Source organism: Nelumbo lutea, chromosome 5, assembly GCF_056320005.1.
Source record: "Nelumbo lutea isolate HS-2025 chromosome 5, American lotus-T2T, whole genome shotgun sequence".
Classification (NCBI taxonomy): Eukaryota; Viridiplantae; Streptophyta; class Magnoliopsida; order Proteales; family Nelumbonaceae; genus Nelumbo; species Nelumbo lutea.
The window spans coordinates 24,698,963-24,768,451 of record NC_142688.1 but is presented as its reverse complement, the minus strand read 5'-3'; the positions used below and the strand labels follow the sequence as shown (position 1 = coordinate 24,768,451).

The window sequence follows — 69,489 nt, the reverse complement described above, 5'->3', positions numbered from 1 at the left end:
TTTTTGGCTGACGAGATGAATAGTGTACTTTAGGCATACCAAACCACACCTCGAACGACCACGGGAGAAACTCCCTTCTGCATGACCTACGGTATGGAAGTGGTAATACTAGTAGAGATCAGCTAGCCAACGCTCTGAGTTGAAGCCTACAACAAAGCGCTCAGAGCCAACCTAGATCTACTAGAAGAAGCCTGGGAGTAGGCGTAGATCAGGGTAGCTGCCTACTAGAAACTCGTGGCCCGCTACTACAACTCAAAAGTAAAAGAAAGACACTTCCAATAAGGAGGCCTCGTCATCAGTAAAGTCATGGTCCCCGAACCAAAAAGTTGGACCCCAACTTGGATGGCCCCTATAGAGTCAAATGCGTCATGGGCCCCGAAACCGTTCACTTGGAACACTTGGATGGAACACCCATCCTCCAGACATGGAACTTGGAAAACCTCCGAATGTATTTTCAATAAATGTAACTGGCTATGGCTAAATGATGAATGAATGAAGTAAAAGTTCCTCTTCGCCTCAAATGTTGAATGAATGTTCCTCAAAAATCCTCGGACCTTTGACGTGCGAAACACTCCTTTGAGGGATGAGTGCTCAGAATGGACCAATGGTGAAGGTTGTGATGACCCTCAGACGAGCACCTCGCTAGAAACATGCATGCCAGGGCGAACGAGGCCCTATACGCCTCATCAACTCCTCAGTGGACGGTGACCCCCTTGGATAGTTATACTTAGTGAAATTGCCTCAGCTCGATCCCCCGGCTTCGCTGATGTGATGCCTCATCCTCCCCTGAGGAAACACTTGGTGGGAAACAAGCGAGGTGAGCTACACCCGATAGTGTTGCTCCACCTTGGCCTCTCATCCCCCCAGGTACCTCAGCGATACACCTCGGCCCACAACCTCGGCTATGGCATCGAGTCACGTTGGTCTTACCTAAGTAAATACGTAAAGGAATTTTGGAGCTAGGTGAGCCTCACTTCGGATGTGTGCCCTACCTCGGCTCTCAATGCCCTAACTAATTAAAGCGAGCATGCAACAAACTATACATGCTATGAGCGAACTATATGTGTTTTTGTGTGTTGTCGTCTCGCCATTTGGAGGGACAGGGACCTCTCAAACAAACAAAAAAAAAGGAGAGAGATAAAAGAAAAAGAAGAGAAGATGGAACAAGGAGAAGAACACAACATACAAAATACACACAGCATATACAAAAAATGGCTTCATTCATCGTTGTATTTCTATATGGCCTTTAGAAAAAGTTTTTCGAGGCCTCTTGGGCCGAACACTTGTACATTCACACACACACAAAAAAAAAAAAACCAAGCAACAACAAAACAAAAAAGAAAAGGGGGGAGATCCACGCCTAGGCCTCACCGCTAGTAGGAGCGGATTCATCAGCAGCCTAGGCTTCGTTAGGGGCATCTAGAATCATCTGTAGCCCCTCGATGTTAAAGTCCGACATCACTTACAGGAGCGCCTTCTTTGTATCTTCGATCCTGTCGTGGTAGGACACCGGCGCATACTCCGCGAGCGCATCCTGATACTCGGAGAACTTCTTGAATGCCTCCACCGCTTCGGCTACTGCCTTCATCGCCTGCTCCACAGACTCAACATCCTCGACAACTCTTCCTTCAGCATCAACTGCCTACCTCTCTGCCTCGGAGACAATGCTCTCCTGATGAACTCTCTCCGTTTGCTCCTTGGAAAGACTCTGTAGTGGCACATTTTGAAGTTTGTATATTAAAGTGAGACTAGCCCCAACGTACAAGGTACTAATTTTCAATTTAATTTATAAAAAAACAAGAAATGAGACCAATTTGCACAAATGAGTATAAACCATTAAAGGCACCACATATGACATCTTACATCATAGCATTTGCTAAAAAATTGATATGCCCAAACCAACCATTGTCATAAAAAAGTTATAACCAATCAGTTGGAATTCATAAAAATTCAAAATTTATGGTGTCATATGTATGTAAGTAGAAGTAGTGAGAAAAATGCACAACAAGACAAAGTAAGCAGTGATATCTTATGATAGGCCCCATTTTATATGTAAGGGTTAAAAACAAGAAATGATCTGTTTACTTTTCATTAGTTTGTGTTTTAGAAGGTATATTTTCATGTTTCTTAAGATGTCATAAAAGACTTTAATTATCATAAATATGTAATTGTGCCGTGTCTTCTTTTGAGTTATGTTATAGCAATTTGAGTTATGTTGTAGCAATTTCTTCGGGTGCGACTAATGTGAGCCCAACCCGAGCCTCAACCTACCTAACTCACAATTTTACACCACTTAGGTTTGGATTTTCAGTCCTCAAATTGGCCTTGCACCTAAAAATACGAATTGCAACGGGGCGCAGAATGCAGCATTAATTTTGCCAACCAATGATTTTATTTTTGCCAAAAATATTTGTATCAAATTCGTAATTTACTACTCAATATGAAAAATATAAATTCGTCTATAAATTAAAGGATAAGCCAGGACGAATACCTGTGAGAGAGAGAGTGAGAGGATGAGGAAGCATTTCGTTCTGATACATGGCGCTTGGTGTTGGTATAAGCTTAAACCTCTGCTTGAGGCTGTTGGTCATCGGGTGACGGCCATCGACCTTTCGGCATCAGGTATCAACATGAAGAAAATGGAGGAGATTTATACGATGGCAGAATACTCGAAGCCATTAACAGATTGGTTGAAGTCACTCCCATCGGAAGAAAAAGTGATCCTGGTGGGACACAGCCTAGGTGGACTTAATCTCGCTGTTGCCATGGAGGAGTTCCCGCATAAAATATCGAAGAATTGGTCAACTTGGGTGAATCATTCAGTTGGGTCATCACCGGAATACTTGAGAAACTCGAGCTTGGCTAATTTTGAGGAGAACATCGGTCGTCCCCCTTCAGTTCTTTCACGAGAATGCCCGTAGGAGGACTGTCCGCTGCAATCATTAGTGTGGCTGAAAGTTGCTTCCGATTGGGTCAACAAGGCTTCAGACATCCGGCTGATGGATGCCTCGAGCTGGTGCAATTTGTCATTAACACCCAGCTCGATCCTGCTTAAATTTGCTTGAAGTCCCCCGAGTCCAGCTTCCAGATTCTCTATTCTCTCTTTGTTAGTGGCCATGGTGCCTAGCTTCGATACCGATGTTAGGTCCCAATCAAAGCTTGTATTGAAGATGTTATTCTATTTAAGGCGAGAATAAAACCATGCAAGTTTATTTAACTTCCAACTGCCTCCAAGCTGGTCGGCTGGTGTTTAAATGCAAGAAAACCTCAACTACTTACCAATAAAATAGCCCCTAACTAAGGGATTATCCCTTCTAACCTATGCCATAGTAAAATAACAAACTAACCAACTAACAACCTGACCTATTCTTATGCAATAACTAATTGACCGATTCTTATGGCCAACAACTTGGCAACTATCTAACAAGAAAACAAAAACAAGAAAAACAGAACAAATCACTATTTTATTTGACCCGATCCTCGGTGCTACGTCACGTGCTTGCATGGCCATGCATGATGCATTCATTCCACATATTTTGGGTTGCTTATAGGCACCCGGTTCGACCTCCGTGGCCTATCATAGCCCCCATACTACTAGCCCTCTCCCCCTATAAACCACATCCTGCCCGTGAATTTAACATCAATTGACGGTGATGATACATTCCCCCCCGGTACTTTGAGCTATAAAATTCTGATGTGAGTTGATCGGTCATTCTCCCAGAATCTAAGTGGGATCTTAAAAGTGATACTCAACGTGACGAAAGTTGAACATGTCCTATCACCCTGTGCGATGTGGGGTCAAAATTAAACTCTGGTTTAATTCTATCAAAATTATTTTTGTCAAAGTAGTATTGATTAATAGATATTTGATAACATTTTACCTGTTTGTTTGTGTATGATAAAAAGCTTTTTGAGAAAATTCCAGCAGAGGCGTGGTTAGATACCTAATTTTCATCGTCTGATATGATTTTGTACCCAATTTTTCCCATTTTATATTTTATTTCCCATTTTCATTTATACTTAAATTTATTCTTTTTTTCTATATTTTCTTTGGTAACCAGGCTTTATTTTACACTGATGGACCATGGGTCAAATGGGTTTGGTCAAATATTGCCAGGCATATTGGCGGTTGTGTAGAGTTGGATATGATCCCAACACACGGTCCACGGCTCCCATGTGGCTGCAATGGCTGTGGGGACAGTCATGGTGTAAATAAAAACAGTATATCTCTGTTGATTTTTGGTTCCAATTATTGGATTTCGTACTCACTTTGTTTTTTACACCATCACAACAATTGAAGCCGTACATTAATGGTAACATCTTACTGTAAGGGTTCTTGTGATAAGTGTAATTTTGGCCCCTAATTTTAATAAAAATAAATTTTGTAATATAATCTATAAAATAAATTATTTTTTCAAAATTATATCAAATGAGGACAAAATTACTATTTACCTCCTTCCTCTTTTGAACTGTGAATTACTGTGGCAAACATTTACCACCTCCGATCTCCCCACCTTTCTTTTCTTCTATTTTCTTCTTCTTCTTCTTTGCAGAGGGATCTCACTGTTTTGCTCTAAGATTGAAACAACTCAATGTGAAGAAGAAGAGAGAGAGAGAGGGCATTAGTGGTTTTTACTTACCCTCTCGCTCGCGTCTCTTTGAAAACCCAACCTTCGAATCCTGAGCTGAAACTGCGTTGCGGCTGCTAAAAGTCTTCGAATCCTGAGCTGAAGATGAAGCTGCATAGTGTATGGTCGTAGCATGTCTGCCCTCCCAAGCAAAATCTCGAATTCAGTTATCATGCTTTCAAGGACGGAATTGGCATTCCCCTCCTCCCCATTCACTACCCTCCCTCCCCACCTCAGAAGTTCAGATAGGGGTGGCGCCACCACACTCTCCTGTAGCCTCACTAGTTCCTCGTCTAGTTGCCACTCGGAATTGACATTCCCCTCCTCCCCATTGACCACCATCCCTCCCCGCCTCAGAAGTTTAGACTGGGGTGGTGCCACCACTCTCTCCTGTAGCCTTGCCAGTTCCTCCTCCAGTTGCCACTCCTCCGCACTTGTCTCAGCCCTTAACATTTCCATCCTCTCCTCTCTCTACACTTGGTCCTGCGATAGGTCCCCAATGGAATTGGCAATGAGCTGGAACACCAGTCCAAGTCTGAATCCGCTACTCCAGAACAAGGCCCGCTCTAAGGATCTGAACCAAGGGGGTAACAACACGAGGAACACGTCCCTGTGAACCGCTCTGGATTTCTCCACCAAGTACCGTTGGTATTGTGTCAGGACCCGCACGATGAGATCTATAACGTCCTGCTCGCGTGAATCGTTCGAAGGAAGAAGAAGGTGAATAGGATTTTTGCGCTGATTTGATATTTTTTAAAAAAGGTAACCTATTTTAGATATTATATTAAAAAATTACTTTTATTGATATTTGGGGCCAAAAGTTGCCCTTATGGACAACAAGAACCACTAGTTTTAATTCATGGAAATTAAGATATTAAAAAATAGTGGAGTGTTGTGAGTAGAGGTGGATTTGAGCCGAGACGAGCTCAGTTGATAGCTAGTTAGTTGAATTCAGTTCGTCAAGATAGGATAAGGCTCGAGTTTCAGCTCGAGGTCGATTCAAGTTAGAGACTTGAGCTCGACTTCGATTTGAGTGAAAAAGCTCATAAGCTCAGTCTTGTCTCACTAAGACATTATGAGGTTCGAACTAGAGACTTGAGCTCGAGTGAAAAGCTCATAAGCTGGAGGTTGACTAAGTCAAATGCTTTATAAAAGTAAAAAATTATATATAAAAAAGTTATTTTTCTTCGATATTAAAAAAATAATAATTATTTATTATATATATATAGATATAGATATATAGATATATATTATATGTATGTATGTAGAATTTGATTGGGCTCGTAAGCCGCACGAGTCGATTTTTATTAGGCTCAAACTGGTTCGATTAGCAAACGAACCTATCCATTGGGCTTGAACTTGGTTCGAAGTTGGTTTAAATCGAATTAAGCCTACATAACTTGTAAAAACTCGGCTCATTGTCACCACTAACTGTGAGCACGTGGGGAGGACATTTTTGTAAAGGATGAAAATCCATGTAACTTGCCTCCCACCCAATTCATGTTTTATCTATAAAAGTGACGATCCAGTTAAAACAAACACCAATACAGGTCACACCTCCCTCTCTCACTCCAAGTCTCCATCTCTGAGAGAATGAAGAAGCATTTCGTTCTGATACATGGCTTGTGCCATGGAGCTTGGTGCTGGTATAAGCTTAAACCTATGCTGGAGGTCGAGGGTCATCGGGTGACGGCCCTCGACCTTTCGGCATCAGGCATAAACACAAAGAAAATCGAGGAGATTCAAACAATGGCAGAGTACTCGGAGCCATTAACAGATTTGATGAAGTCGATCCCATCGGAAGAAAAATTGATACTGGTAGGACACAACTTGGGTGGACTTACTCTTGGTGTTGCTATGAAGGAATTCCCACACCAAATATCAACAACCTTCTTTAGAAAGGTGTTCCTAATTAGGTTAAGCTAAACTCAAGCTTTAGAAAGGCGTCCCACACCTAACAGGCATGTATCCTGCATGACAGTCCTGCGCGTGCCACCTCAGCCTTGCTTGTAACGGTTGTGGCAGACTGATAGTGGCGGTTATACCTGCCATATCAGGAGTGAGAGGGCCTGGAGCAACGAAATTAACTTATAAGAAGCTTCTCCTCAAGGAACAAGGTATTTTGAATGATTAGCATGACCTACACTCTTAGTTTTCGTTCTATTCCAGCTTCTTGCACACAATACTAACTTAAGCATCAGAGCGTTCCTGCTAGGAAACACCCGGGAGTTCTTCCTCTTTCCTCTCGTTTCAGATATATCTCAGGAGCCATGCGAGCGCCAGTTAGGAGTGATCGGATTGTGCTACATCAAGCTCCATTCTACCTTCAAAAGATCATTTTCAAATCCATTCTACCTTCAAAAGATCATTTTCAAATCCATTCTACCTTTAAAGGATCATTTTGAAATGAATTGATTCGTTCATGTTATCATCATTTAGGTTCACATTTCGATGGAGGGTGATTTGGCCCGACCTCGTAGCTCAGGTACACGTGGGCGTGACTTTGCTCAAACGGTGACTTAGCATTACAGCATAACGGATGTGAACACAACTCGGTGGGGAAGTCCCACCGAGTTCAGCGCGGCAACTCGACAGGGAAACTACTCGTCGAGTATGTTTATCAACTTGAAGGTTCCTTTTGAATTGGACTTTGATTTGTGAACAATTACATAAGAGCGTTTGGTAACAGCTAAAGTGGCTGAACCCAATGATTAATTTCTTTTCATGGACCCGGTTTAGCACAGCCAAACCTTTTTGGGCTAAAATATAAGCCCAGGCTTCTGATCCTATGATTTATTCACAAAATATTAAATATATAATATTTATATTATATGTTATATAACTTACATATAAAATTTATTTTTTACAATATATAATATAAAATATTATATATGACATGTATTATGGGTGGGTATTGATGAAGGATGATTTGACCCAACCTGTGAAATGGTGACACGTAGACGCCGACTTAGCATGAGCGACAACCTAGCGTTGAAGCCCAGAGCGACCAAGTGACGGGCCCACAAAGCAGTCCGCTACGTTACAGCTCACGAGGGGAGGAGTCCGCCGCGAGGCGAACTCTGGATTCCTCATCCTATCTTTGAAGAGATACTCTGAAGCAACTGTAGCTCGTGAGCTACAGATATTAGCTCGCTCGAGCTACAGTTATTAACTCGCCCGAGCTACAGTTATTAGCTCACCCGGGCTCCCTAGAAGACATGTCATTCTGAAGACCAATTACACTAAGGGTAACCATAGAGTGTTTCAAGCTCACCACAAAATAGCTCGCGAACGAGCCGTACTAGCGCTCTCCAAGAAGCTTCCGACTGACGGACCGTACTGGTCAGACTGCACCATATCCTCTACTAACGGCTCAGTCCCAGTCCTTTCGACAGTTTGCGTCCACGTCTCTCAGAAGGAAAAGGCGTGTCTGCCACTTTGAAAACTTGTCACTTACCCGGGCGAGGCGTATGCCACAACGGCCACCTACGCAGCCCTAGCAGGTAACGACTGTGGCAGGAGCCCAGTGGCGGTTATGCCCAACCTAATGTGAGTGTCCCTATAAAAGCCCTCAGGGCAGAAGAGAAATAGTTTCTCGAATCTCTGACCCCGTGAACATAGTGGTAACGCGCTATCCTCACTCTTTGCCCTTCGTCTTTCTCTCGCTTCTACAGAGTACTAACTTAAGCATCGGAGTGTCCCCGCTGGGTAGCCCCCCAAGGGATTCTTCTTATTCTTCCCTGTCTCAAGTATCTTCGAGGAGCCTCACGAGTGCTAGTTAGGAGTGACCGAATTGCGCTACATCATTTGGCGCCGTCTATGGGAAACGCTTCAAAAAGCCTTTCTCCCTAAGCTTTCGCAGTTTTGTTCTTCCTTGAAACAATCCAACGCTCATGGCTTCCTCTAGCAACGCCGGACGAAGCACGGAAATGGATAACTCCAGGGAACAACCCCAGCTTCCTACTATCTATATCGGACAGTTCACCATCACCCTCTTAGTGGACGGAATCCCCAGCTTGAGTGTGCCTCTCACAGTGGCACTTGTCATCGCCCCGCTCCTTGCTACAGTCGGAGCGGCGTTCCCCGAACCTTCGGTTGTGCTCCCAGCCGCCAGCCCGCACCAACTGGAGGACTTGATGCAGTGCATGCGGGCCATGCAGGCCCAAATGCAATAGTTCCAGTAACTTTAGCTCTATCAACAACACGTACTACACCGGGTCTCCTAGTATCAGTGTCAGCAACAGTTCTCCCAACTACCTCAACCTCAACTTAAGTCGCAGTTCCTGCCTCGGTTCCCAGCCTCGCAGCAAGCTAAGTTTCACTACCAAGACGAGCACCCCATTGGCCAAGGAGAGGCCCCCCAAAACCTCCCAAAAACCCCGCCTCCCCCCGCGGCAGACGAGAGAGACCAGATACCCCAGTTTTGCTGCGGGCGGATAGGTCGGGAGGACCCCAGCTCGCTAGGTCTACATCACCTTGGCAGTTGAAGTTTGAAACCCCGATCCTTGAAAACTGGTTCGAGATCCTCGCAACAGACTCCAAGCAAGACCCCTTTGTCCGCAGCCATCACCAACAGACCAAGCTACTTCCTGCGTAGACCATTCCGGACAGCGCATAGGTGAACAACACGAACGCCGAGCCCACCAAGAAGCAGAGGCGCCACCGCCGAACTCGCCGATCTGTCACCCGTGATTTGCCCAAGTGCATGGGCAAAGAAGAGGTAAGCTCGGCCGAAGTCAAAGCTCCCCTCCTCTCTGTTCCATCCCCCCTGTCTTCCGAACTCCTGGTAGTCCCAATTCCCAAAGACTTCAAGCTCCCCCTCTTGACAAGTATGACGGGTCGTTTGACCTGAATGATCATGTCGATGCCTTTCAGTCACAGATGCACTTGGTGAGTGCCAGTGAGTCGTGCATGTGCGTAGCTTTCTCCACTACTTTTAGATGAGCAACCCGCACGTGGTATCGGAATTTGGCACTCGGGTCGATAAGAAGTTGGGTGCAGTTCGCACAAACCTTCATGTCCCACTTCGTTACTAGCAAGCGGTGTCTGTGAACTGAAGAAAATCTCCTCAGCATAGTGCAGAGAGAGGGAGAATCCATTCGAATCTATATCAAGCGGTTCAACGATGCTTGCATGCAGATACCATGCTTGGACCCTATCGTATGCCTTGCAGCTGCTAAGAAGGGCGTGACGCACAAAGAGTTTAAATGGCACATGGTCGTCAACCAACCAGTGACCATAACCGAGTTCCTGAAGCTTGCGGACAGGTTCATAGCCACCGGACAGGAGATCAACCAAAAGGGCGAAGGCGCACCCAAAAAAAGAAAGAGGGAAGGAGATTTCTCCAGTCAAGGAGACAGTAGAAAGAAAAAGGACACAACTTGGGGGGCAAGGCCGGGTCAATTATTCCGACCTCCTGTAGTGGATCGAGTCGATTACACCCCACTAAACGTGAAGCAGGTTGAAATCCTAATGGCGATCAAGGACGCCTCGTACGTGAAGTGGCCACCCCATCTGAGGGGGAATCCCAATGAAAGAAATAAGAATCTGTATTACAGTTTTCACAAAGATCACGATCATAGTACCGAGAGTTGTAAAAACCACCGCAATGAGATAGAGGAGCTCATTCATCGCGGGTATCTAAGAAACTTTGTATAGAATAATAATAATAGTATTAAAACTGGCCGGCAAGGGGAGTACGGTAAGGATGCTCCCGAGTCCAGTAGCAGGCCGGCCGAACTACCGCAGAGGCAGCCTCCGAAGGAGATGCCAGTTCGGGTGACCATCCACATGATAGTGGGAGGTTTGATCATCGCGGGGTGCACTTCAGCAGCAGCTCGGACTTCGGTTCGTGAGGCCACCCGGGAGGAGCAGAACCCCCCAAAGCGGCCGGGGATAGAAGAGCCAATTTTCTTCACAGAAGAAGATGCTCGAGGGGTCCATTACCCCCACGACGACGCGCTCGTAATAAAGCTAAGAGTCAGCGACTTCGAGGTCAGGCGTGTACTCGTCGACTCAGGCAACTCAGCCGACATCCTCTTCAAAGCTTCGTTTGACCAGCTCCAGTTGCAGAGAGGCGACATAAAGCCCGCAGACACTCCTTTGATAGGCTTCAGGGGAGAAGAAGTCCGACCCCTTGAGAAAATAATAGTACCTGTGGAAGTGGTCGCGACCCCCTCCCCCTACAATGCCATAGTAGGTCGGCCGATCACCCATGTCCTACGGGCAGTGGTCTCCACTTACCATTTGGCTATGAAGTTCCCAACCGACTTCGGTGTGAGGGCAGCGCAGGGCAACCAGCTCGAATCCCGTAAGTGCTACGTTGTCGCCTTGAAGGGAAAAACCAAGGTAGCCGATGACCTCGAGCTGCAGCGGCCTATGGACGAAGGCAAAGAACGAGCCGCGCCCACAAAAGAAACAGTCGGCGCTTCCGTCCAGGAACCTCTACGATCAGAATTGGTAAGTTTCTTACTTCAAAATTTAGATATTTTTGCATGGTCCGCGGAAGAGATGCCCGGTATAGACCCCGAACTCATAACTCACAAGTTGAACACTGATCCTGTAGTTAGGCCCGTTAGACAGAAGAAACGGAACCTAGCCCTGGAGCGGTGGAAAGCGGTCGATGAGGAGGTTGAAAAGCGGCCGACGAGGAGGTTGAAAAGCTCCTCGCAACTGACTTCATAAGAGAAGTCCACTACCCGAGTTGGGTAGCCAACCCCGTCATGGTAAAGAAGGCTAACGGCAAGTGGCGCATGTACGTCGACTACACCAACCTGAACCGGGCTTTCCCAAATTACTGTTTCCTGTTCCCAGAATTGATCGCTTGGTGGAAGTGACCTTAGGGCACAAGTCGCTAAGTTTCTTGGACGCCTATTCGGGCTATAACCAAATCAAGATGGACACGGCGGACGAAGAAAATATTGCCTTCATCACGGAATTCGGCCTATACTGTTACAAGGTTATGCCCTTCGGGTTGAAAAACATAGGGGCAACCTTTCAAAGGCTTGTAAATAAGTTGTTTGCGCTGTTAATCGGCAAAAAGTAAAATGCTATGTAGACGACATGGTCGTCAAAACTCAATTCTCACATGAATTAATATAAGATTTGCATTCTGTTTTTGAAATTTTGCGTAAGTTTAATATGAGACTGAACCCAAACAAGTGTGTGTTTGGTGTGACATTGGGCAAGTTCCTAGGATACATCGTCAACCGGCACGGCATCGAAGCCAACCCGGATAAAATTAAGGCCATTTTAGATATGAGACCACCCCGGAAGTTGAAGGAGGTTCAGAGGTTGAATGGGCGCAGAGCCGCCCTGAGCTGCTTCATGTTTAAATCGGCGGACCGCTATCTACCGTTCTTTAAGGCAACTAAGAGCAAAGGGTTCGGATGGACCCAAGACTGCCAGCTCACGTTTGACGACCTCAAGACTAGTGTGCCGACCTTAACCCGACTCAATGAGGGCGATGTTTTAGAATTGTACCTCTCAGCGAGCGATAAAGTGGTCAGTTCGGTACTAATAAAGGAAGTAGATCGGGTCCAACGACCCATCTATTACGTTAGTAAAGTATTGTAGGGAGCATAAACGAGATACCCGGAGATGGAAAAGCTAGCATACGCATTGATAATCGCAGCTCAGAAGCTCCACCCGTACTTCCAAGCTCATACTGTTATCGTCCTCACCGACAAACCTCTGAGGCAAGTATTGCTTAAGCCCGGGGTCTCTAGTCGGTTGACGAAATGGGCCGTTGAGCTCAGCGAGTACAACATCCAGTACAAGCCACGAACTGCCATTAAGGCCCAAGCCTTGGCAGATTTCATAGCTGAATGCACATTCAGCTCTGAAGTCCCTAGGCCGGTTGAGCACAAGGGTCTCAGCTCGGGTGAGCCCGAAGCTCCCAGGTCGGTCGAGTACGAACCCCGTGAGGTAGAAGCCAGTGTGGCATCTCTCCTAGCTCGGCCAACTGCGAGTTGGGATGAGGATTCTTGGATCTTTCACGTAGATGGCTCCTCGAACCAACAGGGCAGCGGAGCCGGAATAGTCCTACACGGCCCTAGCAGCACGAAACTGAATAAATCACTCTTTTATTTGACTCGATCCTCGGTGCTATGTCACATGCTTGCATGGGCCATGCATGATGCGCTCATTCCATATACTTTGGGTTGCTTATAGGCACCCGATTTGACCTCCATGGCCTATCATTGTCCCCATCTTGCAAATGGACCTTGTCCTCAAGGTCCAGATTGATGTACCTGTTGCGCAGCTCCTGAGTGTTTTCCCATGTCGCATCTTCTTTGGGAAGGTTCTTCCATTAGACGAGGTTCTCATCCACGAAGTTTGATCCTTGTTTAACCCATCGAGTATCCAAAATGGCTTCTGGTTCCATGACAAGTTCTCCATCTTTGTTTATGGGCAGCAACTCAGTACTAGTTGCAGTGATCTCCCCCACCTGTTTTTTGAGTAGGGAAATATGAAAAATTGGGTGGATGCGAGAGCCCTCCGGAAGTTGCAGCCTATAGGCTACTTTTCCGATTCTTTCTTCAATTTGGTATGGCCCATAATAGCGACTAACCAACTTGTGATGTGCTCGCCTATGAACAGTTTGCTGGCGATAAGGGTGGAGTTTAAGGAAGACCAGATTGCCCACTTGGAATTCCATGTCCTTCCTTTTGGAATTAGCCATTTGTGTCATTCGATTTGTTGTTGCATGTAGATTGATCTTGAGCAACTGTAAAATTGTATCCCGAGAGATCATGGTCCGATCCACTTCTTCCACTAGAGATGTTCTTGCTTGATAGTGCGAGATACGTGGTGGTGGTCTCCCGTAAAGGGCTTGAAAGGGTGTCATTCCGATGGAGGAATGGTATGTGGTGTTGTACCAAAATTTCGCCCATGGGAGGAAGGAACTCCATTTACGAGGTTGCTGGAAAACAAAGCATCGTAGATACTACTCAAGACAATGGTTAACCACCTCGGATTGACCATTAGTTTGGGGGTCATAGGCGGAGCTCATGTGCAGTTTAGCACCTGACAGTTTGAAGAGTTCCCACCAGAAGTGGCTTATGAAGATGGGATCTCTATCACTAATGATTGTCTTTGGCAGACCATGTAGCTTGACAATTCCCTCAACAAACCTTTCAGCTACTAATTTTGCTGTATAGGGGTGTGGCAAGGCCAAGAAATGGGCTGACTTACTGAGACGGTCTACAACCACAAAAATAGTGTTTTTTTTCCCCTGGAGGGGGGCAGTCCTTCTATAAAATCAAGGGTGATGTCGTCCCATACTTGGTAGAGGACGAGTAATGGTTGGAGCAGACCTACTGGGGATAAGGTCTCTGCCTTATTTTTTTGGCAAATAATGCAAGAGGCCACGTATTGTTGGATTTCTTTTTACATTGATGGCCAATAGTGCCACACGCTTAATGATATCCGGACTGTAAATCAAGTTTAGTAAAGAAAGTGGCTTTGTATAGTTCATCTAGCATATCATCAATAGTTGGGATAGGAAACCTATCCTTAATAGTCACGGCATTGAGTGCCCGGTAATCAGTACAGAAATGCCAAGTTCCATCTTTCTTTTTGGCAAGCAAGATAAGAGAAGAAAAAAAACTTGTGCTAGATGTATTAGCCCCAATCGTAACATATCCTGGACTTGTTTTTCTATCTCAGCTTTTTGAAAGTAGGCATACCTGTACGGGCGGACATTAATTGGTTCGGTCCCTCCTTTGAGATTGATGCGGTGGTCGATCTCCCTCCTTGGCGGCTGTGTGGGTTCCTGATAGATGTCTTCGAATTCAGCTAGCAGTTGTTGCATATCCGGGTGTAGGTTGTGAGGCACTTCTTCAATTATTGCTTGGAGATAGACTGCAAATATAGAATATCCTTGTTTCATCCCTTTTGAAATCACTTTGAAGGTTGCGGGTTGAATCGGTTGGTTATCGATTCCCTTTAATTGCAGATGTTGATTTGCCCAAGAAAACTCCATCGTCATTTTCTTCCAATCACATGCCATCGTGCCCAACTATTCGAGCCAATGAATTCCTAGTACCATATCCAACCCAATTAGTAGTAAAGAATAAAGTGTTAAGGTAAATGGGATACCTTGCAAAGAGACGTGCATGTTTTCAAATCTTCCTTGGCACCTAAGGGGTTCACCATTGGCCACTTTGACATTGAAGGGTTCGGTTGGAACTACTGGTAATTGCAATAGTTCGGCTACCCAGCCATTGATGAAGTTATGGGTTGATCCACTGTCAATGAGAACGATCAATTCGTGGGATCCCACCTTGGTCGTGACACGCATGGTTCTAGCCATCGACCATCCCGTAAGAGCATGGAGTGATATTTCAGGTTCTCCGCGAAGGTCAGTGTGGCTCTGTTCTTCGTCCTCTGGTTCGTCGTCGTTACAGTCCCATGCGAGCAACAACAGCTGTGGCCCCTTGCATTTGTGTTCGAGCCCAAATTTTTCATCGTAGTTAAAGCAAAGACCTTGAGCACGCCTCCTTTGCATCTCCATCCAGGAGAGTCGTTTCAATGATGGTGTCAATTTCATCTTTTTTGGGAAAGATTTGCCAGCGGTCCTGGTGATTGTACGCAAGGTCCTCTCATGACGACACAGTTGTTCATCATTCATTCTATCCAGACTTATAGTTTCCTTCAAGGATTTCAGTTTGAACATCCAAATTCCATCGGCTATTTCAGTTTTGTTACCTCCCATGAATGTGCCCACCAACACCTCCTGTGTCCATCCCTGCACTCTATTCCCCAATCTTTCGAACTCCTTCTGATACTCACGTAGAGACCCCGTCTGTCGTATTTTTGATAACGACTCATCGAAGTCTTCGTAGTCGGTTGGACCGAAACGAGCCCATAGCTCTTCTACAATGGTCTTCCATGTCACTTCCTTTCCTTCCTCCTGATAAAACCGACGTAACCATTGCCACCATTGATTCGCTTCTCCTTCCAAATGGAAGGAAGCCAGGGATACCTTATGTGATTCCACGGTGTTCTGGTATTCGAAGAATTGGTCAACTTGGGTGAATCATTCAGTTGGGTCATCACCGGAATACTTGAGAAACTCGAGCCTGGCTAATTTTGAGGAGAACATTGGTCGTCCCCCTTCAGTTCTATCACGAGAATGCCCGTAGGAGGACTGTCCGCTGCGATCATTAGTGTGGCTGAAAGTTGCTTCCGATTGGGTCAACAAGGCTTCGGACATCCGACTGATGGATGCCTCGAGCTGGTGTAAATTGTCATTAACACCCAGCTCGATCCTGCTTAAATTTGCTTGATGTCCCCCGAGCCCAGCTTCCAGATTCTCTATTCTCTCTTTGTTAGTGGCCATGGTGCCTAGCTCCGATACCGATGTTAGGTCCCAATCAAAGCTTGTATTGAAGATGCTATTCTACTTGAGGCGAGAATAAAACCATGCAAGTTTATTTAACTTCCAACTGCCTCCAAGCTGATCGGCTGGTATTTAAATACAAGAAAACCTCAACTACTTACCAATAAAATAGCCCCTAACTAAGGGATTATTCCTTCTAACCTATTCCATAGTAAAATAACAAACTAACCAACTAACAACCTGACCTATTCTTATGCAATAACTAATTGACCGATTCTTATGGCCAACAACTTGGCAACTATCTAACAAGAAAACAAAAACAACAAAAACAGAATAAATCACTATTTTATTTGACCCGATCCTCGGTGCTACATCACGTGCTTGCATGGGCCATGCATGATGCGCTCATTCCACATACTTTGGGTTGCTTATAGGCACTCGGTTCGACCTCCGTGGCCTATCATAGCCCCCATACTACTAGCCCTCTCCCCCTATAAACCACATCCTGTCCGTGAATTTAACATCAATTCACGGTGATGATACATTCCCCCTGTGCTTTGAGCTATAAAATTCTGATGTGAACTGATCGGTCATTCTCCCAGAATCTAACTGGGATGGTAAAAGTGATACTCAACGTGACGAAAGTTGAACATGTCCCATCACCCTGTGCGATGTGGGGTCAAAATTAAACTCTGGTTTAATTCTATCAAAATTATTTTTGTCAAAGTAGTATTGATTAATAGATATTTGATAACATTTTACCTGTTTGTTTGTGTATGATAAAAAGCTTTTTGAGAAAATTCCAACCGAGGCGTGGTTAGATACCTAATTTTCATCGTCTGATATGATTTTGTACCCAATTTTTCCTATTTTATATTTTATTTCCCATTTTCATTTATACTTAAATTTATGCTTTTTTTCTATATTTTCTTTGGTAACCAGGCTTTATTTTACACTGATGGACCATGGGTCAAATGGGTTTGGTCAAATATTGCCAGGCATATTGGCGGTTGTGTAGAGTTGGATATGATCCCAACACACGGTCCACGGCTCCCTTGTGGCTGCAATGGCTGTGGGGACAATCATGGTGTAAATAAAAACAGTATATCTCTGTTGATTTTTGGTTCCAATTATTGGATTTCGTACTCACTTTGTTTTTTACACCATTGTCACAACAATTGAAGCCGTACATTAATGGTAACATCTTATTGTAAGGGGTTCTTGTGATAAGTATAACTTTTGGCCCCTAATTTTAATAAAAATAAATTTTGTAATATAATCTATAAAATAAATTATTTTTTAAAAAATATATCAAATGAGGACAAAATTATTATTTACCTCCTCCCTCTTTTGAACTGTGAATTACTGTGACAAACATTTCCCACCTCCGATCTCCCCACCTTTCTTTTCTTTTTTTTTCTTCTTCTTCTTATTTGCAGAGGGATCTCACTGTTTTGCTCTAAGATTGAAACAACTCAATGTGAAGAAGAAGAGAGAGAGAGAGAGAGAGGGTATTAGTGGTTTTTACTTACCCTCTCGCTCGCGTCTCTTTGAAAACCCAACCTTCGAATCCTGAGCTGAAACTGCGTTGCGGCTGCTAAAAGTCTTCGAATCCTGAGCTGAAGATGAAGCTGAATAGTGTATGCTCGTAGCATGTCTGCCCTCCCGAGCAAAATCTCGAACTCAGTTATCATGCTTTCAAGGACGGAATTGACATTCCCCTCCTCCCCATTCACTACCCTCCCTCCCCACCTCAGAAGTTCAGATAGGGGTGGCGCCACCACACTCTCCTGTAGCCTCACTAGTTCCTCGTCTAGTTGCCACTCGGAATTGACATTCCCCTCCTCCCCATTGACCACCATCCCTCCCCGCCTCAGAAGTTTAGACTGGGGTGGTGCCACCACGCTCTCCTGTAGCCTGCCTTGCCAGTTCCTCCTCCAGTTGCCACTCCTCCGCACTTGTCTCAGCCCTTAACATTTCCATCCTCTCCTCTCTCTACACTTGGTCCTGCGATAGGTCCCCAATGGAATTGGCAATGAGCTGGAACACCAGTCCAAGTCTGAATCCGCTACTCCAGAACAAGGCCCGCTCTAAGGATCTGAACCAAGGGGGTAACAACACGAGGAACACGTCCCTGTGAACCGCTCTGGATTTCTCCTCCAAAAGTACCGTTGGTATTGTGTCAGGACCCGCACGATGAGATCTATAACGTCCTGCTCGCGTGAATCGTTCGAAGGAAGAAGAAGGTGAATAGGATTTTTGCGCTGATTTGATATTTTTTAAAAAAGGTAACCTATTTTGGATATTATATTAAAAAATTACTTTAATTTATATTTGGGGCCAAAAGTTGCCCTTATGGACAACAAGAACCCCTAGTTTTAATTCATGGAAATTAAGATATTAAAAAATAGTGGAGTGTTGTGAGTAGAGGTGGATTTGAGCCGAGACGAGCTCAGTCGATAGCTAGTTAGATGAATTCAGTTCGTCAAGATAGGATAAGGCTCGAGTTTCAGCTCGACGTCGATTCAAGATAGAGACTTGAGCTCGACTTCGATTTGAGTGAAAAAGCTCATAAGCTCAGTCTTGGCTCACTAAGACATTATGAGGTTCGAGCTAGAGACTTGAGCTGGAATGAAAAACTCATAAGCTCGAGTTTGACCGAGTCAAATGCTTTATAAAAGTAAAAATTTATATATAAAAAAATTGTTTTTTGTTTGATATTAAAAAAATAATAATTATTTATTATGTATATATATAAATATTATATATGTATGTATGTAGAAGTTTGATTAGACTCGTAAGCCGAATTTTATTAGACTCGAACTTGATTCGATTAGCAAACGAACGTATCAATTGGGCTTGAATTTGGTTCGAAGTTGGTTTAAATCAAATTAAGCCTGCATAACTTGTAAAAACTCGGCTCATTGTCACCACTAACTGTGAGCACGGGGTGAGAACATTTTTGTAAAGGATGAAAATCCATGTAACTTGCCTCCCACCCAATTCATGTTTTATCTATAAAAGTGACGATCCAGTTAAAACAAACACCAATACAGGTCACACCCCCCCCCCTCTCTCTCTCTCTCTCTCCAAGTCTCCATCTCTGAGAGAATGAAGAAGCATTTCGTTCTGATACATGGCTTGTGCCATGGAGCTTGGTGCTGGTATAAGCTTAAACCTATGCTGGAGGCCGAGGGTCATCGGGTGACGGCCCTCGACCTTTCGGCATCAGGCATAAACACAAAGAAAATCGAGGAGATTCAAACAATGGCAGAGTACTCGGAGCCATTAACAGATTTGATGAAGTCGATCCCACCGGAAGAAAAAGTGATACTGGTAGGACACAGCTTGGGTGGACTTACTCTTGGTGTTGCTATGGAGGAATTCCCACACAAAATATCAACAGCCATCTTCGTCACTGCTTTCATGCCGGATTTCTCGCACCCACCCTCTTATGTGTTGGATCAGGTACTCACTCCCTTTCCTTTCCTTCTCCTACTTCAATTCGTTAATCTGCAATTCCGAGCTTGGTTATTAATTAAAAAGACAGAAGGGTATTTTGTCTTTAAATGAAACTCGTGGTCTTTAAATGAAATACTTGGCTGGAGCATTGTAATTTAAGGCGGAAACAGGGTATTATTTGAAGGCCGCTGATCATGTCAGATAACTTTTATGGGCTGTTACTTGAAACTCCTATTAAATGAATCCAAGTTGAAAATCATCCTGTGGACTGATTTTCAAGCATTAATTTGTACTTGCAATGGCAGGTTCATTCACCCCGTACGATGTGGGGTCATCATTAAACTCTGGTTTAATTCTACCAAAATTATTTTTGTAAAAAGGATTATTAATTAATAGATATTTGGTAACATTTTACCTGTTTGTTTGTGTGTGATAAAAACAAAAAAAAAAAAAGCTTTTTGAGAAAATTCCAGCAGAGGCGTGGCTAGATACTCAATTTTCATCGTCTGATAACTCTGGCAAGCCTGCACCATCCGTATTAATTGGCCCCAAGGACTTGTCCAGGTTTTATCATCTATGCTCCCCACAGGTACGTAATTTATATTAATTATTAACTCTGATATTATATCCTTAATTAATCTCAAGCATCTTGAATTATTACTTCCTTTAATTTGAAATTACAGTTTCTAATGGGATTAATAAATTAAGAAGTAATATAGAGCTGGATCGATCGTGATGGAACAGGATTTTAGCCTGGGAATGATGCTGATGAGAAGGGGTTCCGTGTTCCTAGAAGATTTATCAAAGGCCAAGGCGTTTTCAAAGGAGAGATATGGTTCCGTTAAGCGCATTTACATTGTAATCAAAGAGGATCAAATAATTACTGAAAAATTCCAACGTTGGATGATCGAGAATAATCCTGTGCAACAGGTGAAGGAGATTGATGGTGCAGATCATATGGCCATGTTCTCAAACCCGGAGGATTTGTGTCGCTGTCTCTTGGAGATTGCTAATGACGCTTCTCCTTGACTAAAATCTTGTATTTTTTTATGCATTAATTTATACTTTATTTGCATACTTTCTAAACTGAGCCTCAATGAATGATACTGAAGATGGAGTTGGTTCTGCTAATAATTCTGTGATGTGCGATGACATGTTCTTAATTGATGTAAGATTGCTCAGATAATATTTTTTTCCCAAAACATCTTTTTTGCTAGGGTGCTTATAATAATAAAAAAAAAAACAATAAACATAAAAAGCAAACCAAACCAAACCAAAAAATATCAATTCAGTTTTGCTTTAATACTTTTAAAAAAATTAAAGAATCTTTTTAGAAACAATATCATGATAGTGATAATCAATCAGATTATATTTATCAAAACTTATATGGAGTTGTGAATGGTCAAAGCTTTTCTATTATTGTGGGCTCGGATAGAACTGATCGCCCTCTTTATCTGAAACAATATAGTTCACAATTGGTACGACTGTGATTGATGCATTCCCTTACAACCCTCCAATGAAACACAGGCACATTGGTGATGGAAATTATAACGCAGTTTAGATGATGGTTTTAACTTTTACAACCCTCCAATGAAACAGAGGCACATGCATTGAAATTCATTCATTATATTAGGATCAGGCTCGAAATCTTATTCGAATATGAAATTAAGTAAAAACAATTAAAATATTATAAATTATTTTTTGACCACTAAAATATTATGTTATTAATGAAGTGAACTAAAAATTACTTTTAATTGATGTAAAATATTTTAAATAAAATTAATCGGAACCCGTGTGATGTACGGGCTTTGTCAAGTATATTTATAATAGAAGTTTTATGGCAATATTCCTAATTAGGTTAAGCCATCCCAAGTTTTTTTTTTTTTTGCTTGAATATAGGAGGGAAAAGGCTCTCTCACTCTAACATAAGCAAAGGGTAAAGCAACCTCAAAGACAAAGGGTGCTCCTAATTAGGTTAAGCTAAACTCGAGCTTTAGAAAGGCATCCCACACCTGACAGGCATGTATCCTGCATGACGGTTCTATGCATGCCACCTCAGCCTTATTTGTAACGGCTGTGGCAGACTGATAGTGGCGGTTATACCTGTCATATCAGGAGTCAGAGGGCCTGGAGCAACAAAATTAAGTTATAAGAAGCTTCTCCTCAAGGAACAAGGTATTTTGAATGATTAGCACGACCTACACTCTTAGTTTTCATTCTCTTCCAGCTTCTTGCACACAATACTAACTTAAGCATCAGAGCATTCCTGCCAGGAAACACCCGGGAGTTCTTCCTCTTTTCTCTCGTTTCAAATATATCTCAGGAGCCACGCGAGCGCCAGCTAGGAGTGATCGGATTGTGCTACATCAAGTTCCATTCTACCTTCAAAATATCATTTTCAAATCCATTCTACCTTCAAAAGATCATTTTCAAATCCATTCTACCTTTAAAGGATCATTTATAAATGAATTGATTCGTTCATGTTATCATCATTTAGGTTCACATTTTGATGGAGGGTGATTTGGCCCGACCTCATAGCTCAGGTACATGTGGGCGTGACCTTGATCAAACGGTGACTTAGCATTACAGCATAACGGACGTGAACACGTGGCAACTCGACAGGGAAACTACTCGCCGAAAGCTGTCTCGCCCGCACCCCCTCCCCGGAGTTAAGGCACTTCCGGGGGTCCCGAGTTTAGGGCACCCTGACCCCTTTTAAGACCCGAGCTCCTCCCAATGGACCTCGGGCCACTCCCAAGCAAGAAAGCACCGATTCTTATTCAGACGCCCCGAGGCGCAAAGACCTCAGGCCACTCCTAGGCAAGAAAGCACCGATTCTTCTTCAGACGCCCCGAGGCGCAAAAACCTCAGGTCGGCTAGCTCGGCATAACCGTCTGCAGGCAGCCCGTCACTCAAAGCATAGCACAGCTCAGGACAATTCACAGGAGAACAGCTCGGTATACCATAGGAAGACTTCCAATAAGATACAGGTCAAGGACGAGAGGGTTTAATATAATACCATAACCTATCCATACCCATATGGATTGTGAAACCCCAAAACCTTTCTCACCCCAAAATCTATTTTTCAAAGAAAAAAAACTCTCCGTTGAAAAGGATACATGTCGTAGTATAGAAATTGCCATCCGTACATGTGCATAGAAAACATCTTTTATGAGAAAATTTCAACTCCACACTCACACAAAACTGGGGTCCATAAGTGTGGGGAGGAAGGACATTTTGGAACAGTGCCCCAACAACGATCAGAAAATGACCATCTAGTGATGGGTTTTGGCTTTGATATCATTTTATAGTTTTACTTTGTTTTGCATTTATTTCTAGGCTTATAGGAACCGATGGATATGGAGTACATGCAAAGAGGAGGAATATTGTCATGCAGTTCTGTTAAACTTTTCCTTTAGGCAACTTTTTGCCCTTAATATTAATAAAAAGTAATATTTTATATAATAATTAAAATAGGGTAATTTTTTGAAAAAAATATAAAAAAAAAGGGTACTGTTTGTTCGTCTTTCTCCTTTGCTCTCTATTCATACGAATGTTCCTAACATTCCGGCGCTCCACCCCTTTGAATCCATCGTAGCCCTCTAATATCACCTTCATGAATGGCATGGATGCCCCTGCATTTGCTCGTTCATCTCCGGCTTGTCTCCATAGTACGAGTACACCGGATCACCGTTCGCCTTCACAAACGACTTCTTTCGGGTCCACTACTACCTCGTGCAGGATGGGACACACCTTCACCAGTGCATCCTGGTGGTGCTGCAGAAAGTATACAGCGTACGATAGACCCTCCTTGTGGGTGACCAGGGTCTTTCCAATCTCTGTCAGGGAGTATTTCAGCGGTGTGCTTCGAGAAGACGTCGTAGCTAGTGAGCGCTAGAGATTTTTGGGATCGCCGGTTGGAAGAACACGTGCTAAGATCTTGAAGGCGGGGAGAGAGATGTTGGAACTACCTTGTCAGATGGCATCGGGGACCTTGAGGCAGACGATGGCATTGAGGGTTATCGGGACGCTGATCATGTTGTTTCGGGCACTGTTTTCAAAATCGGATCGAACCGGAAAAATCAGGAACTGATCATCTGAACGGTACCGTTTTTCTTTAAACCGCTTTTTCTCTCAAAACTATTGATTTTGATAAACAAACAGCTGAACCGGTCGATTAACCGTTCGAACCAGTAACCGGACTCCTAACCGATTCGGTCACCAGTTCGTTTTTAAGAACTATGGTTTCGGGTTTCCGTTTTCTCGTCCCATAGCTGTAGAACCTCACTTCTCAGAGACGAATGTCATTGCTGTTGTTGGCTTTTGATAAGGAAGTGAGGGGGCGGTACATGTAACTACACCGACTGTCCACTGCTGTTTCGGGTTTCCGTTGTTTCATCCACGAGCATAGTTGTCGCCGGTGACCTTAACCTCCCACGAATACATAGCGAGAGGAGGAAGACGATGAGTGCCCGTTCTTCATATTTTTTAAAAAAAAATTACCCATTTTAATTATTATATAAAATTATTATCTCTTTTTTATATTAAAGACAAAAAATTGCCTTTTATCTCTAGAAACCCAACAAAAAAAAAAAGACGGGGGGCACATAAGATGACTGGACACTTTCATTTGTTTGGTGTGATAGATGACTTTTGAATTTTGGAACTGTTAATTTTAAAGATTCCTCTCGGTGGGTTAGAGGAAAATTTTGGCTACTGAGATGTTTTGGAAGCCTCTGCACATCACACGTTATAATGAGCATAGGGAAAAGAATATTTGCATTTGCAATCAATATCCTGTAAAGGACAAATAAGGACCTCAGTTAGGTAACGCCTCATGTGCATGCAATAAGCTGGAAAATCCCAAACAGCCATGTGCAAGACGCCCATCTTCCTCTGTTTTATGACATTTCCTTCTCAAAATGACCTCATACTTTCATAAAAATGCTAACGTCTTTTACTAACTATACCTCTTTTTCAAACTACCATCTTTCTTTTTTATTGTTTTTATTTGGTAGAGCCAATACTACTTCTGGTAAACCATTTTCTACTTTTTTTTCCCTTCCATTCTTCTCTTTATCTATAAAAAAAAATAAACTAATAAATTCATAGTGCTAAAATGTAAAACAATCTCTTTTCAGATATTATTACAAACCGATTTTCAAGCAGACAGCAAAATTTAGCTATTTAGAATCTAGAGCCACACTCAGATCTTTCTTGCTTTCTCAAAAATCAATATCCAGCTTTACGAAACCTCACTTTAATCTGATTTCTTGAAGTGATATATCTGAATGTTTTCAACAGCAAGCTTCTTGAAATCGCTTAGCTTCCTTTTGGCGAAGAACTTGCCCCAGTTATATTCATTGTACTTTGGAAGCTGGTTCTTCTCATTTAGCAGCTCCTCCAGAGGTTTCACCATAACATAATGTGAAGGGTTGAAGAAGAAAGGTATGGAAAATCTCTCCCTCTCTGTGTTCACCCTCACCCTATGCTCTGCACTCTCGTACAATTCATTGCTCCATACCTGTTAACAACAAAAGAGTTTATACTTGCAACAAAAGTCTAAACCAATCTTTGTTGATCACCCTGCACCCATTATATATATTCAGATGATACCTGGATTATGTCGCCAACATTGATGATGTAGGAGTCCGGGATGGGCTTGACCCTAACCCATTGACCATCTGCCTTGCGCTTCACTTCCAGGCCACCAACATCATCCTGAGCGAGCACAGTGAGGGCTCCTGAGTCCTTATGTCGACCAATACCCAAGGCAAGGTGAGGTGAAGGGCAAGGAGGGTAGTGGTTGAGACGGATAAAGCTGGTCTGATCTTTGAAGAAGCCATTCAACCGTTTCGCAGGCAAGCCTAAGCTCAGGGAGATTAGCTCCAACAGCTTAAATGCTAGTTTATCTATGCCTCGACCATAGCCTTCACAGGCTCCCCTGTCAGATACAAGCATCCACTCATCATCAATGCCAATGTGTTAATGTTTATAATAGATGGTCAAGTTACCATAATGACAAGAGAGATAATTGATGGAGCCCAATAACATCGAGCATTAGTAGCTTACTTATAAAGAATTCAGCAAGTAATTGATGGAAAGTGGATAATTAAAAGATGCGCAATCGAGACTAGCTAACAAAATCACCTGAGTTGAGGATGGTACTCAGGCCACTGGTTCCTCAACTGGTTTAAGCGGTTGTCATCTGGTTTGTGTGAAGCTGGTATTACCGCCCGATCCTCCAGCATGAAATCAAAGACCTCCTTCCAGTCCCTGACATTCTTGGTATGCTCAGTGTCGTAGTAACCCAAAGGATTCGCCTCGTCTCTCCGTACCCTGCGTTTCTCATCCAGAGACAGAGCGAAGAACCTCTTTGACACCGTCTCAACTTGCAGTCGCAGATCGGATGGCACCCCATGGTTAATCACATGGAAGAAACCCCAGTCTTTGCATGCACCACCTATCTCAGCCACAAGACCTGCAAGTCCCCGTGGGTCATCACCCTCCTGGAAAGAGTTCAAGACAGAGAGATCAATCACTGGAATTCCTTCAGCCTCAACTACGAACAGCTGAGGTCTGTGCTCTATGTCTTGGATGAAGGCGGCATCGACCTCATCCATCTCTCCAATTAGGCAATTACTTTAATCTCTGAGAGAGTGAGAGCTGAGAGGCCTCAACTGGAGCCCTTGTATTGCATATTCCGTCGGGCCGGAGAGCTGGAAAATAAACAAATTGTGGATAAGGCTAAGTTGTAACTTGTCAGATATTTTCCATGGACCCAGACTGGATTTTGTCCGCACGGTTAACTTGCATAGCTACCTAGTACCTATACCAGGATCTCCAATCCAGTGAACCGGCGGTTCACGAGTGAGAAACACGTTGCCTACCAAGACGTTCTTTGAGAAGAAGGGAAGGGGCATCCCCTCGGTCCTGTTCAAACTCTCACCTTTTAATCAATTAACTAAACCATAGGGATACTTAATAATGCTGAATTACAGCCCCTATATAATAGCCCCCTGTAATTCGCATATTACCCATAAATTTGGCATCAATCCACGGTCAAGATTTATCCTATTATATTTAATGATTGTTCGTCCGTTGAACCGGATACTAATAAAAATAAATAAAAAATCAAAATGAGGCTTAAAACACGATTTGATTATTTGAAGCCTCAGTTGAACTTTTCCCTCCCATGTTTTCATCTGAGCCCTATCCCTATCCTGTTACCAGACCACTAGCAAAACCCTTGTGCAACCTACATCCGATTAAGTAGGATCAACCGGTGGTAAGCTGCTGCTGCATCTTTTTCTTCTTCGTATTTTATTTGCAAACTAACTTCTTATGTTCTTATTATTATTATTTTTTTTTTTGCTTTTTAATGGCTCAAAGCCGCAGTTATACCCTGAAGTCCTTCCTCTCTGAACTTCAAATCTGCGGCACTCTGATCTCCAAAATCGAAACCCCAAAATATGAATCAATTTAAAGATGTATCGGAAGGTGTCAATTATGTGTCTACAATTTAAAGATTTTTCGCAAGGTGTCAATTATGCACAATGTAAGTTTATCTCATGAACCCACTACTTTTATATCAAAAAGTATTTCTGACTTGTAATGGTATAAAATGTCTATTTTCAATTGTGAATGGCAAATGGCTTTGCACAGCACCACATGTAGACTCTACTTCAAATCTGTATCTTTATGATTCATTCCTACAAAAGAACTAATGTTTCTGCTGCAGGTCTGTATGTTTTAGTTCTATTGGAAGATTTAGAAAAAAAATAATAAAGGGATAGAAGTGTTGCCATAACCGTTTGATTGATCTGTAAGATTCAAGATGATTTGTTGATTGGACCAAAAAAAATACTTAACAACAAATTCCCATTATTCTATATTAAATCAATGAATCATGTAGTTGGTACAAGGATTATATGAGTTGAGTTTGCTGAAAGAATTGATTGTTCTGGAAAAAAAAAAAAATTCTTGCCCCTTTGCTTCTGGAAAAAGGTGAAACACAATGAAAGCCACAACAATATGCATCCACAAGCCCAAGGAGCCCAACTATGGCTCTTCGATTGACTGCATCCATATCCCTTTTGTCACACAAGTTATTATTGATGTTGCAGTTGGGTGCGTTTGTTGGTGAAAAACTTCACCTAATTCAAATTCCAATTGCTCATTGGTTTTGATTTGCTTTGTTGTTTCAAGGTTCAAAATATCGATACGTCTGATACACCGGTAAGGGCATATCGGGCAAATCAATACATATTTTGGTCCATTTTTTTATATTTTTTTTGCAACCAATTCAGGGGGGGCTGGTTTAGGTCTCCTCTACCTCCTGAACCGGTCAGACCTCTGATACACCCACTGTAGGAGCATATTAGAGGGGTTCTAAAACGATACATATCGGCCGATACGGACCAATACGTGTGAATACTTTGAACCTTGTTTCATGGTACATTGTTTGAATTACCATTTGGCTGCTTTTGATGTTATTCTTCTAAAGTTTCCTTCTAGTTCATGTTATCTTCTCTACTCTTGCATATAGCATCTCATCCAAATGGACTTATAGTATCAAAGGCTTAGCCAAAACAACATTATTTTGGACTCCAATTGTGAATTAATGGTTTAGTCCATGCTTTGAAAGATATTGGAACTGCAACTTGACTTGCATTCAAGGATATTAGTTATGTTCTTTTAGGTTCATCCAGCTATCATTCCCTGTTCATGACACAAAAGCTCAAAATTTTGGAATGATACCTATCTCAGTTTGACAATGAAAACAAGCTTGCATTTGGTTCATTACATGGAGAGCATAATCATGGGCTCCAGCATTTCTAGAACCCTATCTTCAGGGCGTTGAAACATCTCTAGAAGAGAGATTCCAGCATGATAGCACCATCTTCTACTATAAGATCACAAAAACATATCACCTCAGTTTTTACCTTCCCCTTTCAGGTTGTTTTTAATGCATATGGCATGGATTGACTAAACCAACTTTCATATGCGTGCATGTGCATGCGCATGCATATGCATATATTTATGAATTTTGTTTTCATTATGTGTGTGTTTTGTTGTGGTTTGTAGGCCTTAGACTTGTATGCCATTTTGTAACTTGTAAAACCAAAAATGATCTTAGCCCTAAAATGTGAATTAGAACAATTGGTAAAACAAAATGTGTTTTTCGACCAGACAAGCTCTGATGGAGGGTGATTTGGCCCGACCTCGTAGCTCAGGTACACGTGGGTGTGACTTTGTTCAAACGGTGACTCAGCATGACAGCACAATGAACATGAGCACAACTCGGTGGGGAAGTCCCACCGAGTTTAGTGTGGCAACTCGGCAGGGAAACTACTCGTCGAAAGTCGTCTCGCCTGCACCCCCTCCCCGGGGTTAAGACACTTCGGGGGATCCCGAGTTCGGGGCACCTTGACCCCTTTTAAGACTTGAGCTCCTCCCAACGGACCTCGGGCCACTCCCAAGCAATGGCACTTGTCTTTTCGCCCCACTCCCTGTCTTCACCCCACTCCCTGCTACAGTCGGAACGACGTTCGCCGAACCTTTGGTCGTGCCCCCAACGGCCAGCCCGAACCAACTAGAGGACCTGATGTAGTGCATGAGGGCCATGCAAGCTCAAATGCAACAGTTCCAACAACTTCAGCTCTATCAACAGCACGTACTGCACCAGGTCTCCCAGTATCAGTATCAGCAGTAGTTCCCCCAACTGCCCCAACCTCAGCTTCAGCAGCCTCAACTCCTGCCTCAGCGCCCAGTCTCGCAGCAAGCCAAGTCTCGCTGCCAAAGTGAGCACCCCTCCGACCGAGGAGTGGCCTCCCAAAATCACCCAAAAAATCAGGCCTCCCCCCACGGCAGACGGTAGAGACCGGCTACCCCGATCTCACCGCGGGCGGACAGGTCGAGAGGACCCCGGCTCGGCAGGTCTACGTCGCCTCGACAGTCGAAGTTTGGAACCCCAATCCTTGAAAACCGGTTCGAGATCCTGGAAATTGACTCCAAGCAAGACCCTTCTGTCTGTAGCCATCACCATCAGACCGGGCTACTCCCTGCGCAAACCATTCTGGACAGCGCGGAGGTGAGTAGTACGAACGCCGAGCCCATTAAGAAGCAGGGACGCCGCCGCTGAGCTCACCGATCTGTCACCCGCGATTTAACCGAAATCATGGGAAAAGAAGAGGTACGTTCGGCCAAAGCCAAAGCTCCCCTCCTCTCGGTTTTGTCCTCCCTATCTTCCGAACTCCTGGCAGTCTCGATGCCCAAGGATTTCTAGCTCCCCCCTCTTGACAAGTATGACGGGTCGTTCGACCCAAATGATCATGTAGATGCCTTTCAGTTATAGATGCACCTGGCGTGAGCTAGTGAGTCGTGCCTGTGTGTGGCCTTCTCCACCACTTTTAGGGGAGTAGCCCGTACGTGGTACCGGAACTTGGCACCGGGGTCGATAAGAAGTTGGGCATAGTTTGCACAAGCCTTCATGTCCCACTTTGTCACCAGCAAACGGTGCCTGCGAACTGAAGAAAAGCATCTTCAACGTAGCACAAAAAGAGGGAGAGTCCATCCAGAGCTATATCAAGCGGTTTAACGACGGTTGTATGCAGATACCACGCCTGGACCCCGTCGTACACCATGCAGCAGCCAAGAAGGGCGTGACGCACAAAGAGTTCAAGTGGTACATGGGCGTCAACCAACCCACGACCATAACCGAATTTCTAAAGCTTGCGGACAAGTTCATAGCCACCGAAGAGGAGATCAATCAGAAGGGCGAGGTGCACCCGAAAAAAGAAAGAGAGAAGGAGAGCCTTCTAGTCAAGGGAACACCCGAAGGAAAAAGGAAATAGATCGGGGGGCAAATCCAGGTCAATTGTTTCAAGCTCCTGCACCGGACCGAGCTGATTATACCCCACTGAACGCGAAGAGGGCCGAAATCCTGATGGCGATCAAGGACGCCCCGTACGTGAAGTGGCCACCCCGTCTGAGGGGGAATTCTAATGAAAGAAATAAAAGTATGTATTGCAGTTTTCACAAGGACCATGGTCACAGTACTGAGAGTTGTAAAAACCTTCGCAACGAGATAGAGGAGCTCATCCGTTGCGGATATTTGAGAAACTTTGTACAAAATAATAATAATAACAATAGTAATAGAACAGGTCAACAAGGGGAGCACGGTAAAGATGCTCCCGAGTCCAGCAGCAGGCCGGCTAAACAACCGCAGAGGCTGCCTTCAGAGGAGAGGCCAGTTCGGGGGACCATCCACATGATAGTGGGAGGTTCGATCGTTGTAGGTTGCACTTCAGCAGCAGCTCGGACGTCAGTTCGTAAGGCCACCCAAGAAGAGCAGAACCCACAAAGTGGCCGATGACGAGAGACCCAATCTTGTTCACAGATGATGATGCGCGAGGAGTCCACTACCCCCACAACGACGCACTCATAATAAAGCTAAGAATCAACAACTTTGAGGTCAGGCATGTACTCGTCGACTTAGGCATGTACTCCTCGACTCAGGCATCTCAACCGACATTCCGTTCAAAGCTACGTTTGACCAGCTCTAGTTGCAAAGAAGCGACCTAAGGCCCGGAAACACTCCTTTGGTAGGCTTCAGCGGTGAAGAAGTCCAGCCCCTTGGGAAAATAACAGTACCTGTGGAAGTTGGCACGTGGCCTTGTGTGGTCAGATTCAAGCACGACTTCTTGATGGTCGCGACCCCCTCCCCTTATAATGCCATAGTAGGTCGACCGATCACCCATGTCCTACGGGCGGTGGTCTCCACTTACCACTTGGCTATGAAGTTCCCAACAACTTCGGTGTGGGAGTAGCGCGGGGTGACTAGCTCGAGTCCCGCAAGTGCTACGTTATCGCCCTGAAGGGAAAAACCAAGGTGGCCGACGACCTCAAACTGGAACGACCCACAGAGCAAGGCAAAGAGTGAGCCGCGCCCACGGAAGAAACAGTCGTGGTCCCAACCTCAACAGCAGACCCAGCTAGGACGCTTCAGATGATCGTTTCCATCTAGGAGCCCCTACAATCCGAACTGGTAAGTTTTTTTACTTCAAAATTTAGATATTTTTGCATGGTCTGTGGCAGAAATGCCCGATATAGACCCCGAACTCATAACTCACAAGCTGAACACTGATCTTGTAGTTAGGCCCGTTAGACAGAAGAAATGCAACCTAGCCCCAGAACGGTGGAAAGCGGTCGACGAGGAAGTCGAGAAGCTCCTCACAGTGGACTTCATAAGAGAAGTCCACTACCCGAGCTAGGTAGCCAACCCCGTCCTGGTAAAGAAGGCCAACAGCAAGTGGCGCATGTGCGTTGACTACACCGACCTGAACCAGGCTTGCCCGAAAGACTGCTTCCCACTCCCCAGAATTGGTCGTTTGGTGGACACGACCTCAGGGCATGAGTTGCTAAGTTTCTTGCACGCCTATTCGGGCTATAATCAAATCAAGATGGACCCGAGGTCATGCCTATTCGGGTTACAAGGTTATGCCCTTTGGTTTGAAAACGCAGGGGCAACCTTTCAAAGGCTCGTACATAATTGTTTGCACCGTTAATCGGCAGAAAAGTAGAATGCTATGTAGATGACATGGTCGTCAAAACTCGATTCTCACATGAATTAATACAAGACTTGCTTTCTGTTTTTGAAATTTTGCGTAAGTTTAATATGAGATTGAACCCAAACAAGTGTGTGTTCGGTGTGACCTCGAGTAAATTCCTAGGATACATCATTAACCGACGCGGCATTGAAACCAACCCGGATAAGGTTAAGGCCATCTTAGACATGAGACCACCCCATTAGTTGAAGGAGGTTCAGAGGTTGAATGGCTGCATAGCCGCCCTGAGCCGCTTCATGTCCAAATTGGCGGACCGATGTCTGCCGTTCTTTAAGGCAATCAAGAGCAAAGGGTTCGAATGGACCCAAGACTGTCAGCTTGCATTTGACGAGCTCAAGAAATACCTCGCTAGTGTGTCGATCTTAACCCGACCCGAGGAGGGCGACATTTTAGAATTGTACCTCTCGGCGAGCGACGAAGTGATAAGTTCGGTACTAATAAAAGAAGTAGATTGGGTCCAACGACCCATCTATTATGTTAGTAAAGTATTGTAGGGAGCAAAGACGAGATACCCGGAGATAGAAAAGCTAGCATACGCATTGGTAATTGTAGCTCGGAAGCTCTGCCCGTACTTCCAGGCTCACACTGTTATCATTCTCACTGACAAACCTCTAAGGCAAGTCTTACTTAAGCCCAAGGTCTCTAGTCTGTTGACGAAGTGGGCCATTGAGCTTAGCGAGTATGATCTCCAGTACAAGCCGTGAACTACCATTAAGGCCCAAGCCTTGGTAGATTTCATCGCCGAGTGCACATTCAGCTCCGAAGCTCCCAGGCCGGTTGAGCACGAGGCTCCCAATCCAGGTGAGCCCGAAGCTCCCAGGCCAGTCGAGTCCGAGCCCCGTGAGGTAGTAACCAGTGTGGCATCTCTCCTAGTTCGGCCAAGCCCGAGCTGGGATGAGGAGCCCTGGATCCTTCATGTAGATGGCTCCTCAAACCAGCAGGGCAGCGGAGCCAGAATAGTTCTGCTCGGCCCAAGTGGCACGAAACTGGAGTACGCGCTAGGCTTCGAGTTTGAAGCATCTAACAATGAAGCGGAGTAAGAGGCGTTGATAGCTGGACTAGCTCTAGCCAGAGAAGTAAAAGCCCAACACATTGTTATCTGCAGCGACTCCCAACTTGTAGTCAACCAGGTCACCGGTGAGTACAAAGCTCGTGAGCCAACCATGATCACCTACTTAGCCAAAGTCAGAGAGGCCCTGCTCAACTTCCAGTCACACTTTATCAGACAAATCCCTAGGTCAGAGAACGCTGAGGCCGACGCCCTGTCCAGGTTAGCTAGCACCAGCGACATTAGCATGAGAACCGTGTACATAGAGGGCTTGTCTCGGCCTAGCATTCTCAGAGGGGCAGAGGAAGTCGCTCCCGTCGTTCAAGCATAGTCGAGCTGGATTGACCCACTTGCGAGCATCTTATTACACGGGACCCTCCCCGCAGACCGTAATGCAGCTAGAAGGGTGCAGCGCTAGGCAGCCAAATATGTCATGATAGACAAACAACTATATCGGAGATCTTACACGCTCCCCTACTTGCATTGCTTGTGACCTACCGAAGCCAAGCTCGTACTCCATGACACCCATGAGGGTCTATGCGGTAGGCACTTGGGGGGTAGGGCCCTCGCCCAAAAGGCACTTCGATAAGAGTACTATTGGCCAACAATGAAGGCAGACGCTATTGAGCTCATCAAAAAATTTGACAAATGCCAGAGACATGCCAATATTCACCACCAACCCGCTGCCGACCTCAAGTATCTCACCAACCCGTGGCCCTTTGCACAGTGGGGCATCGATCTACTCGGGCCATTCCCGTCGGCAATTGGTGGTAGAAAGTTCTTAGAAGTAGTAGTGGACTATTTTACCAAGTGGGTAGAAGTCGAACCCCTCATGACGATCACAACCCGAAATGTTCAAAACTTCTTTTGGAAGAACATCGTGTGCCGCTTCGGATTACCTCAGGTATTGATCTCCGACAACAGCAAGCAGTTTGAGGACATCAAATTTGAAGACTGGTGCCGAGACATGGGAATCCAACAAAACTTTACTTCAGTCGCGCACCCTCAAGCAAACGGTCAGGCAGAAGTCACGAACAGAGCCATCCTCTGCGGACTAAAGGCACGCTTGGACCGAGCTAAAGGATTGTGGGCAGATGAATTACCTAGTGTCCTGTGGGCCTATCAGACCACGGAGAAGACCGCCACGGGAGAAACACCCTTCAATCTCACCTACGGCACCGAAGCAGTGATCCCCGCAGAGATCGAAGTACCTACGCTACGAGTAGAAGCATACAGTGATCAAACAAACGAAAATGAGCTACGTACCAACCTCGATCTACTCGACAAAGTAAGGGACCTCGCGTACATTAGGACCGCGGCCTACCAGCAGAGAGTAGCTCGATACTATAATGCCAGGGTCAAGAACCAGAACCTCTGCATTGGCGATCTGGTCCTTCGTAAAGTTATGGTACCTGATCCCGGCGCTAGAAAGCTCGGGTCCAACTGGGAAGGTCCTTACCGAGTGAAACGAGTGCTCGGGGAAGGAACATATGAGCTCGAGACCCTCGAAGGGACACAAATACCTCGAGCATGAAATATTGTCAACCTAAGACAATATTATCTGTAAGAACCGAGTAGGCCACGAGCCACCATGGTATGAGTGGCAACTCGGGTGCCGAGCTTACCAGGAGTGAGTTCGGCCCAGTCACTGACCTCCCCCAAGAATGCAGCCAGCTTACTCTTTTTCAAGTTGCATTGGGGGTTCAGGACGGATTGGCTCCCCTGACCCTCTGAGCTGGAAGCCGTCATCTCTACATCGTGAGTGAAGCTCTCAAAGGTCTCAGCGGCAGCTTCAACAGGATGAGCCCCGACAGTAACGGCGTTAGCCTCGGTGACGCTTTCCCTGGCAAGTCGGGTAGGCTTAGCAACGGGCTCGGTGGGCTTAACGGCAGGTTCCGCCGTCACCTTGGGCCCCTTAGGCACAGTCCCCTCTTCCAAGTCTATGACGGGCACGGCTGCCACCTCGGGCCCCGAGGCAGAGGTCTGCGAAGTTGAGGCTCGGTTGGAGACTGCGGTGACCCAACGCGCGCCTTCTTTGCCATGCGTTTCTTCCTCTTCATCTGGTGGAAGAGCTTCTCGTTGTCTATTTTTTCCGCCTCCATGGGACCTGCGGCGAAACACGATATCAGTAACCCGAAGCAAATGTAAGAGCGGAAAGCCGAAGTGGGGAAAACCTACCCGGACTCAAGCCCGCTCAAACGAGCTTCTCCTCAGAAGTGAAGTCTTTATAATGCAACCCAAGCTAAGCCAGTGACTAGAGCTCCTTCTTGGTCTTCCTATCCAGGATGACACCAGAGTCTTGAACGGCTATCCTCCAATCGGTGGGGAAGGGCCACCCCGTGCTGCTCTGGACTATGAAGTAGTCCCACTTCCAAGCTGGGACTTTGCTCAGGAGCTTGTGCATGAGTTTAAAACCTGGGCAGGGAGAGCGCCCGAAGCGCTCTTCTTTATAGCCAAAATTGTACTAAGAACATCTAAATCTATGGAAAGGGAACGGTCAAAACAAAGATAAATGGACCCCACCACATTCCGTATAGAGTTTGGGTGGAGTTGGTCCAGGGTAATATTAAAGTGTACCAACACCTCAACAATTAGAGGGTGAAGTGGAAGTCTGAACCCAGCTATCAGTTGTTCCGTGAAAATCACGATCTCGTTGGGACCATGCTCCCATGGGAAGTTGCCAGTGGGAAGGCTATATGAGTACTCGCTAGGGAGGCAGAACCTCTGTATGAGGTCCTAAAGCCTCCCTGAGGTCATTATGGAAGGCTCGAACTGATCTGGTTCCCGACCTCGGTGGGAGGTAGACACCAGAAAACCCGAAGCCACCCGTAATTCGGAGGGTTGGGTAGCAGAGGGGACATCCCGAGCCGAGGTACCTACCTCGGGCTCTTTGATGAGGCTGTCTACGCCAGACGACATACCGAACTAACAGAAAGAAACGAACTAGAAGGGAAAAGGAAGCTCGGGAGGACTCACCAAAGAAACGCAACCGGACTGGAAGAACAGAACGAACTGGAGGACCCGATCTAAGAAACCTCTGGCGCGAGCTCAAACGCTAATGATGAAAGCTTTGTGGCGAAGAAAATGGCCAAGGGACCCCCTATTTATAGCCGCAACCGCGGGTTCTTCAAGGCGAAAATGATTTAGCCCGTTTTTGACGTCTGCAAAGTCTAAATCGCGTGAAGTCCCCGTGTAATCTGGACGCGACTCGAATCTCTTTTCGGTCGAACCAGGCATCAAACCGGTACAACTGGACGGAATGCTCAACAACGCAACACAAACACCGATGCCAAATCCACCCAGTGCGTCATGACCTCCTCGCGCTGGGTCACCGTCGCCAACGAAAGGAGTGGGGGGCAATTGATGAAGGGTGATTTGGCCTGACCTTGTAGCTCAGGTACACGTGGGCTTGACCTTGCTCAAACGATAACTCAGCATGACAGCACAACGGACGTGAGCACAACTTGATGGGGAAGTCCCACCGAGTTCAGCGCGGCAACTCGGTAGGGAAACTACTCTCCGAAAGTCATCTCACCCGCACCCCCTCCCTAGGGTTAAGGCACTTCGGGGGGTCACAAGTTCGGGGCACCCTGACCCCTTTTAAGACCTGAGCTCCTCCCAATGGACCTTGGGCCACTCCCAAGCAAGAACGCACCGATTCTTCTTCGGACGCCCTGAGGCGCAAAGTCCTCGGGTCGGCTAGCTCGGCATAACCGGCTGCAGGCAACCCATCACTCAAAGGATAGCCCAGCTCAAGGCAATTCGCAGGAGAACAGCTCGGTATACCATAGGAGGGCTTCCTACCCGATCGCCATACCCGACTAACCTGCAAATCCCCTCGTCGCGCCTGCCACCTTTAGAAAGGCGTCCCACACCTGACAGGCACGTACCCTGCACGACGGCCCCATGCGTGCCACCTCAGCCCTACCTGTAACGGTTGTGGCAGACTAGTAGTGGCGGTTATACCTGCCCTGTCAAGAGTCAGAGGGCCTGGAGCAACAGAATTCAGTTATAAGAAGTTTATCCTCAAGGAACAATGTATCTTGAATGATTAGCGTGACCTGCACTCTTAGTTTTCGTTCTCTTCTAGCTTCTTGCACACAATACTAACTTAAGCATCGGAGCATTCCTGCCGAGAAACACCCAGGAGTTCTTCCTCTTTTCTCTTGTTTCAGGTATATCTCAGGAGCCATGCGAACACCAGTTAGGAGTGACTGGATTGTGCTACATCACATTTGAAAGAGCTGAACGATGGGGAGGTGTTTCCAATCCTAATCAAGGAGACAACCTCAGTTTCCACCTCAAACAATGCAAGAGCCAGTTTTTGTGCATGAAGACACGTATAATAGATGGCAATTTCCTTGATGTCTAGATGAAACGTTTCATCTCTGAGAACTTGTGGGAAACTTTTGCAATTGGGAGTCTCCTTTGTTGGATCTGTATAGTGTTAGGATTCCGGAGATGCAAGAAATACTTGTTGTATTTTCCTTTATTTGCATTATTTTTCTTCTTGTGAGCTATAATTCTATTCTTATACATATTGTATTTTTATTGACTTGATGGATGATATATAGAGATACAAGATAAGTTCCCTGATCATGACTGTCTGTCATTTGAGAATAGTCTTTACATTTTGTGAACGAAGAATTTAAAATTTGTTTAACAGGCTCTAGAAGTTTGACATTGCAACACTTGTTGGATAGATTCAGATGTCTTAAATATCAATGTTTAGCACATGATGATGCTTGGGCTCATCTTGAATGAGGTTGAGAACTGAGCTGTCTTAAATATAAATGTTATTCGGCCTTTTTGCTCAACACGCATATAGAGCTGATTTGGAAGGTAAAGCCATGAAAAAGCATTATAAATTTATAATGAAGGGGTCGATCAAGAACCTATTATTAATTCTCGACAAGCAAAATCTTTGATTGGTCGATTATTCAATATGTGAAATCCCCATCCTCGACAAGCAAGCCCTTCCTCAGTACGTTTTTTTGAAGCAGCGACAATATGTATTGCTTTCTCATATATTGAGACACGTTGATGGCTAACCTGAAAATTAAAAGCTTTTTTAGTAAATTGAATTTTACGAATGCAGAAGTAACCTAGATTTATGACGACATGAAACCCTAGCCATTTGGAGGTCAGGGTAGAACCATTCGAAACGAAAAAAACAAAGAAGAAGAACAAGAGCAGGAGGGGAGGAAGAGGAGCTTACCGTCGGTCACCGGTTGATCCCTTCCAGTCGGACGTCAGTTGTTGACCGCCGGTGGTCTGGCGCCTCTAGGTACTGGTTAGGATTTGGTTGAGTGGGGATGGGAGGGGAGTTTGAATGAGAGAGGGGAATCATTCTCTGAAGCTTCAAATGGGGTTTTATCTGTTTGTTGTCTTTTAATGGCAGGTTCAACCGGTAATTTAACCGTTAACATTGCAGTTCCGTTAAGTTTGTGTTAAGACCCATTGAATGACGTGTACATTTCTGATTGGAGGGCCCTCGAACCCCGTGAACTGATGGGTTCACTGAATTCTAGATGAACACTCTGTGGTTCTTTCTAGTCCAGTAAGATGAGGCTTTCACGAGCCACCAGGCCCACCACCAAAAACCAGTCAAAGACAATTTGTCTCATAAACATATGAAAGATGCACATGCACCATGCATCAAACCTTCTAGGGTTGTCACTTGTGTGTACTAATCCTTTAATAGTGGTGTCTTGCCTGAAATCTTGACCATTTTCTCTGGTCGCTCATTGTTCTGTTCCTATAAGCCATCAGATTAATAGCCTTTGCATGAACAGGGGTGAGACACTGAAAATGGTTCGTACTTCGTAGTTTTGGTAATAACAGACTCTATCTCTCAGTAAATTTTCAGTTGCTCTGCACATTGACTCGATCAACATTTTTTTGGTTGGATACATATTGGAGTGTGGAGTGAATCTAAGGATACTATAAAGTAAAACCAGTTTAAGCCGTATGGGCCATTGGTGTGGGATAGAAATAATGGTAAACCAGTTTAAGTCGGATGGGTCATGGATGTGGGGCAGACAAGGAACCTACTGTACAGCATGGCAAGGGTACTTCGGTAAGTTACAATATACTTACAAAATACCCTTAGAGAGGCCATGTGCCCTTTTTTCTGATAAGTGTCCAATGTCCTTTTTGTCTTATTTTTAACCATTCATATGACCACTTGACAAGACAAGTTGAGAACCTTAATGGATCCCTTAAGTTGTCCCAAATAACATAACAATTCGTTTTGAGGTCCTACTTACTTTGTTACAGTTGTTTTTTTTTTTTCTTTTTTTTTACCGATTTACTCTCTCTCTCTCTCTCCTTACAGAAAGTTGAGGACCCAATACCCATACCTTATTCAGATGGCCGAGCAGGGGCATCAAAGTGATTTTGGTACCAAAACAAAAAACTTTATCCAGGTGAACAGCAAATGCTCGCAAATCATACAACATTGCAGTCCATTTCATGCCTCGCATCCAATGTGCTCATTTAATGTCAATATTCACTCTTCCACACGATCCAAGAACAACATCAATATATTTCTTACCAATTTCTCAAACCATTCATGCCAACAAGGTAGGTAGCTCAAGACCTAAAACAATTACAAACTACCACAGCATCGAATGCAATGTTCAAACAGATAAATAGTTGACTCACAAGGCTCTTCTATCAGTATTCTTAAATCCGGATGCACCCAGAAGCAAGGAGAAATATCAGCAACTGCGAACGCTGTTGTCTTCAAATATGTGCATGCCCATATTTCTCTGTTTCTGAATATCCCAGCGTATAGAAATTTGGACCATGCCCCAAAATTCATAGGGTTCCTATTTATTTGATTATTATTGTATGAACAGTTAAAGGAGAAGTTCAAAAAAAACGCAAATAGATAATTCAATCCGATTAAATTACCTCGTTCCAGATAATCTTCAGCTAACTGGTTATGCATAGCCACTCTGCCAATCAAATGGCACATTTTAACTGAAATCACGGGAAGAAAATATTGATTAAAAACCTATGACCTTGTACAAGGAAAGGCAGAAAAAATGGATGACCCAAATTGAAGTGAACTTATACCTTAATTTCTGGCAACATTCAACAGATTCGTTCTGAAAGGCCACTACCATAATTGTCTGTTGCCAATCAAATTGTGCAATATTTGTATGCTTCTAGTTACACTATCAAATGGTAGACCAATGACTTCGGGACCCCAAAGTCTCAAACCTGAATTAATGAGTCAAGCCCATCATAAATTGGGAAAAAGTCCTGCATTACATAATCATTCTTGACCAACCTGGCAACCCTGGCCAGTGATGATGATAAATATAACGGGAAGAAATAAATAATGATAATGATTGGGTAAGTGCAATTTCCCAGGTTACCTATCCAGCATCCAAGGTTATTATTTCTCTTGCTGATGACAGAGCTCTTGAAACCTTGTGAAGCTGCAAGGAGCAACTCAAAAATGCTTATGTTTTCAGCCAAATGGACTAAACATTGAGGCATATTAAAAAGATCAGAAGTTGCATAGGTTAGTCAACAATGAATTTGTAATGACTATCTGTCAGACCCCTGGCTATTCTTGAAAGGCTTGAGAAGCTTTGAGACCCATGAAACAAATACATACACAGTAAGTAGTGAAACCATGGTTAACCAAAAAAGTCATAGCATATAATATTTGAAGTAAAATGATGGATCATTTAGATAATGAGGTGAAATAACATCAAATAGGTGTCTTTCCTACCAACTAACTTTACCCCTAGGCCCTAGCCAGGGAGTACAAATAAGCCAGTTGCCTAAATTCAATTCAACTAGGCAACAAGCATAGTTCTCTAAGTTCAATTATGCAACAATCAAGCCAGAGTCTTTTTTGTCAATTAGGAAAAAGTACATTGCAATGGTTTAGCAAAAAAAAAAAAAGTGCATTGAGTTCGCCAGTGAGATGAAATGGTCCGGTGCAAGTTGAGGGTGTTAAAAGATAAGGTTAAAAGGAAAACTTATGATTGTGATGATGACAACAATAATTTTGAAAAAATAGCTTGGCAGGCATGAGAGTAAAATGCCTTCATTTGTTATAGCTTTTTGTTGTGAAAATTAGTATAGTTTGGTTATTAAAACATGGCACTTCAGAATCACATAGGCATGCCTTCATAACTTCATGCCCTGGCTTACGACTTTCCTAGTTGCATCCTACATTTCCCAGGAACCCACCCTATTACCATCAAAGTGGGTCAAAATGTTGATTGTTGGGACAGTGAAAGAATTTAGTTTCAAAATATAAGATATGGTAAAATACCAAAAGACAGCCAGAGTGAAAACTCCAATGAAAATCATTATAGAAGGGATTATTAGAAGAAAGGAACACACCTTCTCAGGAGTGCTGAAGGATTATATGGAAACAAGTTCTTGTGATGAAGGCTTTCCACACATCTTTTTAAAGAAAGCAAACAATCTTTGGCATTTTCAAAAGGCTGTTGTGAGGTGCAAAATCGCTTGTTGCCATGATTATGGTGTCTCTTATGTTCTTTCTCAAGTGTTCCAAGAGTTTCTCCCTTTTTCATTGGTGAAACTGAAATATCTGCCTTATAATGAGAATCTGAACCATCTAGGAGGACCTTTCTTTTCTTGCAAGACAGTTGGATTATTTCATTCTCACACATGGAAAAGTCTACAAACAAATTCCATGATCTGAATACCAAACGAAGGCACCTAAAAGGATAAATTTTAAACAAAAAAAAAAAATGTCAGGACTTCGGAGGTTACAGGAAAGTAATACAGCTTTGCAGAAGTACCTCCCTTATAAGCATATATAAGCAACTAAACATAATGGTTACATGACAAGGAAAAAAGAGGTCATTATGAATACAAATTTTAAATAAAGAACCAATAAACCAGGAAAATGGGGAAAAAAAGCAAGTTAGGAGTTCCAACAAGTACTGGAAAATAATATAAGAAAAAGAGAAGGGAACTAAAAGCAACTGAGATGATACCTCAAAAGATATTGTACACAATTAACTCCAATATCTTTTGAAATGAGGTAATCAAGAAGCACTGAATGATCATAGTGTAACTGCAAACAAAGAGCAGTTCGCTGTATTATTTTTCTACCAAAAAGAATCAAAATAAAAAAGGAAGATATCCTGTCACCAAATATTAAAAAATCAAGACATAGCATGAAATGACATCTATTGAAGCATCAACTCAATGGCATCATGGAATTCAGTCTTAGGGACCATTACTTGGTATAATGATAAAATCTCAGGCTGTCAAGTATGAGAATGCAGGTTTAAGTCTGAGAGCAGCCACTTTGTGCAAAAAATGCCAATGGTTATGACCATAGCAGTCTACCCTTCCCAAGACCCCAGATAGCTAGGACCAACATTTGGTAATGGCCTTTTATCATGGCATTGAGTCTTAATTCATATTTCCTTAACAAATGGAGGAAACATTGACAAATTGGAACAGCACATTATAGTTTAATATTCAACTCAACTAGGTGAAAACAAGCAGACAGCAAAGACAGACTACAAGGTAATTAAAATATAAAAAGTACTGGAGTTTTAATTTATTAAATATGCAACGAAAACCTAACTAACATCGTGTAAATTGGCTGTTCAATTATGTGAAATTAGCAATTAGAAAAAAGGTAAATGTTACGTAGAAGCACCCCTCAAGAATATATAGTATTTCATTTCTCTCAGCTCGAATAGAGTAGTGTTGATGGGGTTACATTTAGTATTGATGTAAGATAGGCTCACCACTCTTCCAAGGTCTTTGAAGGTTTGTCCTAGGTGAGGGCCTTGCCTTCCCCTTCCAGATTGAACATCTACCGTGAACCCAAGGCAAGCCAAAACCTTGGTGAATGACCTAAGCCATGCAGGAAACTTTAGGGAGGAGATGTTTGCCAGGTATGCAATGCAAACTTAGTTCTTGTAATCATCCATTCCACCCCCATTTTTTCAATTCAATTTCATTACTCATTTTTTATAAAGTTATAAAAAAATTGTTTTATAGATTAAAAAACAAAAGACAAACCATTAGGGTATGATATGTACACCTTTGCAAGAAACAAATGGAAAAGATGTATAGGGTTGAAAATGTTCAAGACATGGTAGATGATGTCTCCTTTTGCCTCATGAATAGCATTGCACCTATCATTCCAATCCCTGCATAGTTCAATAGATCTTACTAAGTAGAATTCTTGCACTAGTCTAGGTTGCTATCACAAGTAAAAAGATAAGAAAGGTTTGTTCATACACTTGCTCCAAAGGAAATGGTAGGGCCAGCAGTTGCAGGAGCACTTCAAACAAGATATCATCCTACAATTTAAGAGCAAACTAAGAAAGTTGTTTAGATGGAAAGGCCTAAACAAGAACAATTTAAGAGGAAGACAATAAAGTTGTTTAATATAGGAAATTTTAAATAAAGATAAAAATACTAAATAGAAAACCCATCAGAGGCACAAAAGAGCCTATAAAAACATGGTCTAATCGAACTAGTCAAACCAAGCATAGGCAGGACTACCTATAAAGAATAGGTTGAATCTAAATATCTAACAAAACAGTGGCCTCCCAAAGCAGAACTACCTACAAAAGATACCTTTTCTTTCTTGTACTTTTTCCATTTTATGTATTTTCCTTTCTTTCCTGCAGCTATTAATTATATTAGATAGAAGTTCAATAAGATAAACACATCTACGCCCTCCAAAGAAGAAAACAACATGAATCCTCAAAAGATTTCCCTACATTTTAACAACTACGCATCAAATGGAAAGAACTGTATACCTCATCAACATATAGCTGCATGAAGGATGACGCAAAGAAGCTGCATTTTTCTGAGTATATTCCATAATCTACAAACATTTCCAAAGGCAAATGGACTTGAAGCCATTCAGAAATTTCAGACAAACCCTTCCTTTTGCCAGAACATTCCTGGCCAGATTTTAACTCATGTGTCAAACAAGAATTTGAAGATGAACAGACGCATCTAATATCTGTTTCTTTTCCAAAGCCAACCAAACTGAAGGAACACTTGAGGAAAAGGAAAATAGCTTGCCTCTGTAAATGGCGAGTATGTATCTTATGTACTCCATCAGCGATACTCGCCAAGATTGGAGAGCCTTCTAGGCTATCATCAAAACCAGAATCATATGCAGATATAGGTTGCACTAAAAGATCTTGAAAGTGTCTTCGAAGCAACTGCAACCACAGAACTAGGGTGGAACATTCCCAATGAACTTGGAGAGTAAGCCTGGTCATTAGCATCTGCAGAATTGTTTTTAGCAGTCAAATTAGAATATATCTTTTAAACAGTAGTGGATCAAACTTGGATACAAGATGTTAGATAGGAATAAAAACCTAGTTAATGATATGTATGAGGGTGCAACAACCTATGTTAGAACACCTGTAGGAGACATCAGATTCATTTACAATGGGCCTTCACCAAGGTTCAGCATTTACACTAATAAAAAATGAATTGATTAAACATGTTCAAGAGGAGGCATAGCACATGTTTGCTGATGACATTGTTTTAACTGATGAAATTAATGAACGATTAAATGCAAAATTAAGTTTATGGGGAAATTCCACAGAAAAAAAAAAAGAGGTACTAAAATAAATAGGAATAAAGCAAAATATATACTATATAGATTTAATAATGATAATAATAATAACAATAATAATGATAACAACAACAACAACAACAATAATAAAAATAGGAGTGCAAATCAGAGTACAAGTAGGGTTGGAAACATAGATAACCCGATGTGACCTTTTCTAGTACCTTGGTTCGATAATTCATACCAATGGAGAGATTGAGGAGGATGTCACTCATAGGATTAGAGCAGGATGGACAAAATGGAGGGGTGCCTCCAAAGTCTTATGTGAAAGGTGAAAACCACTAAGATTAAAAGGAAAATTATATAAAACAGTTGCAAGGCGGTAAGGCCAGCTATGCTATATAAAGTAAAGTGTTGTGCAGTCAAGAAATCACATGTCCGGAAAAAAACTGTGGAAAAAATGTGTATGTTGAGATGGATGACTGGACTAAGATGGGTTGGTCATGTGCATAGACAACCATCAACAGCACCTGTAAGAAGTGACCTATTAGAAATGAAAGTGGCTAGACAGGCTAGGGGTAGACCAAAAAGGACACCGGTTGAAGTAGTAAGAAATGATTCCAACACTCATAATTGAACAATGGATATGGCATTAAACAGAACAGAAAATAACTCATGTAGTCAAACCAATATAGTTGGGATAAGGTTTGGGTGATGATGAAGAGGAGGGGGATACTTTTCCATAGGCATATCGACAAGGCCATGCTTTCTCATCATGCTCATTCAAACTCTTGAACAAACATCAGATTCTGACTCATGTATCCTTTTTTTTTCAGCATGCTGACTCATGTATCCTTGTCCATATAACACTCATAAAACCCAAATATAAAGGATGAGAAAGGGAACATGAGATCTACCATTTTGCATCTAATTTAGCAACATCTCTTATATCAAACATACATCAAAATAGACAACTATTATATCAAGTATATAATTATCTTTTACCATAGAAAATGAAAGAAGTAAAGAAATGGAATGAGATGGTTATAATCCAAAAAAACAAGTATGCCTCTAAACAAAATCCAATTAATAGGTGAGTTACATCTCCCTGCATGTTCACCAGTACCAACAATTACATTCTAGCAGTAAATTGCCTAGGTTTTCGCTAGACAACCCTAAATAGTTTATGTAATTTGGCAATCTCTCTAGTTTCAAGGGTTGTCAAGAAAACAGATAACATTGATGCTCACCAACATCTTGTGCCTCAAGTATTGCTGGATACACGCATTACCAGAATCCCATTTCACAGAGAAACACCAGTTCAAAATCTTAGGAATAAGGCATGTAATTTTATCAAGAAGAAGATGCTCATCCAAGGAGCAATGAATTTCTTCTACAAGACCACTTTGCTCAACGAGGGAACAGAAAAGTTGAAGAAGGCTCCCTAGAAACAAGAACCATGCCTCCGGAGAACAAATGTTTCTGAGCAGTGAAGCATTCCCATTAGAGCTTATCTGCATGTCATATGCCTGACCAGAATGAATCTTATCCAATAAATCCCAGGGCACATTTGAAAGACCATAACTGACGGAATGCAAGTATATTTCTGCAAGTTTACTGCTGCAGTTTTGCTTCAAATATTTCAATATATTGTGTAAAACTCTAGAAAGACAAGTCACCACATGCCAGTTAGCATTTACAAGTCTTGGTTGCAAGACTGAAATCAATCCCAATCCATCATTATTTGGGTCAGAAAGGGATGCTGATGAGGATGAAAGAATGTTAGAGATGACCACTTCTATGCAAACACATAACAAATGAAGAAAGTCACCAAAATTCCTGCCCTGCAAAATGTTTAGTGTTAAGTAGATAAATAACCAAGATTGCATGCACATTTAACCAAGAATTTCCAGGCAAACTATTGAATCATACAGATTTAGACACAAAATTGGAGATGCCCACAAGAATATTGCCCACCAAATGTTGAATGTATTGACTTTTCATATTTAAGAGGCCTACCTGTTTAAGAGAAAGGAGAAAGGAGATCAGATGCACAAGATGCCATAAAATAAAGATAATGCACCATAGAACAACTAAGAAGCATATAAGAGACCATAAAAAAAAGAGAACGGAAAAGGCCAAATATCGAAAGAAATACACATTTACTTTATAGATCAAAAAGCGATATCACTCTTTCAGTAGTACAAATAAATCATTTCTTCTCTAGCATAATATCACATAGTATGTGCCTCTAGTGGTAAAGCATTATCTGCCTTTGAGTAGGACACAGAAATAATTTCTGTTTTGAAAATCTATCATTATCTATAGTATCAAACAAGCTACCATAATTCCTGTTTGAACTTCAAAGAATCTGTCTCCCAACATTTCCAAGCACACTTGAGTTGCACCCTGCCTCATTGAATGACAATATCATGAGGAGACCATAAACATGTTCCCCAAGTCATCCAATGAGAGATGGCATAGCATAATATTATTTAATTGATGATCTCATCTTCTAGCCATATTATTTTCATAATCCCATTTCAACATTCCGTACCAGTTAATCATTCTACATTACTCCTCAAACAAACAACTAATGATTCAATGAATCACAAATGTCCAGTAACAAGGGCTCTGTCTCTTGATAATTCATGGATAAAAATTTCATTAGATAGTGGTGTTAAGGTGAATCGAAAACTTTAAAGCATCAGTAGTTTAGGAAGCCATTCCAATTTACATCCCCTCCCCTGCAATCCCCAAAAATGAGGAAATTCAGGAACTAAGGGTTCGTTGAGTTCGTGGCAATAGGGGTCTGGAATCAAATTTGGAATGGTCCATTCAGATTCCAAGCATTTTGTTGGGAAAAATCGGAATCCTATTCCTATTCCTGGTCGAATGGCATTCCCCCATTTGAGGAAATGGCCATTCCTCCCCCTCCTTGGCAATGAAAAACCAGTCCACCCAATTTCCATACTGATTCCAATTCCCGTCTGAACCAAACAGACAGGAGAATAGACCATTCTGATTCCTATTCTGAGGGATTTCTATTAAGGTTCCGACTGCGAATCAAATGAGCCCTAAACTTAGTTGCTAAATTCTTCTACGCAAAGTACAAGCCGGTGAGCAAGGTAAAGGTATAGCACAAGTGTAAAATAAAATAAAATAAATCAGCCCATTTATGTGGTAACCTTACCAAGATAGATAATATCTCCAGGAAGCAGTTGTGACATTCAGAATACAACTCCGGTGCCGGAAAGCAATGACCACCAATAACAGGATTCAGAACAAGTGGCTGCTAGAAAGGTATTACCATAAGCAATTAGATTAAATTTTCCATTCCTATAAAAACCCTATATAGTATCAATTTTCGCCTAAACAAGTTTTAAACAGAAACCTCTTAAAATAATAAAAGTTTTAAGCCAGCTGACCTTCCCGGAATCGCATTCGAGTTCATCTCCACAACGTTGAATTTCTCTTGAAACCTGAAAAAAGAACATACCAAAATCCGTAAACAAGGTCGCACAATCGAATCCAGCAATAAAGTTACGCCATAATGAGAAACCCAGAAGTAACAATCTACAATCTACAGAAGTGAAAACTGAAAGGGAGAAGAGGGGAGGGACCTGAGAGAGAACAATCAAAAGATGTTTCTCCTTTTCTTTGGTTAATTGAATTGGCTCCGATTCCTGCAACAACAGCAACAACAATAAGTGATATTGGAGCTTTAACGGCGAAAAGGCGGAAGTTACCACCTGAATAGCAGTGAAAAGAATGGACATCGTAGGAGAAACTGACGGTGTACGAACGGAGAGAGGCGTTGATCAGCCTGCACAGCCGCGAGTATTCGGAACTACAGCTCATCCTTTCTGACGCGGCAACAGCAAAAACTGTGATTGTTTCGCTCCCGGCAAGCGAATATACGACCAAAATCTGATGATGTCTCGTTAGAAGTTGGCAAGCGCAGAAGCTTGAGCGTGCAAACAGAGGGAAATTTTTCGCTCCTTCAATTTAAGACGTAAGCCTCCATGAAAAGGATCTACTAATGGACACGTACCCAGTACCGCACAAATTAGGGCTTGAGTTTTTTCCTCGGGCTGATGTTTAACTTGATTACGTGTCATTCAGGTATCAAGTAGAATCCCTGGGGAACATCTGCCGATGATGTAGATGATGATATCAGAATGTTGATTTATCATCGGAGATGTTTCCAATACACGATGGAGATGTGAGGTGGGACGTTGTTGGGGCAATTTTGAGGTGGCTGATTTGAATTCAGCATGGGACCCACATCCATATGGCAACTTTCTATTGTTAGAGGACAATAGAAAAACACGTGGGATCATTTTAGACCAAACTAATTTGCCACGTGGAAACTTTCTCGGTCGTTCAGCTTTCTTCGCATGCCCCCGACTGGAGTGACTCAAATAAACGAGTTCAAATCTGCGTCCCACCGCCTCTCGCCCCACATATCGAGCGTCCGCCACCTGTTCATTCGCACGCGATCAGCATTCCCACGTGCGGGGCTAATCGGATGGCCATTAACTTGTCCCGTTAGCCCAAAATCTCATTTCTACATTCCCGCCCCCTCAACCAATCCCTCATGCTTAATCTGTTTAATCTGGCCGTCCCCCCGTTCTTCTCCCCTCCACCCGAGCTCTCCTTCTCCAGCACCGGCGACCACTTCGGTGAGTTCACCTTGACCAGGTATCTGCAACCTGATTATCTACAAAATTCAGCGCCTTCTGTATTCCCTTCCAGCAGCTCTCCCCCAAATATATGCGGTTGTGATTTCCATTGCAGGGCTGACAGCCAGTAAAATGGGTGACGAAGGGGCGTCTCCAGCTCCCCCAACCGAACCCAGCCTCCTTCAGATATGGCTCCCTTAGCTGTGCATAGTAGCCGTTCACCTTCTCGGCATGTCACTTTCTCAGCTCCCCTGCACTTGTCTCAATCCCTATGTACATGTCGCTAATCTTTTACAACATCTCCACAATCTCCAACCAACACCCTCTGAAGTAGTATTGGCTCTCCACGTAAATCTTATCCGCCCATTTCTCCTTCTGCTCCAGTGGTAAGTAAACCAGGCCAGACTAGTCGTCCGACTCCGCGTATACATTGTCCTTCAGGACTGATTTCTGGGTGTTCCTCAACTTGTCATAATCCGGTGCCTGGGGTCCCATGCTCGCCCACACGTCCATAAAGTCCATTGACCACTTGTCAAGGGGTAGTCTTATAGAAGAAACTCGTGCGGTGTCCAGGACAACCTTATGCTTTGCTTAGGGTTAGAAGTTGCCCGATAAGATGATCTCACCAAAGTTAGTAGCATTGAATCGTGACCTCAAGGCTCATGGCCGAACCATTCTGTTGGCTCTTACTAGTTCATGGGAGGCACCATTTACGTGCTAAAAGGGGATGGCCATGATAAAAGGCGATTTGGTGTCGATGTGAAGGGACTCCTGTATGCCGATGATATTGGACAACTAAGTGCCAATGATGATAGGCAACTACTAAGTCATAACACACATGTGCGCTATAGGCAACGGGATAGCTTAGGCAAGGGACTAGCAAGATATAGGAACATGCATAAGCTAGACCCGCATGCCAAGCCTCCCTTCAATGAGCAGAGGCGCAATACCGGTCCATGCACTGTCCCCATGAGCATGTGTACACCCATGATGAATCCTATGCTAGCCATTAACCAAGGTCGCCCCATAAGGGATGATTGTCTAAGAGTGCCAAGGTTAAGCACCCAAGGAGGTCGACCACCACTCCTCAAAGAGTACGTTAAGTTATTAGAGGTCTGTCTGAAAATGACATCAATTCTCTCAAAAATCTTATAGGTGAAAATGACGATGGTGTCCCTTAACATAAGCCCGCCAAGTGTACACAAAGCTAAGCCAGACCATGACACACTAGCAGTTTCGGATGAGGAACACACCTACATTCAAACTTACCCAATTTTTCTTCTCGTATATCAATTTCTCCCACCCGTGAACCACCATGTTGTGCTCCCTGTACCTCCATGTCCGTGAACGTTGGGTGAGCAATCATCACGGCCCGCTGCACTGGGATCTTTGCCCAAAATGTTGTCATCTCTGGTTGCAGAAAAGGCATAGTTGTAGAAGATATTGTAGTCATGGATTCGACAATAATCCACTTTGTTCTTAAAGAATCTGAGGAGGAGGTGATCGTCGATGGGGTTCTGGCTAGGGCTGTTCACGGGTCGACTGACCTGCTTGGTTTACTGATGTTTTTCCAACCAACCTGACCTGCTCGGGTTACCTGAAATTGAAACCGAAACCGATCCTATGTTAAGCAAAATCGACCTGATCAATTTGAGTCGTTTTGGCTTGATTTCGGCTCTACTTAGTCGTGACTTAGTTGTTGTTCAATTGTTCATTTCTAGCTCTACATTCCCAAAGGAAACCAACATTTCCTTAATGTTTTGTGGCCCATCCATGGACCCAGTTGTGGAGGGAACAGAGTTTGAGAGTACTATTTGTCAACTGGTGTCCACTTATACTATAGAGATGAGAGATATATAGTGTAACTAAGTAGGTTGTAACTATTAACTAAGAACTAACTACTAAGTCGGTTCGGTTTAGGTCGGTTTCGATTTTCACACATGAAAATCAAAATCAAACCGAATCATCGGTTTATGATTTTTTATAACCCAAAACCAACCAGTGCTGAAGAAAACCCGGCCGACTCGGGTTGGATCGGTCCGGGTTATAGGTTTGGTCGGGTTGGGTACAGCCCTAGTTCTGGCACGGCGATGGCTGCGATGAGAAATTCGCTCCAGTATTCCGGGGGAAAAATATGGGTGGTGCTTCAGCCATTCACGCCGTTTCTTGTCCCAGCTGTTAATGGGTTTGTCTTTGTCGACGTAGTAGCTGAGGTTGGGGTCGTCATAGAATGTGGGAGAAGAGGGGTCGTGGCTTCGGTTTACTCTCATTGACACAACAGCTTGGGCGCCGGAGAAGGAGAGCTCGAGAGAAGGGGAGAAGAACGGGGTCAGGGGACGGCCAGTTCAGGCATGAGGGACGGTTTTGGGCTAATTTTGGGGCTAACAGAACAAGTTAACGGCCGTCCTGTTAGTCCCGCACGCGGGAATGCTGATCGCGTGCGAATGGACAGGTGGCGGTCGCACGGTGTGTGGGGCGCAGATTTGAACTCCCAATAAACTACTAAACTCCCGCTAAATTCAGAAATTCGAAGTCCCCTTCTTCCAACCTCCCACCCCTGAGCCCTGGCTGCCTTTCTTATCCCCGCTAGAGAAAAGCTCTGCCATGTCCCATCCTTTGATGCCATCTTATGAGCTGGCAGAACTCATTGAGAGATGCACCTCTACAACCTCGTTGAGGAAAGCCCGCCAATTGCACGGCCTCATTCTTACCTCCGTATCCCTCCTCACATGCCCACCGCCATTTCTGTACAACAACATCCTCTCCATGTACGCACGATGTTGTTCTCTCGAAGATTCTCAACGGGTTTTCGACAAAATGCCTCACAGAAATATTGTATCCTTTAATGCGCTCATCTCGGCCTACTCTCGAATTCCAAGTCATGCCACTTCCGCATTCCGATTACTTAAAGTTATGCAAACAGAAGGCCTTAGACCCAATGGCTCTACCTTCTCCAGCCTACTCCAAGCATCTTCTTCCCTCCAGGACTTGTTGTTTGGCACCTCACTCCATGCCCAAGTCATGAAGTCCGGATTCTTCAATGATCTCTGCGTTCAGACGTCTCTACTTGGGATGTACTCCAATTGCGGTGTCTTGGATTTTGCAAACAGAGTCTTCAGACATCTCATTAATAAAGATGTCATTGCTTGGAACTCCATAATCTTTGGCAATATGCAAAACAATCAAATCAGACAGGGCCTCCAACTTTTCTGCAGAATGCGAAGGTCCGGTTCAACTCCAACCCACTTCACATATTCGATGATCTTGAACGCTTGCAGCAGATTGCGAGATCATATTAGTGGGAAGCTCATTCATGCGCAAGTAATCAAATCTGATCTACCAGCTGATGTACCTCTGCAAAATGCCTTGCTTGATTTTTACTCCACTTGTGCTGACATCTACTCAGCATTATGTGTTTTTAAAAGAATCAATGCCCCAGACCTGGTCTCGTGGAATTCCATGATATCTGGTTACTCGGAGAGTGGAGATGTCGAGAAGGCTGTGGACCTGTTCATCCAGTTGCAGCAAATGTCTCATGAAAAACCCGATGAGTATACATATGCAGCCATTATTTCTGCTACTGGTGCTTTGCCAGCTTCGGACTATGGAAAGCCTCTCCATGGCCTGGTTACAAAAGTTGGATATGAGATAAGCATCTTTGTGGGAAGTACTCTGGTTTCGATGTACTTGGGTAATGGGGAGACAGACTCCGCTCAAAAGCTTTTCTATTCGATTCCTGATAAGGACATCATCCTGTGGACTGAAATGATAATCGGTCACTCCAGAGTGGGGGAGGGCGAAAGTGCACTTTGGTACTTCCACAAAATGAGGGAGGAAGGATACGAGGTTGATAGCTTTGCTCTAAGCAGTGCTTTGAGCTCCTGTGCTGATCTTGCAACCCTGCATCAAGGTGAGATTATTCACTCTCTGGCCATAAAAACAGGGTACGAATCAGACACGTTTGTCTGTGGAAGTTTGGTGGATATGTATGCGAAAAATGGTAACCTTCAAGCTGCTCAATTAATTTTCTCTAGTATTTCAGACCCTGATTTAAAATGTTGGAACTCGATGCTTGGAGGGTTATGCTACCATGGAAAAGCAGAGGAATCTTTCAAGCTTTATGATGAGATTTTAAAACAAGGTCTAAGGCCAGATCAGATCACTTTTGTTTCTCTGCTCTCAGGTTGCAACCACCGTGGTCTAGTCAAGATGGGTTGGTTTTTCTGGAACTCCATGAAAGAAAATAACATGGTACCAGAGCTAAAGCATTACTCATGCATGGTCAGCTTGTTGGGTCGGGCAGGATTATTACAAGAGGCAAAAGACCTGATCAGCGAATCACCTTTTGCCTATGATTATCCAGAGTTGTGGAGAATCTTGCTAAGTTCATGCATTTTGTACAGGAACTTGGAATTGGGAATCCATGCAGCGGAGCAAATTTTAAGATTAGGTACAGAAGATGGAACAACCCATGTATTGCTTTCAAATCTATATGCTGCTGCAGGGAGATGGGATGCTGTGGCAGAAATAAGGAAGAATATCAGATTCTTGATGTTGGAAAAGGAACCTGGACTAAGCTGGATTGAGATTAAGAGCAAGATTAATATTTTTTCTTCATGCAACCAAATTCACCCTGAGATTGCTCAGGCAGAAATGGAATTGCAAAGATTAAAGGGGAATATGATAAGATGGGAACACAAAATTTGAGTGGATGTCTAAGCATAAAATTTTAACAAGGCTGGATCTTGGGTATGTCTCAGTAGCCGGAACTGTCATTGGATGGGATTCACCTTAGAAAGGAGAGATAAAACGAAATACCGTAAAGAGGATGACTCGACGCGACAAGTAGAGAAGGAGATTCAAAGACAAAAGCATGACAAGAAAGGATATGTGCTACTTGATTTGCAGATCCAAGAACATGGCCGATAGAGATGGCATGTTGTAATTATAGAATTTAATTTGTACTTATTTGGATGGTGTAAAAAGATGGATTTTTTTGTTGAACACAGAAAAGTGCATAATTGAAAGCGATTTTAAGAACCTAGTTCAAGATGTGTCCGGTGGAAATCTCTTGTTGGGGATGCTTTATCTTTTGTTCAGGATATTTTAAATCAGATGAAAAACAGAAGGGTAGATTTCTGTTTTGTGAATGGATTGAGAAACTCAGTAGCTCACTCTCTAGACCAGAGGGGCCTTTCAGCTTCTGGGTTCTTTGTGGAAAATATCTCAATGTGGATTAGAATTAGAACCTTGGTAGAAAAAGACTTGGTTATGCAATGCTCTGTTTCTTGTGAAATTTCGTATTGTAGCCAAAAAAAAAAAAAAGTGATTTTTTTTTAAATTGAAGAATAAATGAAATACAATGTTTAATCATCTCACCACGCTAAAAAATCTTCTGCGGACCGTCAAAGCATTGAGACCCGCATGTTTGCCTCCTCTGCTACTTCCCAAACAATTGATTGAGTAATACCAGAATTGCATCATCTTAATCTCTCCACTTCTTCATATTTCGATGCATGAGACACATAAATAAACTTCCCAAAAAGCAGGACTGAAATGCCCGACTGACTCGTAGGAAAAGGTAGAAGATGGAAAGACTAATGCCATTAGAGAGAATTTATTCTTGGCCTCAGTTGAACCATTATGAGAATGTTCTTTCCAAAATTGACAAAAGCCCGGATACAATGGAGATAAAAATGCACTGTTTTAAGCACTCAGGAACGAACTACATACAGAAAGTCACAGGACTATATTTACAGAGGTCCATGAATAAAATAGGAAAAAAAAATCATTTTCTTCATGATGCAGAGGATAATGAATCCTCCCTTCATATTCGCGGCAGAAGTTTCGCCTTCTAGAATTGAAGAAAAGGGTTGATGGATCAGGAAACTGCCACGAGATTGTGTCCTGCCTGTGGTTCAAAGACAGTGTTTGATACATTATCCTGTGGTTCATAAACAGTATTTGATACTTTATAAGGAGGCCAGTAGCGGAGCACTGATCTGCCAACAATGTTCTTTATCGGAAGAGGACCCCTGAAAATATTGTAAAAGACATACGATTGTAAGTATACATACAGATTTTCAAAGGAACCTACGAGGCAACTAGATCTTCAAAAATTCTGTATAATCCACACACACCACTGAAAGCTGGGGTTAGGAACCGTGATAGTGCCATGTATAGGTTGTATACAACACAATGCAATGGGAGATTACTCAAATGTCAAAAATTAATCCAGAGTCCAGCATTTAAAATTTACCAATTATGGGAGTCAAAGCTGTTGTTCCGATTATCACCCATCACGAAAACATAACTTTTAGGCACAAGCTGCACAAATAAACAAAAGATAGCCTACCGTAAGTGTGGAGAAAAAGAAATAATCCTATTCCTTGATAGCAGATACTGTGGTAAAGTGTGGTTAAATACAAACCTTTTCTCCAGAAAATGATCAAGTAGATCTCTGATCATTTTCTTATTCCTATTTTTAGTTTGCAACTTCAACTTTTCAATTTACAATGAGCTAGTGTCAAGGAAGCTGAAAGGAGAGGAAGAAATTTATACCACTGGGGCCATCTCATAATCAAGTGGCTCTAGAATGAAATCTTCCTCTTGTACAACACCATTCACCAGCAACTTTCCATCACGAACCTATCATGAGGAACCACTCGCATTTTTTATATCAATGTGAAACATCAATAATGCAAGGAACAGAAAGAACGTCATTAAAGATATTATCAAATAACTTATAAGAAAACTCACTTCAACACAGTCTCCTTCTTTGGCTACAATTCTTTTGATGAACACATCACCTGAATTATAACCAAACTCCTGCATGCAGGAATGCAACTATGCAAGTTCAAGTTGTCATTTGCATAAATTTGATGGTATATAATGGCTTATTACAGCATTGAATTTTTAAAGCTGCAAAACGAACCTGCAAAACTGGAGGGGCCTTGAAAATCACTATATCTGCAACATCAGGCTTTCTGAAAAGGTATGAAACCTGAAATATCAATCACAGAAGCAAACGATATCAATTTCAATATTAACGGAAGTGTAACCTATGCCTTGAACTATCTGAACTAGTTTAGCACACTTGTACTGATTTCACATATATCCATAGCCACCTCTTGAACAAGTAATTCGCAGGACCCAAAGTCATTTCATCCAGGATGTATTTAATGTGTTTACTCACTCACATTCATCAAAAAATAAAGTGTTTACTCACTCAAATAACCTTAGTCATTTTTAAGAAAAAACCGTTTTTGTATCAGCAAAATCATAGATATTTCAGAATTTATTAACAATTTACAGAACTAATTTTAGTTTACATTAAACAAAGGTACATATCTAACCATGAAGTTCTGTACTTTACAATGTAAACTCTGGTTCGTGAGTGAATTAGCTAATACCATGTGCACAGATTATCACAAACACCTGGATTTGGTTACATTTTCCAAGTGTAACTATAGTGACGTAAAAACAAATAGTTCAAAAACAACTGGTGCAGACTCAGTTGGTAGGATCTCTGACTCATTGTAGCAGAGATGTGGGATCAAATCCCGCTGCACCAGGGTTGGAGGGGTTAAGGGGATGGGGTATGGGTCCCCCCTCCGGCCCGGTTGTGTAGCCCCATAGAGCAAAGAAAAAAAGAATAAATAGTTCAACAATTGAAGAATAAGGGACTCAACTTTTATATGGTATTGCTACAAATAATAATTCTTATCTGAATTAGCAAGCTCCAGTTTGTGATCTTAAGAATGACTTGATCCACACTTAACTCTTTTGTTCTCTTATTTATTGATTTGAAACTTTGAATTATAATTCTAACCTGAATCAAGCATATGCAACTATTAGGAATTTCAGAAGTGTTCAATATGTGCATAACGGGTCAATTAACTTTTATCGCTGACTGCATCATCTCAAATCTAAAATCTTCTAATCTAAATCAGAAGAGAGCAATTTCCATAAGTTACTTCTTTAATTAAGGTCTTCAATGTATTGGAAGAAGGAAACTTCTAGACAATTAGTATGCAACTATTGCTTCGCTGAGCACCTTTCAATAAACACCTTATTTTTAAGATTTTAAAATTCTCAAACGAGACAGATCATTGGAGCTGGTGGTTTCTTCGTGTTAGTGCTTCTAAAACAGTAAAAGAATATAAATTAAATTAATCCATGCATCATCCCTCTTTCAAGTTCAATTTTTGCAAGAAAATATCCTTGCACAGGCGATGGGGAAGAGAAAAATATAAGATACACATCTAAAGGACAAAGTGGAAGGTCAAGTGAAACAGGAGAAAGTTTATGTTACCTTCTCTGCTAATATTCTGTCCCCCACATCGAGAGTTGGATACATAGAAAGTGATGGAATTGATCTCGGCTCAGCTAAGGAGGAGCGAAACAGTAAGGTAACAGTCAACGCCGTAAAAACAGCCTTGGCATCATCGGACGAGAAACTCACAAGCCTCGAAAGCCAGCATTTCTTTTGAATCATCCTTTCATTTAACCCTTTCGAGGCTGTCCCTGGGGCCTCATTATGTTCTCTATCACAACAAAGTGTTCCACCTTTATCCACTTCGTTGCTTACAGAACCCTGTAAGAATTCATTACACGGAAGCCACTTCGTCCCCTGGAAAAATGTAAGGAACGAAGAGGCCTTAAATCCGAGAACGGACGACGACGAAATCCCAAATCCCATACCGGCAGATCCAGAAACGCAAGCCGAAGACTTCATCATCGAAATCAAACCCATAACCAGAGGAGAAGAACAGTTATCACTGACAAAATCGCCGGAGAGGGAATTATATAACGACGCGGATGCCTTAGGCCAACATCCCGTTGGGGATCTCTTGAAATCAGCCCGGTAATTCCTCGCAGCAGCAGCAGCAGCTGGGTCAACATCAGACTTCTGGTTAGAGAAGAGGAACCTTGATCGTCCGCAGCACTCATGGAACAACCTGCAGTTCCCAGTCCTAATCCCGACCGATGAAGCGAGATTCTGAGCGAGGTAGCTGGAATAGGTGACGGTGATTTTGATTGCCATGTTGGTAACCTTGAAGAACCTGAGAAAGGTTCGGTACAGAGTAGTTTTGGTGATCGAAGATGTCGAAGGCCAAATACCAAAACTTAAAGAAGGGATGACATTCCTACTGAACAAGGAAGTAATGCGAAGACGGGAGGGTTGAATTGGGCCGGTAAAGCCTCCCTAATTAACAAAACTGAAAGCAATTATCAGCAGAAGAAAGAATTTCTAGGGTTCTAAAATCTATCTAGGGTTTAGTAGAACAAAACGATGTAGTGATAGATGAAACGGGAACGGAAACCGATGAAATGTAGGCTTCCCGAGCTTCCCGAGCTCAGGGGGAGGGAAGAAGGAAGAAGATGATCGCTGAAGCCAAGCCCAAAAAAATTGAAGAAGATCAGAGGGGACTTGGACGGGCTTTGGGTTTTATTCTGTGGCGGCTAGATTCTGAAGACGAAGAAGCTCTTGCTTCTGATCCACATTTACGCGAGTGCCCTCATAATTAAAAAGACTAGAATACCCTCGGAGAGTGCTACAATGACAAATGAACCTTTTTATCACGTGTACGCGGCACCAACTCTCCAAATCCGTATCTTTAGGCTGTGTTTGATTGGAGTGTAATTTTATTTGCAATAGTACAAAAAATGCATGGGAATGTAAATGAAAAAAATATAATTTTGTTTTAGGTTTTATCTTATTTTGCTTTATGTTTTAATTTACTCCATTTGTATTGCAATAAAAAAATTAGCTAAATATTGAAACAAAAATACATCAGAATCAAAGTCCAAAATCCCGATATACCAATAGGGGCATATCGAGCAAAATGATACACATTTTGGTCCCTATTTTTATTTTTATTTTTATTTTTTTTGCAACTGGTTCAGTGAGCCGATTTAGGTCTCCTATACCCCCTAAAACCTCCGATACACCCACTATAGGGGCATATCGGAGGGGTCTTGGAACGATATGTATCGGCCAATACGGGCCAATACTTTGAACCTTGGTCATCATTTGCACTGCCATAGTTTTGCATCAATGCAAATTTATTTGCATTCAAACATAGGCACACAGCCTTAGGCGGAAGAAGTATACAAATACAAATATATAGTGTAAAACTTTGTATTTTGTATGTATTTGCACTTTATATATTTGTATTTCTACTCTTTTCAAACTGAGTCATACTTAAAAAATGAAAGGAAAAAAAAAAGACTTTGGTTTGAGAAAGGGAAAATTGCAGATCCCTGAATTTTCATTTTAATCCCTGAATTTAGTATTTAAACTTTCAAAACATATCAACTTAGTTTTTACATTAATCAACCATTAAGTGACATTTAAAAGAATACAAATGCCCTCTTGTGTCATCTAATCTTCTTTATTAACTAGTTCTCCGCACTGGTTCTAATACGTGAAAGATGACATTGGAAAAAGAAATATTACCGGAAAACTGTCCGGAGAACATCATAGTCAATTTATTTTGTCAAAAACCGATCTGATAGATCTCACAATCTAGTCTGTACTGTGGCAACTGTGGACCTGGTTTCTATTGCGGCCATCGAGTAAAATGTTGTTGGAACCCCGCACTGATCTGAAAAGAAATCAATCTTCCGATTATGGGAGAGGTTTGCTTTTGATGTTTAGAAGCTGATTGTATCGTGGTATACACCAAGCAAGTAGCTCTTCAAGGAGAAAGTCCTTGGAGGCTATTTCCCAGGTGACTGACCCCACCAACCGAATACAAAGCAAAACGCAAGAAAATTAAGGCAAACCATGGTAAAGAGAGAACTGATAGATAAGCTTCATCAACAGCAGCTTTGCTCATGACATTTGCCCTAGGTTTCTCTTTGCCATCAAAATATGATCTGAGGTTTGGGGCTCTTAATGAATCGGAAATTAATTAGAGGTGGAGGGAAGGAGCCTGCTGAGCAATGAGCCACGGTTACAATGAACCTGATCACACTGAAATTTTGACACAATTGAGATACATTTAATCCTCCTTCAATTTCCTCGTTATTTGTTTCCAATTTAGAATATCCTCTTATAGCTTTCATCATTTTCTTTAAGCTGCATAACTGATACCTTATTTGATTTAGATATTTCTCACTCCATTAAAGTAACTTCTTGTTATATGGGCTGTAGGATTGTTTTCAGCTTGAAAGTCAACTTCTTATTTGACCAAGTCTTGCTTTGACAAGTGTCTTAAACCAAAATTTCTTTAGATTTGAAGGGTTCAGTTAATTATTTGCTCTGCTTTTGCTTCACAGTTATGTGGCCTAATGGATAAGAGAAAGTTCTAATGTACGTGCGTTAAGGACGTAGGAGGGTTCTAATTCCATGGGTCCAGTTGTAAGTATATGGGGCGGATCCTCTTCTTGTTGATCATGTGATAGCAATAACTGAGGACCAAAATGAAAATAGACCCAAAAGTACGGGTTATTAGTATACAATTTTCCCCGGAGGAAAAAAATTCTAAGGTGGTTAATGAACCAGGGTTACTTTTGATAATTCAAATGTAGAAAACAACTGGAGTATGCAGCGGAGGCCTCGGGGCATAGAGGAGATAGTGGACGACATCGCGGGCATTTATGTCTCATTGAAAAGGTTGACTTTGACCCGGTCTGAGGAGTTGGTTGCCTTCTCGCCAACTTCCGGGCAGCCCACTGCCCACCCACCCAAAAATATAGACAAGATACAGAACGGCAAGGAAAAGACCATTTTAGCCTCGGTTTGGTGAATTACTCTCACATGGTCTCATAGACTTTGAGGGACCTTGTCGGGTGCAATTCCTACGAAATTTGGTCAAGAAAATGAAAGTGGAAAGCCGATGCTCAAAAAAAGGAAAAAATCGCAGTTATCAGCCCGGGATTGATGGGACCCAACCTCTGTGGCCGATCTTAAGCAGTTAAATAGTCAACGTGGAGTGTATGGATTGTCTGAGACAACATGGATAGGGCCGGCACTCGACAGGTGGCGAGACGAAAAATTAAGAAAAATGAGAAGAAATGGGTGGGAGAATTGAGTAAACAAATAGAGATGGCAGAAGAAAACAACACCAACAACAACGAGTGAGATGAGGTAAGCGCTTACGCAAAACGTGTACAAATTCCAGGGAGGCCAACATCATCATCCGAATTATAAGGCGATAAGAGTTGAATTGTAGGTTTCAATGTCAAAGACAAACACTCGATCCAAATCCTTGTGATTCCCTGCAATTGTCCTATTCATTCCTGAATTAGTTTATGTATATTTGATTTTAAATTCGTCTAACTTTTCCTTTCAATTTTCTAAACGTGTTCCAATCCATCCCATCGGTTGAATTCTTTGACCAAACATTTTTAACTATTTTTCTTTTTTAATGCTTATAGTGTAACTTAGATTCAGATCAATTAATGATAAATACCAAATCTCTTAACACTACCTTAACGCACTAAGTCATCTCACATTTTGTGTAATTTAATTAAATAAAATTGATTTTATTAACTTTTGTATTCATCAAAACAATCAATGTATGCATATGATTAACAATTCCAACTAAAAATTAAAAAATAATAATATTTAAAATTAGCATTTTATAATTAAATGAAATAAACAATCTGTCATATCCAAATTTACATCAAATGATGATTTTAATCTCAAAAAAATTATACAAATAAAATATTAATAATAGAATAATTATCTTAATACTTAAAATTTATAAATTTGTGCATGATGTATAATATAATAGGTTCATATTTATGTATCCCTGGTATCAAATATTGGATACCTAAAGTCAAAACCCAAACCCATCCCAAATCCTATAGGATTTTTATCTAAAATCCAAAACCCTATAAGATTTTGATAAACAAGTCATTAAGGTAGAAAATTCTCGCAAAATTGCCATCCCTATCTCTTTGTGATGTGATGGGCAAATTAAATCTTAATGAGCGAATGTAGGAACACAGCACTATGGCCGGAGTGGGTTACCGAGGGCCCGAATCGGTCGTGGAGAGTCATGGTCATAATGCCCACACACAAATACAAGACAATTTGATTGATATCATTATCTGTTCCTGGATAAATTTCCATCCGTTTGATGACTTACCACCAAAAATTACCAACTCAAAATTTCTTTTATTCAAAATCCCATTTTCATCTTTTACCAGGTATCACCTTTTTTTGTAGTCGCAATTCAACTCATCCAACCCTTGTAAGACTGGCTCATACAAATCTGTAAACGTGTCTCAATCCGATCAGCATGAATGCTTTTTTTCCCAATATTATTCATTTACAATGAAGTTGGGTCAGAAAATTCAGTGGAACTGGCTGAATAGAAATCAAGTTTGTCTCATGTGTTTGATGTTGAGACAGATTGCTAAGTATAGCAAAAGCTTGGAGACAATTCAAGCAACTACCACCACCAACTCAGAGTGGATCAACTCCCAGGAGTCAGGACTAATAAATGAAAGTGACTAGCAGCGAGCAGTGACTGGCTTTGGTTTAGCAGATTTCTGCATAGAGAAGACAAAACAGGAGGTGGTTATTCAATTTATTTATTACTACCAATTACAATTATCATGTGGTAAGAAGACATAGAAACAAACCTCTTTGCTAGACAGATTTCAATAGCCACTTTCCTGACTCAGTTTGGGAAGACTGCAAATACAAAGTTTAGAAATATTGTATACAAGGTGATGGTGCGCGATCTCATGCTCCCTGCTAGAGGACAAGTCGGATGTCGAGTTAACTAGGTTGGCTGGTCGAGCTGCAAGAAGACAATCAGAGTACCCGAGGTGTTTTACACAGGATGGGCACTCCGATGCTTAAGTTAGCAAGGAGTGTTTTGAGAGAGCTAAAAACTGAAAAAGCAAGAGAGCTATGAAGGCTAAATCGCACATACCTTCTCTGGTTGAAGGGAGCACCTTTATATAGGCACAGGTAGTTGTGAGCTTCATGTAGTGCGTCCGAGATCCCTGGGAGGATGTGATTTATCAGCTCACCATGCTCGGAGACAGTTTCCTTGTAAAACAATAGAGCTTATCCAATTACCTCTGAAGTGGGTGGCGCAGGAGCCAGCTCCATCAGTGAGGCGACGTGATCCCATAGGACTCGGAGACGATAAGTCACACAAAACAGAGGTTGGTCGCCATGTCACGCAAGTCACCAACTGGACCTCGGTCAAGTCGATTGGGCCTCAACAGGAGGTCACCCTTCGTGTCGAGGTCTCTAGATCAGTCTTGAGGTGGCCAGCTTGATCCTGCCGAGGTGCCTACAAGTCGGCCCTATCGAAGTGGCGGCGAAGCACTCTCAAGGTGTGCAAGGTGCATCCGACGTGGTTCCGAGATGATCTCTGTCATTTCGGCTAATGCAAGTCATCGCCTACGTGACATAGAGGTGTTATGCAAGAGTTCGCATCTCCGCCCCACAACGCCCCACAGCACATCCCCGCCGTGTATTGGGAACATCTCCCGATGATAGTACCAGTTCGGATGATGTCATCATCGGGATATGTTCCCAATACACGGCGGGGATGTGCTGTGGGGCATTGTGGAGCAGCCCCTTGTGGGGAGGAGATGTGATCTTGTTATGCAACAGTTTGGAAGTGCCACATGGCATGATGCCACTAGAGGGCCAAATTACCCCTCATCACAAGGCTTTGCAAGTTAGAACAAATTCACTAACAGATGCAGCTCTGAAACTTGCCCTTGATGTTGTTGCAGCCCCCGGGAACATGCAAACAAGAAATAACATTTTATTATATAAGAAATCAGAAGGTAGAATTCAGGAACAGATCATGCCAATAATCAAAAATATTTGGTAAACAAGCCAAAAATAAATAGGTAAATGGACTTCAATACATAACAAGCAAGAGGAATTTTCTTACTCTTCCATAGAAAACAGGAGAAAGAAGCCTCACTTCCCAATGCCATTTAAACTACTCATGCATTTGTTTTCAAACATTCTAGTAGACAGGTTAGATAATTCTAAGAATTTGACATAGACATTTTCCTGATGTCAGCCAGAAAGATGCATGTTGCCAACTAAATTCTAATCCAGCACTCCACCTAGGTTGCTTGTCACATGAGCTGTTTCAAATGGTTTGAACCACCCATGTAGGATTTGGGTAAGGTGCCTCAGGGTCTCCCCACCCACACACACAATAACAAAACAAAAAAAAAAAAAAAAAAAGAGTTCAAAGCATAGATATCACAGTTAGATTTATTTACATCATAACTACAAGTAGGTTTAATTATGTCTTTATGATAAATTTGACAAGACATACCAATTCTTGTAATCTAATAAAGCCCATTATTTAACATCTTCTGCATTATAAATTATACTTCCAACTACAAAAAAAAAATCTAATATCTTGGGGGTGGAATCCAATGCAACTTCATGGAGTAATTGTCATTCAATCACGATTACCCGTTTTAAATCCCAACACCCCATATTTCCCTGTATTTGTATATATTATGTGCTTAGTGTTTGTGCAGATCATAAGAGTTTATCCAACCCAATAAAATATAATAATTATTAAGATCTAGTTACTTAAATATAGCTAAATGGGTGTTGCACTGCAATATCAATTTGATGAGTCAAACTACGATATGTGGTTAGGCCCCAGGAAATACAAAACACATGACCCAACTTGAGGCTAAGAAAAAGCATCCCTTCTGGGAGGGTAGCATTTAAGAGTTTTATTACCTTGGAAGCTACATGAACGAAAAAAAAAAATCATGCACATTTGACATGACTTTTGGTAGAGACTCCACTAACTATGAATCCATTCCAGAAGAGTTGTCATCAGAATCTAAGAGGAGTAACTGCTCTAACTCTTCAATCCATTGATAGCACATACCAAGATACTTCTTGATGCAGGAGATGAAGAGTCAAATTTGGTATTTTGTGAAATTTTATGTATTTCTGTATTTTTGGACACCCAAGATAATTTTACCATTTAACAATTTTTCTATGGGGTCCAATAATAGGGTTTGATTGTCTATTTATAATTTGTTTATGCTTAAAACTTTAGTCATTGCATAAGCGGAATTAGAGTTATTGAGTCTTCTTTGAATTGAAATAGGATATGACAACTTAGTTTGAGTCCTATTAGGATTATTGAGTCTAACAGTTTGACTCCTAGAGCTATAATGAAGTCTAACAGTTTGACTCCTGGAATTATTATGAGTTTAGAGTCTATAAATATGTATGGACATTTTACACAAAGAGCAATGAAGTTTATTGAGTTTTCTTCAGTTTATGCTAATTATGGTGAGTGATTTTCATACTCTAACGTGATTCTAGGCACCCCATGAGAGATTCTGGGTATTTTCTCTACTTTCTCTCCCTATTTTCTTTCTTATTCCTTCAAGAAGCCATTACATCCATCAACGGCCATAAATTTTCTGATCAAAGAAGACCATTCAACATTCTCGAAGGACTAGAACTGAGCTGGTCCTACATCGCTTCTCAAATTGACAACTGTATCCTGTAAAAAGTAAGAGTCTCTTTGAAAGCCCACCATCGAAATTAGAAACTGGTACTACTGAGGTAGACATTGGTTGACTGGTTGTATTTGGTAGACTAGCTTCTCCTGGAGCCTGTGATATGGAAATAGAGAGAATTTGGATGAAGGAACCTTGGACGGAGTATCATGAGTGAATGAATTGCAAGCTCTATATTTCTTATCATGGTCTTGACAACAGCCACCAGCTTTTACAGCAAAGTTTTTCCTCTTTCATGGCCATACTACTTCCCCCAAGCTCCTGCTTTATGACTGATAGTGTAGTCTCTTATGATAAGTTAACAACGCAACATACACAAGATGGAAAAACAATGATTGCAATAGTCATTTATGACATTTCAAAAGCCACATGCATAAATGTGTTAGGATTTTTGTTTTCCTTTTCCTTTTTGTTTTGTTATTATTTGTGGCCAGGTGGAAAGACAATGGAGGAGATAAGTTTCAAAAATATTATGATTCTTAACTTAATAGTTTCTGGGATTTGCAATTACGTTTACTTAACCAACAAAAGAAACAAAATTTTTGCCTAGCTAGCTATATACTGTTGAGAATATCTTGATTTTTATTTACATCAGCAACATTTATATGGCCCTTGGAAGGAGAAAAGAAAACTAACAAGTTTCCATGTATCAGCACCTATTCCAGACCCTCGATATCCATAATGATGCAAATATCACAGAATGGTGTTAAGGTTACTGTTCCATGAGACATTAATATCACATAGAAAATTAGAAATTTATGGAACTAAATATAGCACTAACTTAAAACATGAATAATGAAAATAACCAGCACAATTTGAGAAGCCACTTTGAAGCATCTAGATAACATAGTTGCAAGACACAATAACCACAAAAGACTATCAATACAAGAATCAGCCATATAGGACTGCAATCCAAACAAGCATCTTAGATAATTCCAATCCAAAATATAAAATCTGTACATCCATGAAGAGGATATATCAGTAAAACATAAAACTATGCATTTTATCCATAATGGCAAAATTTTATTAATTGTACTAAAGATTGAAATACTACAATATTGAGCCAAACACCACAACAAAAGGACTAACACTCAGTAGCTCTCCTTCCTGATTTTCCTTGCAAAGTATCCTTTTGTGAAATTATTCTCCAGTATCCCCAGTATAGTTAAGTTCTGTTTACACTGGCACAACAATATTGAGCCAAGCACCACAACAAAAGGATTATCACCAAAGCATACAAGATAATAAGTACAAAAACAGCGTAATACTAACAACCTCCTTTGTGGCCTTTTACACAAATTTCTTTATGACCATCCCCCAGGTACTGCTCAGCCCAACATAAGCATTCCCTAGAATTCCAGCCCTTGCAATGGAGTCCACTACAATATTTGCTGATCTAGGTCTAGGTTGTTTCAAGGTATTAGTATATCTAGCATTCAAGCAAGTAATGAAGAAAAGAGAGAAGAATTTAGGAGGTGTATTCGAAGAATACTCCCACCTCCAACAAGGGTTGTTGTATTAGAAGGGCAAATCCTATGTATAATCAATGTTTTAAAAGGTGTGGGAAGCATACGCCTAGAGGCAGTCCAGACAAGGCAGCCCCAAAATGCCCCAAGGCACATGCCAAAGGTGCTGATACCTCTGAGGGGTACCCCTCATGCATACAAAGAGAGAGAAAAGAAAAGTCGAAAAGAACCTTCAACCTAAATTTAAGCTGTTAATGAGGTCTCTGAAATAGGTTTTTATTCTCTGACACACCCCCTCATGCAAAAGCTCATCGGGTTTGAAGCATGTACAAGCACAGGCCCACCTATAACTTGTGCTGAAATTTAATTAATTATAATGGGGGTGGCGAGTACCGGACACTAGACTACTTGGTCAAACAGGTTCTGATACCATCTCAAGGAACCATTCAACCTAAAAGTTTAAGCTGTTAGGTGAGGTTCCTGAATAGGTTTTTATTCTAACAAAAAGAAGGAAAGGAAAGGAGAAGGAAAGAAAGAGAAGAAAATAAAGAAAAGAAAAGGAAAATAAGGGGAAGGGAAGGGGAGGGAAAGGAAGAGAAAGGAAGTCTATTATGCATCTCCATCCTCTTAATACAAGACATCTTTCATAAAAAAGAAACAAGAAAAACAAGATGAGATCCCCCTTCTTCTTCCTCCTCCTCCTCCTCCTCTTAACGAGCCTTGCACTTCCTTGTTCTTGGGAGGTTTATGCCTCTAGCATTCTGAAATACTCCTCACGCCTTCAGATAGTGGAATGTCTCAAGTCACACCTCCATGTTTTAAAACATTGTGTACAATTACAAGACCCCCCCCCCCCGATAATCTATTTACATATACAAGCCAACCTAAACAGGCAATATAAATACAATAAGAAAAAATAAAAGAAAACGTTATTTAAAATATTGATATGAGCATTTGGGGTTTATAGGAGTATATCATCATCATCATCATATGGAGTCAGCTAATGAAAAGATGGATCATGATTCACGACCATGAAAGTTCCGCAAAAGTTTTAATACCAGTTCCTAACTTCAAACAACCCTCTTCCTTTATCCAAGCTTGGGACTAGAGGTGTAATAAAAGATCCCACTAGTGGAGTTGTTTGTAGGAGTGTATTTATAGCTAAAACTAGGGCTATTCCCTTTGTGTGTTTGCCTATTTCCTTTGGGCCAGGGAGGTTATTTAAAAATCATGTCATTTTATAAGATAAGTTGTCATTTGATCATTCACTGATTTAATTTGTGGTTTAATAGTTTATAATATAATTAACAATTTAACATTTACTTATATAATACATGTAAGTGTATGATAGTATACATGCATGAATCACAATATATGCACATATTTATTTTTTTAATTTACATCATCTAGGCATTGACACACCTTGCCAAGCCAAATGGCCTAGGTTTTTCTTTTCTTCATAGGTGCCAAAAGGCCTAGGTTTTAAGCAACGGACTATACACTAGTATAGCCATTGTTATACTGTTTTGTACAATGGCTGAGGGACCCTCTCCCTCCCCAATAATACAATCTGTTTCACTTAAAAATAATAATGAATGAAACTACACTAGTATAGTCATCAATCTAGGGATGGTAATTTCCCCATTTTCCCGATCCCCATAGGCACCCACCCCAAATGGGGCGGGGATGGGGATGATCCCCCCTGAGATGGAGATGGGAAAATTTTCACCCCCATTGACGGGGACAGGGAGAGTACTCCCTGCCCCATGGGGATCCCCGCTTAATAGGATTGTAAACTTTAACTATTTTATTTTAAATTTTTAAATAAAATAAAAAACAAAAACAAAATTATTATCATCATAAAAAATCTTAGGGAGTGGGGATCCTATAGGGATGGGGATAACCTTGTCCCCACCAACAAGGATAGGGACGGGGAGGCACATTATCAAATATATCTACAACTGCAGTGCAATGCAACCCTCTAAGCCCAACCTAGGTTAAGTGTAATGGGCCGTGTTTCTAAGAAGCCTCATTCTTCTTTCCCTTTTACCACTACACTTATCATCCCCATTGTCATCATCATCATCATCTTAGCCTTGTCCCAACTATATGGGGTCAGCTTTTGTGAACACCACAATATGATCCCAAATTGTGTCTTGAA

General features: G+C 42.3%; 7 protein-coding genes and 4 long non-coding RNA genes across 14 annotated transcripts; 4 read left to right on the top strand and 7 right to left on the bottom strand.

The window, feature by feature from the left end:
- Positions 1-1,207: 1,207 nt before the first annotated feature.
- Positions 1,208-16,074, bottom strand: LOC148851084 (uncharacterized). Its single transcript, XR_016099586.1, has 2 exons — positions 14,318-16,074; positions 1,208-1,708 (listed from the first exon to the last, which is right to left on the bottom strand). It is a non-coding gene; the product is annotated as an uncharacterized LOC148851084 (long non-coding RNA).
- Positions 2,514-2,921, top strand: LOC148851085 (putative inactive methylesterase 20). Its single transcript, XM_088943954.1, has one exon. The coding sequence runs from the start codon at positions 2,514-2,516 to the stop codon at positions 2,919-2,921; it is 408 nt and encodes a 135-aa protein (XP_088800080.1).
- Positions 16,075-17,316: 1,242 nt separating the features above from the next.
- On the top strand, positions 17,317-20,565 carry LOC148851083 (salicylic acid-binding protein 2-like). The gene is made up of 3 exons (XM_088946542.1): positions 17,317-19,440; positions 19,889-20,023; positions 20,179-20,565. Exons 1-3 carry the CDS (start codon positions 19,084-19,086, stop codon positions 20,461-20,463), a joined length of 777 nt encoding a protein of 258 aa, XP_088802668.1. The 5' UTR covers positions 17,317-19,083; the 3' UTR covers positions 20,464-20,565.
- Positions 20,566-24,520: 3,955 nt separating this feature from the next.
- LOC148851082 (protein LATERAL BRANCHING OXIDOREDUCTASE 1-like) lies at positions 24,521-26,057 on the bottom strand. Its single transcript, XM_088946541.1, has 3 exons — positions 25,585-26,057; positions 25,051-25,378; positions 24,521-24,958 (listed from the first exon to the last, which is right to left on the bottom strand). The coding sequence occupies exons 1-3, from the start codon at positions 26,055-26,057 to the stop codon at positions 24,695-24,697; spliced, it is 1,065 nt and encodes a 354-aa protein (XP_088802667.1). The 3' UTR covers positions 24,521-24,694.
- On the top strand, positions 24,660-26,236 carry LOC148851081 (uncharacterized). The gene is made up of 2 exons (XR_016099584.1): positions 24,660-24,882; positions 25,044-26,236. It is a non-coding gene; the product is annotated as an uncharacterized LOC148851081 (long non-coding RNA).
- Positions 26,237-37,787: 11,551 nt separating this feature from the next.
- On the bottom strand, positions 37,788-38,477 carry LOC148851080 (uncharacterized). The gene is made up of 2 exons (XR_016099585.1): positions 38,330-38,477; positions 37,788-38,163 (listed from the first exon to the last, which is right to left on the bottom strand). It is a non-coding gene; the product is annotated as an uncharacterized LOC148851080 (long non-coding RNA).
- A 1,074-nt stretch (positions 38,478-39,551) lies between these two features.
- LOC148851079 (golgin) lies at positions 39,552-48,712 on the bottom strand. 2 transcript variants are annotated; one of them, XM_088946540.1, is made up of 16 exons: positions 48,470-48,712; positions 48,298-48,360; positions 48,103-48,156; positions 47,868-47,966; positions 46,607-46,693; positions 45,925-46,518; positions 43,902-44,381; positions 43,375-43,436; positions 43,175-43,283; positions 42,876-42,984; positions 42,108-42,187; positions 41,485-41,826; positions 40,500-40,562; positions 40,195-40,341; positions 40,030-40,098; positions 39,552-39,944 (listed from the first exon to the last, which is right to left on the bottom strand). In XM_088946540.1, the coding sequence occupies exons 1-11, from the start codon at positions 48,533-48,535 to the stop codon at positions 42,177-42,179; spliced, it is 1,734 nt and encodes a 577-aa protein (XP_088802666.1). In that variant the 5' UTR covers positions 48,536-48,712; the 3' UTR covers positions 39,552-39,944; positions 40,030-40,098; positions 40,195-40,341; positions 40,500-40,562; positions 41,485-41,826; positions 42,108-42,176. The 2 variants fall into 2 exon arrangements, with proteins under 2 accessions (XP_088802666.1, XP_088802665.1); XM_088946539.1 differs by lacking the exon at positions 42,876-42,984.
- A 1,874-nt stretch (positions 48,713-50,586) lies between these two features.
- LOC148851078 (Galactosyl transferase GMA12/MNN10 family protein) lies at positions 50,587-51,761 on the bottom strand. Its single transcript, XM_088945663.1, is given in 5 exon segments — positions 50,587-50,692; positions 50,694-50,782; positions 50,784-50,901; positions 51,041-51,050; positions 51,458-51,761. Coding segments are annotated over 5 exon segments (495 nt in total). The 5' UTR covers positions 51,630-51,761.
- An 87-nt stretch (positions 51,762-51,848) lies between these two features.
- On the top strand, positions 51,849-54,402 carry LOC148851077 (Pentatricopeptide repeat (PPR) superfamily protein). The gene has a single exon (XM_088946538.1). The coding sequence runs from the start codon at positions 51,964-51,966 to the stop codon at positions 54,064-54,066; it is 2,103 nt and encodes a 700-aa protein (XP_088802664.1). The 5' UTR covers positions 51,849-51,963; the 3' UTR covers positions 54,067-54,402.
- A 548-nt stretch (positions 54,403-54,950) lies between these two features.
- Positions 54,951-58,840, bottom strand: LOC148851076 (thylakoidal processing peptidase 1, chloroplastic-like). 3 transcript variants are annotated; one of them, XM_088943276.1, is made up of 6 exons: positions 57,674-58,840; positions 56,294-56,362; positions 56,119-56,187; positions 55,921-56,007; positions 55,619-55,686; positions 54,951-55,394 (listed from the first exon to the last, which is right to left on the bottom strand). In XM_088943276.1, exons 1-6 carry the CDS (start codon positions 58,403-58,405, stop codon positions 55,241-55,243), a joined length of 1,179 nt encoding a protein of 392 aa, XP_088799402.1. In that variant the 5' UTR covers positions 58,406-58,840; the 3' UTR covers positions 54,951-55,240. The 3 variants fall into 3 exon arrangements, with proteins under 3 accessions (XP_088799402.1, XP_088799401.1, XP_088799403.1); XM_088943275.1 differs by having other exon boundaries at positions 56,119-56,205; positions 57,674-58,839; XM_088943277.1 differs by lacking the exon at positions 56,119-56,187 and having other exon boundaries at positions 57,674-58,839.
- Positions 58,841-62,388: 3,548 nt separating this feature from the next.
- Positions 62,389-64,049, bottom strand: LOC148851075 (uncharacterized). Its single transcript, XR_016098833.1, has 4 exons — positions 63,407-64,049; positions 63,258-63,330; positions 62,962-63,122; positions 62,389-62,868 (listed from the first exon to the last, which is right to left on the bottom strand). It is a non-coding gene; the product is annotated as an uncharacterized LOC148851075 (long non-coding RNA).
- Positions 64,050-69,489: the final 5,440 nt, after the last annotated feature.

Bases quoted from the DNA above. Each gene is read 5' to 3' on its own strand.
- LOC148851085 (XM_088943954.1), top strand. From the start codon at position 2,514: ATGAGGAAGCATTTCGTTCTGATACATGGCGCTTGGTGTTGGTATAAG.
- LOC148851083 (XM_088946542.1), top strand. From the start codon at position 19,084: ATGAAGAAGCATTTCGTTCTGATACATGGCTTGTGCCATGGAGCTTGG. The intron at 19,441-19,888 runs GTACTCACTCCC...AAAAAAAAAAAG, and splicing joins CCTCTTATGTGTTGGATCAG to CTTTTTGAGAAAATTCCAGC. The intron at 20,024-20,178 runs GTACGTAATTTA...GTGATGGAACAG, and splicing joins ATCATCTATGCTCCCCACAG to GATTTTAGCCTGGGAATGAT.
- LOC148851082 (XM_088946541.1), bottom strand. From the start codon at position 26,057: ATGGATGAGGTCGATGCCGCCTTCATCCAAGACATAGAGCACAGACCT. The intron at 25,379-25,584 runs GTGATTTTGTTA...TGTATCTGACAG, and splicing joins GAGTACCATCCTCAACTCAG to GGGAGCCTGTGAAGGCTATG. The intron at 24,959-25,050 runs GTATCATCTGAA...TGTTGTTAACAG, and splicing joins ATGTTGGCGACATAATCCAG to GTATGGAGCAATGAATTGTA.
- LOC148851079 (XM_088946539.1), bottom strand. From the start codon at position 48,535: ATGAGCTGTAGTTCCGAATACTCGCGGCTGTGCAGGCTGATCAACGCC. The intron at 47,967-48,102 runs GTCAGCTGGCTT...CCTTTCTAGCAG, and splicing joins TCGAATGCGATTCCGGGAAG to CCACTTGTTCTGAATCCTGT. The intron at 41,827-42,107 runs GTATCATCTCAG...TTATCCTTTTAG, and splicing joins TGTGTACAATATCTTTTGAG to GTGCCTTCGTTTGGTATTCA.
- LOC148851077 (XM_088946538.1), top strand. From the start codon at position 51,964: ATGTCCCATCCTTTGATGCCATCTTATGAGCTGGCAGAACTCATTGAG.
- LOC148851076 (XM_088943275.1), bottom strand. From the start codon at position 58,405: ATGGCAATCAAAATCACCGTCACCTATTCCAGCTACCTCGCTCAGAAT. The intron at 56,008-56,118 runs GTGAGTTTTCTT...TCCTCATGATAG, and splicing joins AAGAAGGAGACTGTGTTGAA to GTTCGTGATGGAAAGTTGCT. The intron at 55,395-55,618 runs GTAAATTTTAAA...CAATATTTTCAG, and splicing joins AGCTTTGACTCCCATAATTG to GGGTCCTCTTCCGATAAAGA.